General features: G+C 38.6%; 7 protein-coding genes across 13 annotated transcripts in view; 4 read left to right on the top strand and 3 right to left on the bottom strand.

The window, feature by feature from the left end:
* Positions 1-15,109, top strand: part of itga11a (integrin, alpha 11a) — a 91,911-nt gene extending 76,802 nt beyond the window's left edge. For all 3 annotated transcript variants that reach the window (XM_079866898.1, XM_079866897.1, XM_079866896.1), the window contains 14 exons: positions 3,906-4,045; positions 4,328-4,438; positions 4,590-4,675; positions 4,749-4,953; positions 5,118-5,216; positions 9,546-9,622; positions 10,032-10,115; positions 10,204-10,294; positions 10,392-10,505; positions 11,778-11,861; positions 12,311-12,421; positions 12,842-12,937; positions 13,584-13,697; positions 13,970-15,109. In XM_079866898.1, coding sequence (XP_079723024.1) covers positions 3,906-4,045; positions 4,328-4,438; positions 4,590-4,675; positions 4,749-4,953; positions 5,118-5,216; positions 9,546-9,622; positions 10,032-10,115; positions 10,204-10,294; positions 10,392-10,505; positions 11,778-11,861; positions 12,311-12,421; positions 12,842-12,937; positions 13,584-13,697; positions 13,970-14,047 — 1,490 coding nt within the window. In that variant the 3' untranslated portion in view covers positions 14,048-15,109. The remainder of the gene's footprint in view (positions 1-3,905; positions 4,046-4,327; positions 4,439-4,589; positions 4,676-4,748; positions 4,954-5,117; positions 5,217-9,545; positions 9,623-10,031; positions 10,116-10,203; positions 10,295-10,391; positions 10,506-11,777; positions 11,862-12,310; positions 12,422-12,841; positions 12,938-13,583; positions 13,698-13,969) is intronic.
* A 2,493-nt stretch (positions 15,110-17,602) lies between these two features.
* Positions 17,603-21,008, bottom strand: LOC307155761 (intelectin-like). The gene is made up of 5 exons (XM_079866690.1): positions 20,854-21,008; positions 19,233-19,482; positions 19,020-19,157; positions 17,920-18,023; positions 17,603-17,677 (listed from the first exon to the last, which is right to left on the bottom strand). The coding sequence occupies exons 1-4, from the start codon at positions 20,997-20,999 to the stop codon at positions 17,946-17,948; spliced, it is 612 nt and encodes a 203-aa protein (XP_079722816.1). The 5' UTR covers positions 21,000-21,008; the 3' UTR covers positions 17,603-17,677; positions 17,920-17,945.
* A 2,970-nt stretch (positions 21,009-23,978) lies between these two features.
* Positions 23,979-28,719, top strand: LOC307155762 (uncharacterized protein). Of its 2 annotated transcripts, none has more exons than XM_079866691.1 (4): positions 23,979-24,269; positions 25,423-25,658; positions 25,739-25,923; positions 27,832-28,719. In XM_079866691.1, the coding sequence occupies exons 1-4, from the start codon at positions 24,017-24,019 to the stop codon at positions 28,607-28,609; spliced, it is 1,452 nt and encodes a 483-aa protein (XP_079722817.1). In that variant the 5' UTR covers positions 23,979-24,016; the 3' UTR covers positions 28,610-28,719. The 2 variants fall into 2 exon arrangements, with proteins under 2 accessions (XP_079722817.1, XP_079722818.1); XM_079866692.1 differs by having other exon boundaries at positions 25,739-25,836; positions 27,832-28,642.
* Positions 28,720-29,033: 314 nt separating this feature from the next.
* LOC307156245 (G2/M phase-specific E3 ubiquitin-protein ligase-like) lies at positions 29,034-30,019 on the bottom strand. Its single transcript, XM_079867539.1, has 3 exons — positions 29,894-30,019; positions 29,556-29,770; positions 29,034-29,337 (listed from the first exon to the last, which is right to left on the bottom strand). Exons 1-3 carry the CDS (start codon positions 29,998-30,000, stop codon positions 29,084-29,086), a joined length of 576 nt encoding a protein of 191 aa, XP_079723665.1. The 5' UTR covers positions 30,001-30,019; the 3' UTR covers positions 29,034-29,083.
* Positions 30,020-39,474: 9,455 nt separating this feature from the next.
* Positions 39,475-50,188, bottom strand: LOC307155920 (intelectin-like). 3 transcript variants are annotated; one of them, XM_079866912.1, is made up of 9 exons: positions 50,110-50,188; positions 43,013-43,069; positions 42,678-42,756; positions 42,414-42,551; positions 42,083-42,330; positions 41,258-41,416; positions 41,059-41,179; positions 40,730-40,833; positions 39,475-40,519 (listed from the first exon to the last, which is right to left on the bottom strand). In XM_079866912.1, exons 2-9 carry the CDS (start codon positions 43,019-43,021, stop codon positions 40,367-40,369), a joined length of 1,011 nt encoding a protein of 336 aa, XP_079723038.1. In that variant the 5' UTR covers positions 43,022-43,069; positions 50,110-50,188; the 3' UTR covers positions 39,475-40,366. The 3 variants fall into 3 exon arrangements, 2 of the variants coding, with proteins under 2 accessions (XP_079723038.1, XP_079723039.1); XR_013820617.1 differs by lacking the exon at positions 50,110-50,188 and having other exon boundaries at positions 39,482-39,661; positions 39,920-40,519; positions 43,013-43,280; XM_079866913.1 differs by lacking the exon at positions 50,110-50,188 and having other exon boundaries at positions 39,482-40,519; positions 41,101-41,179; positions 43,013-43,280.
* A 698-nt stretch (positions 50,189-50,886) lies between these two features.
* On the top strand, positions 50,887-54,780 carry mns1 (meiosis-specific nuclear structural 1). 2 transcript variants are annotated; one of them, XM_079867382.1, is made up of 10 exons: positions 50,887-51,042; positions 51,196-51,420; positions 51,675-51,802; positions 51,897-51,999; positions 52,080-52,309; positions 52,446-52,662; positions 52,752-52,859; positions 53,212-53,469; positions 53,595-53,720; positions 53,848-54,780. In XM_079867382.1, exons 1-10 carry the CDS (start codon positions 51,040-51,042, stop codon positions 53,953-53,955), a joined length of 1,506 nt encoding a protein of 501 aa, XP_079723508.1. In that variant the 5' UTR covers positions 50,887-51,039; the 3' UTR covers positions 53,956-54,780. The 2 variants fall into 2 exon arrangements, with proteins under 2 accessions (XP_079723508.1, XP_079723509.1); XM_079867383.1 differs by having other exon boundaries at positions 50,961-51,124.
* A 3,680-nt stretch (positions 54,781-58,460) lies between these two features.
* On the top strand, positions 58,461-64,302 carry tph1b (tryptophan hydroxylase 1b). The gene is made up of 11 exons (XM_079866884.1): positions 58,461-58,616; positions 59,335-59,469; positions 60,244-60,427; positions 60,507-60,607; positions 60,726-60,793; positions 60,898-61,094; positions 61,235-61,370; positions 61,878-62,004; positions 62,115-62,210; positions 62,741-62,874; positions 62,959-64,302. Exons 1-11 carry the CDS (start codon positions 58,527-58,529, stop codon positions 63,131-63,133), a joined length of 1,443 nt encoding a protein of 480 aa, XP_079723010.1. The 5' UTR covers positions 58,461-58,526; the 3' UTR covers positions 63,134-64,302.
* The last annotated feature ends 4,756 nt before the right edge of the window (positions 64,303-69,058 follow it).

The raw sequence follows: 69,058 nt of genomic DNA, 5'->3' as shown, positions 1-69,058 counted from the left end.
TTGGTGCTTATTTATCTACTTATGTAAATAATATGGTCTTTTTTGCACTGAATCCATCTGTTGTAGTGTTGGATTGCAAAAATTCTTTGGTTTAAAGAATGATATCACACTTAGTTTTCATCCAAACACACTCTGAATGGATAACAGGAAGTTATGGTAGTGCTTTGAAAGCAGCAGTTTCCTCTCATCTTTTAGAATCTGTTGGTTAAAGTATCATTAGAAGAGAACTAAACAGCTGACAGCTGGCGGGATTCTCACACCACCAACCAGCTGCATATTCAGTGTAGTTCAGTTAAGGTTTCCCTTCTAAGCATGCCACGTATTAGCCTGAAAAATATTCAGTTGTGATGAATTGTTCAACATACAGTAATCTCTTGATCTTTCCTTTGTTGCTTTGTTGATTCAAGATTTGCCTTGGGAGGGGAAAAGAAAAACTGCTTAGCTAGTTCTGGAAATTTAGAAGTAAAGTAGACACAGTGAATGATGACTCTGGCTGAAACAACAAATTAAATTGGTATAAAAGTCTTTTTAGCATGTGTAATATTGTGTCAGGTAGCCAAAAAATCAAGTGAATAGTGTTATAAATGGTTCCAGATATAATAGATGTGAATGGTTTGAATATTGTGTTTTATGGGTTCTACCTACACATGAAGTCATTGCTGTGCAAAAACACTAAGTAGAAGTGACAAAGTGTGGCAGACTACATTACTTTAAAATGCCTCAGAAGGTCGAAACACTACAGACCATCTTGTCTGTCTTGAAAGTTATATTCGTGATGATTTTACTTGGAAAGAACATGTTGTGAAATCCAACTGAAGATAAACAAAATACAATCCTGGTCAACGCAGAACGGTTTCAAGTGCTCACAAACCAGGAAATCAGCCAGGAAATCATATATATGACTTTTGGAGACTGTACACCACCAAGGCATACGATTGGCACTGGTCAAAAGTTTATATGTGGAACCCAATGAACCTTCCTTGGAAATCAGACTGCTAAAGTTGGCTCTAAAATATACAATCAAGCTTAAAACAAATAAGGAAAATCCAGCCTATTCAGCAGCTTTTCAAGTCAGCAGTCAATAATAGATAAAAGAAAACTGTAAGCCCATCTAAATCTGTCCAATGGCGGTATCCGATAGAACGGGTGAAGGTCTCTACGTGTTACTGTCTTTCCTTTTTACGCAACACAACAAGATTAAATGCATATGTATGTATTTTCTCATATGTATTACCTCGTTATTTCATCTGACTCCATAAATGAAAAAGGTTTTAATGATATCTGAGCATCATCAAATGTGAGCGAATGTTTGATTATTCTTTTTAACTCTTTACTTATATTTACCCGTTCATATTAGGAACCTGTGTCGCTTTGAGGTCCTCACACCTTCTGTTTAACACGGGTCTCACGATCACAAGCTCGTCAGTTTTGGGTCACTAAACAGAGGTAATTGGCTATATACCTGAGATGGTCGCATTCAAACAAAGATACTTTTATATAGCCCCCATGATTTTGCATACACTTGAAATTAAAGTAACGTTTCCTTCAGTAGAGGTATGGCCACTACAACAGATTTAAGTCGACCAACTTAACTTCTCTTATAATAGCTTTGGATTGGCATGCCGTGGTTTCCCACGTACACTTATCTAAAGTAACATTAAATTAAAACAGAGGTAAGACACACCCAAATTTAGGATGGTCAATCAGCATTTTTGCTGCCCTAAACGGAAATTCACTTATTGCCTTTGCAAACCAAGTACATTTGAATTAGTGTCAAATATTAGTCGTCACTAATCTGACGCAGTCTTGCGGTAACATACGAATCCGTTTAATCTACTTGGGAAAACAACTTCAGAGTCAGTCAGAATAAAATCAAATGTAACAATTTATTATGTCAGTTAAATGTATCATGCCAATTTCATAATCAGTTCAAAGATAATAAATACAAAACATAAAATTCTCTGGAATAAAGAGGAAAGATGCGAACCTGACATTAGAAAATACATGATGCGGAGTGCCTGCATACACTCTGCATCACAGGCAAATATGCAATTTACATCAGCAATTAAGCTGATTAAATCAAATATTTTTCCTCGTTTGGCATAACCTGTTGCAGTAGAATTTCTATTTCAGAATTACTGAAGTTCTTTTTTCGTTTGGTGATCGGTGGACCACCACAGTCTGTGCGGCTTTTGGACATTCTCCAACTTTTCTTGCACACGGCCCTGAAGTGTCATGTCCTTATATGGGAATTTGCGGGCATTTTCTTATGCTAATTAGGAACAACTGACACAAACTGACTTTCAATTACGAAGACGTGGGATTCATCAATCCTAAGAACACATGTGCGAACAATTCTGTTGTTTAAGAACATGTCATGAATCTGAGGAAGTTTATTAAGTACAAACTTAAGAAAATTCTTAGGAAGATATTGGTGAATGAGGCCCAATGTTCCCACAACATACTCCAATTTACACAGATGGATCTAAATCTGGAAATTAAGTGGCAGCAGCTTTTGCAACAAATCAACAATGTCAGCATATATCTGCATCCCTGACAATAGTTCAGTTTTCACAGCAGAGGCAAATGCTCTATTCTGTTGATACTTTTCAAAAGGTTTTTAACGAAGTAAATCCATATTTATTCTTAAGGTTTTTAGAAAAAAATCGTATTAGCTGTATTTTTGAATAACTAAACCTGGCTCTTGCCATGATCATAGCCATAGAAGCTGGAATGGTGTGAAAGGAAAGGAAAAAATGCCTCAGTCCCTCAGGACAGGTCTAGGGTTTGACACATGCAGTTTGACTTAAGGCCTCGGTGACCATGTTGTTTTGAAAGTCATGTGCTGGAAGGTCAGGTTCCTGTGTAATGTGTGGGACAACAGAGCAGAACAACTGTTTTTAATTAACCTTTACGACCCCAGAGCATCTTCATCAAAAATGTCATGGGTGTGAAACCAACGTAATGGTCTCAAAGACTAAGACATGTCATCTCTCTATGATCATCTGGGAAATCAGACATTTGGGACATTATAAAAGGAGAAACTTTTTTTTCTAATTCACCTCACATGTGCTTAGCAGGGTTATGAATGTTGAGTGTGTAATTTATTGGTTCACATTTATGAGATTTTAGAAAATAGGATCACTTTAGGTTTATAGAGTGTCTTTTAAAGGTTCAAAGTGTCTTTCAGCTTAAAACCTCTGTTTGAACCTTGTCAGATAGCCGAACATCCTCTCGTCATTCAGGGCTCTTAAAAGGGGTTTTCCTTAAGATTAGATTTTCTGTCTTTTAAGGCCTTAGAACTCACAAATTGCTCTCAGATCTCCGGAGTATCATAAATTTCACCTCTAGAGTGTCTTAAATCTCTGTCTCAAATCTGCCATTCAAAAGTTTAGGGTCAATAAGAATTGAATACTTTTATTCAGAAGGGACACATTAAATTTACCAAAAGAGACACTCAAGACATTTATAATATAATGTTTCAAATGCTGTTCTTTTGAACTTTATATTCACCAAAGAATCCTGAAATAAATATCACAAAATAATATTAAGCAGCACAACTGTTTTCAACATTGATGATAATAAATGTTTCTTTAGCACCATATCTGCATATTAAAGAATCACGTATTGAAGAATCATGTAAAATTACATTTTAAAATATATTCAAATAGAAAACAGTTATTTTAGATATAATTTTTTTTACTGTATTTTTATCCAAAAAATACTGCCTTGGTGAGCATAAAATACTTTATTTCAGAAACATAAAAAAACTCGTACTGACCTCAAACTTTTGAATGCTAGCGTATATACCAACACATGCTATCTAGCATTATTTGCAAATAATTTGTAAAGTGATGAGTAAATATTTCACTGTATGTTCACTTTATTTCTTCTACTTCTCTTAGCTCTTAGCTATAGTGCTTTCTTTGAGGAGAAGCGCTTTAACCCTCGAGCCGTGTTTGATGATCCAGATCGCCAGCAGCCTCAAAATCTTACACTGCTTCCTGGAGAGGAGACCTGTGACCACATCTACTTCCACGTCATGGTTAGCTTTCACCTCTTAGGTTACAGTATCATAATGGTGCATTGCATTGCATAAATCATTGATAATGATAATATCATCTGTGATAACTGCCAAGTCATTATTGGTTCTATTAATTATGTACTTTCATGTCTGTTCATTCAGATTTTCTATTGAAATAGCAGCATTCCTATTTTATTAAGTTCACTTTCTAGCATTACAGCAGCAGATTATATTCTTCCAAGTTACTCTTTTATAGCCATTTATTTATATTGAGAGATTTATGATATTGTAATGTTGATACAGGAGACTACAGACTACGCCAGGCCCATTATATTCACTGTAGAGACGGAGCTATTGGACCTGGATCAAGGCCCAGTTCTGGATGATGGCTGGCCAACTACTGTGAAAACACAGGTCTGTAGGTCAAAGGAAACTTCATTGTCACACTATATATCTTTCATTAACAACATTAACACACATTATGAAACTCTTTTGCATGTATATTAATACATATAAATGTAATGGCACTTTGCGTTGTTTTTTTCTTCTTCCTGGTTTTCTCCAGCTTCCCTTCTGGAACGGGTGTGATGAAGACGACCATTGTGTTCCAGACTTGGTGTTACAATCTCAGACTGATCTAATAAATCGCAAGTAGGATAAGTCACGCACACACACATGCTAACGCACTTCTTCACATGCTCATGACCACTCTGATGCTCTACAGGCAGTTCTGTGCCCAGGCGTTTCGGGCAGGCAGTCTGATATGTCGGAGTCAGACAGCAGCAGAACCTTCCGAACGCATTATGGAGGGATCCAGAAGGAGGATGGTAGTGGATGTACGTCTAGAAAACAGAGGGGAGAACGCATATGGAGCCCAGCTTAACATCACTTTCACTCCAAACCTACGCTTCTCCAGCCTTATAGTGAAGGTACATCACTCTAATACCTTTGGTTGTTTGGTACCTGACAAGGATTGATTGATTGTTCCTTTTGTTCATTCATAATCTTGATTGATACTAATTACGTTCTAGAAATGCATCTGCAATAGTAATTGTTACTGTAAGTTAAATGATCTCTCTGTCTTTATTTATAGGATAACTCTGATATACATATAGACTGCCGCAGTGAGAACAAGCGAAAATATGAGAAATCTTGCAATATCAGTGCACCCTTTATGAGAGCAAAGTCACAGGTGAGTTGTCATTGCAACATTTATACAGTTAGACAGTTAAACAATCAAAAAATATTTGGGGATTGTGTGATGTTTTTTAGGACCCTTAGCCAAGTCAAATTTAATGTAACTAATATTGTAACTTTTAGCACGCTGTACTCCAGCCATATGTGCACAGCTAACAATTCGCCAGTGATTGCATATTATCTTATGTGCAGAATTATATAATGTATAATCCTAATGTGAGAATTTTTTATCGCCATGTTCAGCAACACGAGACATTTAGAGGTTAAACCAGGGTTAGCAATAGCCGTCTGTGCTCTAGAAAGCCTTGCTTACACAAACATATTGGACCACACAGTCAAAAACCCTATAGACTTCTTCACATTACCCATCTGCAGAACTGTCAGAATCTGTCGCAGACATACCAAATCTTTATGTCTGGAATGTTCCATGGGGCATAAATAAACTCACAAGGTCACCAGCACCCTTAAGTCACAGAATGATTCACTTGGTGTCCTTTTTTACTTATGCTCATGTTCGGCCCTCTCCAGAAAAAGAAAAACATAAGGCAGGAATGTAATGCAAGAATACTACTGCATAACAGTTACTACATCCGTACAGAGCCCATCAATCACATGACCTGGACCACAGAAGTCTGTCCTGTGCTAGGGCACTGCTTTGATAGGAAACGGGTCAGTAGCTTCTCACAGAGTCCTGATTCATTTTCTTGAGGTTTGGAGGTCATTGGAGCTACACTTGTGGCTACAGAGAGAGATTTTATGGGCCCACATGGGAGCCTGGTTCAGCTCAGAACAGTTTGAGATGGTGCGAAAGTGGAATAAAAGGAGGAGAACTCAGGAGGAGAGAATGTAAAAAGGATTTTCCATGCTGCTTTGTGCCACTACTCACCAAGAGGGAATGAAGAGTTTGCCCACGTAGTTATAGCTGTGTCCAAGTGCTTCCATTTCTCTAAGCAAGAATCAAACTAAAAACCAATTTATGTGCTTTAAAAGGATTGTTCACATAAAAATTTACATTTTCATAATTCATTCTGTCATAATTTACTCACCCTCATGGCGTTCCAAATCTCTGAAAAAGGTTCCTGTGTTTTTATTGCTGCTTGTTTGTTTTTTGTTTGTTTGTTTTTGTCCATATAATGAAAGTCAATGGGGTTTAGTGTTGTTTTGGGACACACTGATTTTCATTGTATCGACGAGAACAGTTCTTCAAAATATTGCCTGGTATTTTTCACAGAAGGTAGAATGTCATGCAGTTTTGGAACAACACCTATAGTATCTATAGTATATTATCAAATAACAGAAAAAAAATAACTGTATGTTTATGGAGACTTGGATCACCTCATAAGTGGTGGCTTGAGCAGATGCTTCATAAACTGGAGCAGATTTTTTCTTTGGGAGAGTCTATATCTTTTGTATCTGTGTTTTGCCACTTTTAAGTGATGTATGTGCAGGATATGGAAGTTAATACTTCATGTGGTGGTTAGAGAATAGCCAGCAGTGCCAGATGAAGTGCCTTCTCCCACAAAAATGATGTTATTGGTCTGTAGAATAGGCTAGGGGTAGAATAGCAGGGTCTTGGCCTGTTTGTGTCATTCTTTTATATCCAGAAAAGCTGTTTGCCCTGGAAACAGCCTATGGATTCATATTTTAAAATGTAGGGTTTTGGATGTGATCAGGTGTTAAATCTGATTTTTGGAGGCAAGGGAACTCAAATATAGGGATGAACTCATTTGTTTGAGCATGTAAGTGTAGTTAGAATGAATCAAAGAAAAACTTTAGCATGCTGTAAATTATATAAAGTGCCAAACAAACTTTCAGTAACCTTTTTTTCTTAAAACACCATTGTAGAATGTTCTGGATATAACCTCTGAATATAATGATTTAGGAGCTTGCGTTTGCAGCACGTTACATTTTTTTTGTAAATGTGTGTTCACAAATCACCAAAACAAACACACCTCTGCCCAAAAGGATCACACCCCTATCTTGAAGCCTCCACCCCCACATTCACGTACACTCGATGCAACACAGGCAACGACTATGGCGGAATCATAATGCTGTATGATAATTCAGATCGAATGTCTAATTATTATTTAGTTCCTCTACTCCTTCGATGGCAAAGTCATCCCTTCCATCCCAAAAAACAAACACAGTTTTCATGAACAGATCCCTACATAACATGATAGTCCAAACTAATATATTACAAATGTGACAAGCTAAAGGGATTATTGCGATCACTAAAAGAGGAACCAAAAGAAAAAACATATATTGGCTTTCAAATGAAAGATTGGTATCAAAGAGCACACCCAGGTTCCTAACCGACGACGAAGACTTGACAGAGCAGCCATCAATTGTTAGACAGTATTCTAAGTTAGTAAGTGCAGAGGTTTTTAGTCCAATCATTAGAAACTCTGTTTTTTCAGAATTAAGTAGTAGGAAATGACTAGTCATCCAAATTTTTATATCAGCTATGCATTCTGTTAATTTCTTGAATTAGCAAGTTTCGTCGGGGCGCAAAGAGATATAGAGCTGAGTATCATCGGCATAACAGTGAAAACTAATCCCATGCTTCTTAATGATATCTCCCAAAGGTAGCATGTACAGAGTGAACAGCAACGGTCCTAGTACTGAGCCTTGTGGTACTCCATACTGAACTTGTGATCGATAAGACATTTCTTCATTAACTGCTCTCTTAAGGGCCCGAGTGTGCTCATTGTACCACGGCATTGGACTATTTTCTTTAATCTTCTTTAAGCGCAAAGGAGCAACTGTGTCTAAAGTGCTGGAAAAGAGAGTCAAAAGTTTCTGTCGCAATATCGAGTTCTTCTAAGCTATCTGGGATGCTGAGGAGATGAAATTGATCAGGAATATTATAAATAAAGCAATCTTTAGTGGCAGAAGTGATAGGTCTAACATATTTGTAACACGGAGTCGGCTTTGCAACCTTGGCTAAATGGAGTATGACTGAGATGTCATCACTCTGCTGCAAAATTCAACAGCATTAACATTGATTCCATGTGACAATATTAGATCTAAAGTATGATTATGAGAATGAGTGTGTCCTGACACGTTGTCTAACTCCAATAGAGTTCAGAATGTCTCTAAATGCCAATCCCAATGCGTCTTTTTCATTATCTATATGTATATTAAAATCACCAACAATTAGGACTTTATCTGCAGCCAGTACTAACTCTGATAAAAAATCTGCAAATTCTTTGATAAAGTCTGTATGGTGCCCTGGTTTCCTGTATACAGTAGCTAGCACAAATGTCAAGCGTGATTTATCATTTACACTAGATAGTGTTACATTAAGCACCAACACTTCAAAATAATTTTATTTGAAACTACTTCTCTGTAATTCTGAAGATATTACTATAGATTACAGCAACACCACCCCCTTTTCCTTTCAGACGTGGCTCATTTTTATAACAGTAATCTTGGGGGTGGACTCATTTAAAGTAATGTAATTGTCTGGTTTTAGCCAGGTTTCTGTCAAGAAACAACATGTCTAGGTTATAATCTGTAATCATATCATTAACAATAAGTGCTTTTGAAGTAAGGGATCGAATATTCAGCAACCCAAGCTTTATCATTTGTTCATCTGTATTATATCTATTTTTTATTTGTTGAACATCGATTAAATTTTTTGTTTGGGAGTTTTTTGTATTTCCTAATTCGGGGAACAGACACCGTCTCTATATGATGATATCTAGGTGAAAGAGTCTCTATGTGATGGGATTTATCTGACCTCAGTAAAGACAGCATAGTTCTTAGTTCTGTGAAACACAGCAAAACAACGTTACTCACATATCGAGAAGAAATAAAACAACCTCGGCATCCATTTCCAGGCCTTCCCGCACCTTAAGGTCTCTCAAGCACCGGAAATCTTTTCTAATGTTAATGCGGGTCCTACCTCTTGCCTGATCGTAACCCGTCTTTTTAAAGTTATATTCCCCTGGCCTTTTCCTCTTTTGCATTTTCTCTGCCTTCTCTGCTCTCTTTTTCTATAGTCGTTCTGCTAATATCTTGTCTTGTGCACTGAGCTCTCTCTCCTCCCCCATCATTAGTGTATACGCCCCTTACTGCTGATTTACTACAAGTGTGTTTTGGTGCACGGTCCGATTTTTCAAAAATTGCTTACTGCACCTTTAAGGCAGGTTATTGTAGGCTACACTCCTAAATCCTCTGCTAAAGCTCTGTTTTTTTTTTTTTTTTTGCTTTTTTGTAAGTCTGGAAAAGAAAAAAAAACACCTACTAACACTAGTCAGTCACTTGTGTTACTATCATGTGGCTGTTTTTACTAAACATTACTCTGTCTCTTACTCCCCAGGTAACATTTCGTGTGGAATTTGAATTCAGTCACTCTGTGCTGCTGGATCACGTACGGCTCGTTCTGGAGGTTACCAGGTAGGACACAGCTAACATTCAGCCGGTCTTACATCTATCTGAGATAATCGATTCTGCACTATTTCAGCCAGATTATTTGCTTTAAAAAATGTAGTTCGAAAATCATATAACTTTTGTCCTGTGGACCACAAAACAAAAAAAGAAAATATGCATGGATCACTGGATTACTAAATGGCCACACTCAGATTGAAATCAGCTAGATGTCGTAACTGCAGTTAAAGTATCTAGAGCATAGTTGATGGTTTGGAATGTTATGAAACTCTGAGGGAAAAGGATTCCGGACAACAATGATGCTTAAGCTGGAATGTTAAACTTTTCATAAACGCTATCGAGCGTCACTGCGCAGTGAATTACAGGGTGGGTGTATCTGCCTGGGAGGTTTCTCATGCTTGTTCTTATGTTTCTGCAGTGAGGGTGAGGAAGTTGTCCTACACGATAACATTAATGACATTTTCTACACTCTAAAATATGAAGCTGATCTGCTTTTCACAAGGTGAGATAGATGTGTTTGTTTAAACGCTCTAATCAATATGCGTGGTTGTGGGAATTAGAATAGTTACAATATATTTTCATTCTCACAGGGAGTTTTACCCAACCCGATATGAGCTTAAACCTGATCTCTCTCTAGAAGAACCGGGTGATTTCAACCCTCCATTCAACTTTACCTTTCAGGTGAGGTCCACTCCTTAGCTATCTGTTACTAAAGAGAGCAGGACCCCAAAAACTGATGTTTAAAAAAAACCAAACATGTTTCTTCTATGCATCACAGATCAAGAACCTTGGTTATTTTCCAGTCCAAGACTTGCAACTGTACATTGCAATCCCTGAGGTCACGAAAAATGGCAATCAACTCCTGAAGATCAGAGATTTCCATATTGACCAGGTGAGGAGGACACAACTAGACTATAGTTTTACTCTACCTGTTATACATCAGATTTTCCTTTAGATTTTCAAAAATGTTTTGCCCTTTCGATCAGATTTTTGCATCTATTTACAGTCTGGATAAGTTGACGCTAGTTGCCAAAGGTCAGAGCCAGTCTGCTGATTTGAGTTCACAGAAAATCACATCATGTATTATGGGCAAAATATTTTTTAGATTCAGAACATGATTCAATCCAGTTGGAGGATATGTTATTGATGACCAGTTTGTCCTCTGTAACCATTTACAAAGTTGGCAAGTGTATGCCTAGTATTCTAAAATCTGTTCAGATTTAAAAAGTCACAAAGTGTTTTCAAGTCTTTTAAGTCTTAAAGTTCTATCATTATGCTTTTTCAAATATTACTTTTAATGCAGTGTAAAATATAGCTGTTCGTAAATGAAAATGGTCTGCAAAATTTTTAAGATCAAAGTGCATAACAAAGTTATCATCTTCTAAAAGAAAGAATCAATTCAGAATTTTTAAAAAATTCCAGTCTTACTTCTTATTACATACCAATGTAATACATTCGCAATACTACAATACTATGGTCTTCATTGGCTGCCGGTGAACAACGTCTACTTTGACCCGCCCTCAAACACTGTTGATGTAGCTGAGGCCTGGAAGAGTTTGGTTTGTGTCGGTGACATGTCGAGAAGACGCTGTTTTCAGTGCTGCGAATCCACTTTGATGCACTTCAAAAGAATGAGGACTTGCACTGGAATTGATACAGAAATACCGATGCTATCGTTCGTATCACTGTGTATCAAGTGCTGAGTGGGCCTCCGGAGCTGAAATGTAGGTATAATAATAGGCGTTTCGTTTCTGACACGTGCTGTAAGCGGTAGACCAGTCACAACAGACAGACTCATCTGACCAATCAAAGCAGAGTAGGGTCGTGGAAAGGTGGGGTTTAAAGAGACTGAATCTTCAAACAAACCGTTTTCAGAATCTTTGAGAAATGAGATGATGTGCAATGTATATTATGAGAAAATGAATGTGTTTTTGACCTTGGATGCATGTAGGCCTATTGCAGGAAACCTTCAAAATAGCATAAATGGTGCACTTTAAGTCTTTTATCCAAAGTGATCTACATATCAATCAAGGTAGCCTATACTTTTTTAAGTTCATGCATTCCCTGGGAATCAAACGCATGACTTTTGTGCTGCTAATGCCATGTTCTACTGTTTGAGCTACAGGAATGATATTAATAGTGATTTGTGTCATTTTTCCATCAGGTTGGTGGAAGTCATTGTATCCCCCCTCAGCATGTGGCACACAGTCGAGCCTCTCCAGAGGACCTCTCACGAACATCACGACTGGTAAGACCCTTTCTACACAGGCTTATAGTGTCTGCCTGTTATCACAGACAAAGCTTGCGCCACATTCAGGCTAGCACTTTAACACTTTATAAAAGTCTGGTTTGTGCCGTTTTAAAGTTTGCCTGATTTAGGGGCTTTCAGATATGAGATGTGCTGATTTAATGCATAGCAGTAAAGCACTTCTCTGCAAAATAGTTGGTTTATACTCTCTGAATAAAGCCACTTGAGTTTAATAAATTGTGCCATAAATAAAGCTTATTATTGGTAAATGTGGTTCATCTTCAATCAGTTCTAGAAATGTTATTGTGTTTTTGAAGATTCTCATATGTCTGAGGTGGGGAGTTTTGTAATGCAACTCTAACGCATGTCAGATTTCCACCACAAGCAGCTGGGTTTCATCTGTAAGATTGTCTGTTTGTGAGAGAAATGTTTCTTGTTCCTTTTCACAGAACTACTCCAACACCCTGGCAGTGCCTGTACAGTGTACCGTCAACCTGCCTTCCTACAGAGACGTCAGCGTGAAAATCGGCGGGTCCCTTCGTACTGATGCACTGCATGCGGTGAGTAGCAGTCTGATGAAGATGAAGAAGTGCAATGTGGGAAGAACCTGACATCAATGCATAGTGTTCGCATACAACATGAAGTCTTTAGTTAAGAGGATCTACCAAAACCAATGCAAAACTGTGACTAGAGCAGTAATTAGAGACATACTGTAACTAAATCTGGTTTTGTTTACATTTTGCACACTTTTTAAGTTAATCATTGCATAATTTTTTTTTTTTCAGATTTCAAAACAATGGATAAATTGTTCAAAATTAAGAGAATTTATGACAAATGTGGCTTAAATGTCCAAATACACTGACTCTTTCTACTACCTCTCTAGCCTCTCACTTCTAGTGCTGGTCCTCTCTCACTTTCTCACGTCCACTGGAGTAAGTATCTGTCAGATAAACTGAAAACTGTTTTTCTTGTCACGGCAGCTGAAGTTCAAAACCCTTGAGCTGGTGACGACAGCCTCAGTGGAGCTGAACCCTTCCAGCCCCATGTTTCTGCCTGAAGAGAGGCCGGTCAGACACGTGAGTCACCCTCTGTACACATCAGCATTTACAGAAAGCCACGTTACATAAACATTGCTGGACAACATGTTTAGAATAGGTAAATATAAATCCATGACCGAATACTCGAAGACATGGTTAGTATGAGAGGTTGCTTTTGTCTTTTCCATCCTTGGCAATATTGAAGGAGAAAAACATGGACAAACGATGTGTTTTCATTCATCTGTCAGAAAGAGTTAAGAACAATTGTACACAGGCATGAAACATAAATACCTCTATGCTAACATTACTGAATATTTGACTTTATGCAATTAGGCTCGCTGGTTCTCTCATGCCAGAACCTTCCCTTTACACATCAGTGTGTCCTTTGGTTAGCTACTGTGTGAGTTGTTTCACCACAGTTAAAGAATCTGGAGCCAAGGGGACCGAAAGGACCAGCAGCACACTTGAGTTCTGTTCTTTTCTTTATTACTGTGTGGTGCTGCCATCTATAGGCAGGACAGGAAATAGACATACATTCTAACATCAGCAAATCTGATCTCAGCTGCAGCAGATGAAACATTTGATAAAACATAAAATGTGTCAGTGGCAAGATATACAAATAAGCCGGCATCTCTCATAAAGCAGTATAGTGTTTTACATTTTTCCTTTGTATGCGTTTTCACAGATAATCCTGGAGATTAGGAAAGAGGAGGATTACCGTGTTCCCATCTGGATTATCATTGGCAGCACACTTGGAGGCCTGTTACTCCTCTCTCTCCTCATTCTGGCTCTCTGGAAGGTAATGTGTCCGACATTTATAAGCACACACAGACTGACAGACTCACTTCAGACAGACAGATAGATATATGAGATAGATAGATAGATAGATAGATAGATAGATAGATAGATAGATAGATAGATAGATAGATAGATAGATAGATGTACTGTATGCATAGAAAGATTGGATAAATTATTTGATTAGTGAATCTTGAATATCTTTCTTCTTCTTCTTATTATTATTATTATTATTATTATTTTTATATTTTATTCTTTCTTTTTTCACTCAACTAGTTGGGGTTTTTCCAAAGGCAGAAAAGACGTGAGGAAGCAGAGAATGAGGCTAATGGCAAGATGGTGGAAGAGCGATAACGCAGGCTGCTCAAGAGGGTTCAGACAGGCCTACATCTCAGGGACCAACCAACAGCAACATTAGACGTCTCTGAAACTGAGAGAAAGGGAGAAAGAGAGAAAAACAGAACTTGAGGCAATGAATAAAGCCGAGGGATATGCTCTGCGCACTGGACGACCTGTTGTTCAACCATGAAAAACACTGCAATTATCCACATCATGCCTGCACTGCTTACTGAGCCGACCCTATAGATGGGTCTCCATCTCTCTTCTCGCTCCAGATCAAACCCCTCAGATGACATGATGTCCACAACCGCTTAAAGGATGTTATTCTGAGAGACATATCAAAAGAGAGACTTTTGGAAGATGCATTCGAGTGAAAAGCTTGACTTTTGACATGAATTCAAAGGAAATAACTTTTTTCACAGGGTCTTTGGAATCGCAGTCAATACATTTGATCCTTGGCCAAATCCAGTGTCTGACAAGAGACAAGAGAATATACAAGAGAAACCTCAAAGTGCTGTAACTATAAAACAGCCATGTTTTCTGGTGCTTCTTCTTTGACATCTAGAAAAAAGGGACATCTTGGAGGAAAAAAGTGCAAAAGTTGGCTCACTTTATTGTAATGGCCATTGTTATTATATGTAATATAATATTAGGCACTGGAGTTTGTAGCTCTGTTTTTTTTTTTTAGTGGTCGTAATTTATTGAATAGAAAAATGAACTGTTATGTACTTTATTACATTTTTATGAACTATCCTTCTCTAATACCCTAAATAATTATACATAATTTTTTTTTTTTTTTTTTACTATATGCTCATTGTTCAATCTCAAATAACAGAGGTGGACATTTACTATTTGACTTTTTTTTACAAAATTGATGCACTTTTTTATATTGTAGTGATACAAACTTGAATTTTGTAAATATACAGTTTATCTTTGTAAAACAAATTTCAAATGTGTGCTTTCATAAAGATTGTGGCATTGCAATATATCTCTTGCAAGACATCAGTCCTAGTTTAGTTTCCATGATATGCTTCACACCTCAACAAGTAGCCTTTAAGAAAGGGTATGCTTCCAGCACGTCAACCAGACTTATGACTTATTCATTTCAGATATTGAGAATATTGATAAAATGATGAAATTCCCTAACGTTAAAAGTTGTTGCGTGTTTAAAGGGGTATGAAACATCCTTATTTGCAGATTTGCAGATGTATTTTAGTCAGGGATATATATATATATATATATATATATATATATATATATATATGTATATGTATATGTATATGTATGTATATGTATGTGTATGTATATATATATATATATATATATATATATATATATATATATAATGTGTGTGTGTGTATATATATAGAGAGAGAGAGAGAGAGAGAGAGAGAGAGAGAGAATAGAGATCCCTGAATATACAGTGAGGAAAATAAGTATTTGAACACCCTGCTATTTTGCAAGTTCTCCCACTTAGAAATCATGGAGGGGTCTGAAATTGTCATCATAGGTGCATGTCCACTGTGAGAGACATAATCTAAAAAAAAAAATCCAGAAATCACAATGTATGATTTTTTAACTATTTATTTGTATGATACAGCTGCAAATAAGTATTTGAACACCTGAGAAAATCAATGTTAATATTTGGTACAGTAGACTTTGTTTGCAATTACAGAGGTCAAATGTTTCCTGTAGTTTTTCACCAGGTTTGCACACACTGCAGGAGGGATTTTGGCCCACTCCTCCACACAGATCTTCTCTAGATCAGTCAGGTTTCTGGGCTGTCACTGAGAAACACGGAGTTTGAGCTCCCTCCAAAGATTATCTATTGGGTTTAGGTCTGGAGACTGGCTAGGCCACGCCAGAACCTTGATATGCTTCTTACAGAGACACTCCTTGGTTATCCTGGCTGTGTGCTTCGGGTCATTGTCATGTTGGAAGACCCAGCCTCGACCCATCTTCAATGCTCTAACTGAGGGAAGGAGGTTGTTCCCCAAAATCTCGCAATACATGGCCCCGGTCATCCTCTCCTTAATACAGTGCAGTCGCCCTGTCCCATGTGCAGAAAAACACCCCCAAAGCATGATGCTACCACCCCCATGCTTCACAGTAGGGATGGTGTTCTTGGGATGGTACTCATCATTCTTCTTCCTCCAAACACGTTTAGTGGAATTATGACCAAAAAAGTTCCTCTGGATCATCCAAATGGTCATTGGCAAACTTAAGACGGGCCTTGACATGTGCTGGTTTAAGCAGGGGAACCTTCCGTGCCATGCATGATTTCAAACCATGACATCTTAGTGTATTACCAACAGTAACCTTGGAAACGGTGGTCCCAGCTCTTTTCAGGTCATTGACCAGCTCCTCCCGTGTAGTTCTGGGCTGATTTCTCACCTTTCTTAGGATCACTGAGACCCCACGAGGTGAGATCTTGCATGGAGCCCCAGTCTGAGGGAGATTGACAGTCATGTTTAGCTTCTTCCATTTTCTAATGATTGCTCCAACAGTGGACCTTTTTTCACCAAGCTGCTTGGCAATTTCCCCGTAGCCCTTTCCAGCCTTGTGGAGGTGTACAATTTTGTCTCTAGTGTCTTTGGACAGCTCTTTGGTCTTGGCCATGTTAGTAGTTGGATTCTTACTGATTGTATGGGGTGGACAGGTGTCTTTATGCAGCTAACGACCTCAAACAGGTGCATCTAATTTAGGATAATAAATGGAGTGGAGGTGGACATTTTAAAGGCAGACTAACAGGTCTTTGAGGGTCAGAATTCTAGCTGATAGACAGGTGTTCAAATACTTATTTGCAGCTGTATCATACAAATAAATAGTTAAAAAATCATTTATTGTGATTTTTTTTTTTTTTTTTTTTAGATTATGTCTCTCACAGTGGACATGCACCTACGATGACAATTTCAGACCCCTCCATGATTTCCAAGTGGGAGAACTTGAAAAATAGCAGGGTGTTCAAATACTTATTTTCCTCACTGTATATAAATACACATGTCCAAGATAATACAAATAAATATCAAAATAAAGAATTTGGAAAAAGCATGAGAGTTTATAAAAAAATGTTTCAGTGGTTGTAAATCCACTGCTTTTATTTAAACATTTGTTTCATTTGAACAGATATATATATTGTTGTTTGAATATATATATATATAAACAATATATGAACACAGAGTGTTAAAGTATACAGTACTGGATATGGATTTAAAAACTAGCAGAAACTGGAAAAATCATTAAATAGAAAAATTTTAATCAGTCAAACTAAATATATAATATAAACTAAATATAAACTAAATATGCATAACTAAAATTCCCACTGAACAAACTTCACTAATCCTTAGATTACAGAACAATATAAAATATATATGTTGTAAAGAAATACATAATTGTGCATGTTACAATCAGACGTTAATTAATGTGATATGTCTCAAGAGAGAAGCAAAAAAAACAAAAGAAGCAGGTGATTTTGGTTTCAAAATGTCAGCGATAAAAAAATAAGTAGCCTACAGCTGCTTCGGTTATCTCTTTGGAAGCACTAGCACCTGTATTAGTGCCATAGCCATTCCAGTCGAAAGCCGTAAAGTCTCCACACTGCCTAGGGACCCCCTCAGGAAAGTGTCCACCGCCACCAATAAAAAACTGCAAAGAATATGAGTGCATTAATAACAACTATCCTTAAGCTCTGTTGATCAAGAACAAGTGCATCACCAGAAGTATTTCCAACTCAAAATGTAGTTCCACCTAAAAAAAAAAACCCACTGAATTCACACACTTCATGTGTCTGTTTTTACATCCTATGGTCTGCTTGACTAAGCTTCCATTGTCACAAAAGATGTTCATAAATATTTTTGTAAATAAATCAGAATATAACTTTAACTCACACGTTCAAAGTCACAAACAGTGGGTTTCACACCAGAACAAAGAGCGATGGCTGCCTTTTCCTCATTGAAGACTCTGAATGTGATGAATCCAGGCTCAAATTGTACTGGAAAAGAAATACAGAATAAATTATTAATGATTTATGCAAATTTGACATCACTTTCATTATATTCAGTGATCTGGGGCCTCATTTATAAAATGTGAATGCGCACAGGTTTGATCTTAGAGTGTTCGTACGGGGTAAAATCCTCGCAAACGTTCATATAAAAACGGTCATTAACATGGAAAGTGTTTTGCGCCACGTCAGGGTCTAAGCAGACGTAGGTCCTTGTGGTAGAGAGTCGGAGTAACCTAATGCAGGTGTTTGGAAATCTAAGCATTTATTGCCTCCCGCCACTCTCAGGTAAAGGATTTGGACGTTGACTGGTGCTCTTTTATATGCTAGTGACATTCATTAGGCAGTGATCTGAAACCATTCAGCTGCTCACAGTTTCAAGATCATTTGAGATTTATCAAATTTTACATCTGGATAAGGCGTACACAGGGTTTTTTTGTTTGGACGTCGACGTCACTTCACTGAGTTGAAAAAACCACGTAAAAGTCTTGGCAGAAAGCGATGCAGGATGTAGTGTAACGACGCCCAGTTTCAGGAATGCACTAATATTTTGTTGGTAGTACCAGTTTATAACAATTATTAGTAAACACTAAGTTGTCAACACTTTGGAAAAAATTATAATTCGTCGTTACACTAGGCTACATCCTTATGCATCGCTTTCTGTCAGGACTTTTACGTGCTTTTCTCAACTCGGTGAAGTGGCGTCGGTGTCCGGGTGAGCAGTAGCACGAGCCGTCAGGCAAGTGTTATTTAAATAAAGTGTTATTCCAATGCCTGGTTTTATGAGAACAGAACCTATTTGTACTACTGTAGAAGTTTGGTACCATTCTGGGCATTATTAGTGGGGTAATTTACGAGATACAAATTTGGAGCTAATAGCGCCTGCACTAAGCCATTCGACTGATACCTCGAAATAAGCTCTAACTTTAAAAATGTTCAATGCTTGGCTCGATGTCATGGTGCAAAGGACCTATAGGTTGATTTTACTCCGAACCATCCCTTTAAGAAGGAATTTTCAGTGTGGTATCTCAGGATGGAGGCAGTGGTCCAGTTGTCCAACTCCATATTATTAGGAACATGCCACATAGACAAATCCTGTGCCACAATGTCAAAGTCTCCAGGATTCTATGATAGAAAGGAAACAGATTGTCAATTCAGATTCTAGATAAGCATGTTTTGATTGTTCTTATAAAAAAGTACCTTATAATCATCACTTGTAGCGGCCTCTGTGGTTCCAAACGTGACTCTGTTCGCCCATGTCCCTTCACCATCAGGCCGGTTTGCGTTGCTGCCCTGCTCACTCGACCAGCGATCACCAACAGTACACTTTCCATACATGTTGTTTTCATGAACACTGGCCACCAGCGTCCAGCCGCCGCCCGCAGTGGTCATATCACACAGAACGTATGGTAAAGGACCCCTCTTGATGATGCTGGGGTCTTTCTGAAGTCTGTACAGAGATGTAGACTAGCTGTTTAAACAGGATACATCAAACCAAATGTTGTTTTAGTCTTTTATTTGTCCTGTTGTCAGGAGTAGCTCAAGTATGTAGGGTATGTGGGTAATTAAATGGGCATCTGTATATTGTATCAAGTGTAGACATGCGTCAGTGATTATAAATTGTTGATTTTCGTTGTAATTGTTGAACAGTTGTAAATCAGTCTACATATTAGACCGATTTTCATCAAGGGATGACCTGTAGAGGCTGCTGAACAATTTAAAGGACAAGTTCGGTATTTTACACTTAAAGCCCTGTTTACAGATCGTTTCTGATGAAATAGAACGGTTAAGATAAAATTTTGGACAAATGCTGCTGTCCCGAGAATTTTAGGTTTCTTTCGCTTTCCCCCCCACCAGTAGACTGGGTGTATAGGTGCACTCGAACACTCCTTCCTAAAACACATTAAACTTTCGTTTAAAAAGACGTGAAACTCACCGAGTGGTCAGGGGTGTCCACTGAAATGCTCACACAAAAATCGCTGCAAAATATGCTTTCCAACAGGTTTTATCGTAGTTTTTGTCTCCTCCATTGACTTGCATTGGATGTGCTGTGAGGTACGCTATTACTCCGCGCCGGAAACTGAAATGGGGTTCAGGGGTTGTTGTTTTCTTCTTCTTCTTCGTGTTTTTTTTTTTTTTTTTTTTTTTACGGTGGATCGCAAACAATGAAATGCCAGTGGTTTGCTTGCAAAGGTGCATTATCGCCACCAACTGGGCTGGAGTGTCTATTATTCAAGCTCTCAACGGAAGAATGTACGGGTGTGAGACGTTTGGAAAAATAGCTCCACAGTTTTAAAACCATCTCGAGATTAAAGTTATTATAATGCGAAATTAAACGCATTAAATTAAACGAAAAAAAAGTCGAAATACAATCTTGAGAATAAACTCATTAAATAGAGAATAAAGTCGTTGGGTTTCGAGAAAAAAATCGTTAAATTTCGAGAAAAAAAGTCGAAATAATCGTGAGAAACTCATTAAATTTCGAGAATAAAGTAGTTGTGTTTCGAGAGAAAAAAGTCTAAATGAAATGTAGAGAATAACGCATTCGATCAGTGTTCATTGCATAGCCTACTGATGGCAGAGTTGGATCACTTAGTCAAGCTATATTGTAGACTCTCTTTCAGTAACAAAGAAATACTATCAACTTTAGCTTATGACAGAATAATAATTAGTATACGAACTTTAAAGAGAATTTGCAAGCGGCTAGATCTTTTTAGAAGAAAAAATCAGTCCAATTTGCGCGATGTAGGCCTACTCACTTTTGTCCAACATGAAATGACAACCAGTGGACAAATGCAAGGGTTTCGCTGGCTTCACCTACGCGCAATTCATCGAGGTTTCGTGGTTTCCCAGGATACCATAAGACGCATTATTAAACTTGTTGATCCTCAAGGTGTGGAATTTCGACGAAGGAGACGCTTGAGAAGACGCCAGTACACTTGCGCTGGCCCAAATGCACTCTGGCATATGGACAGCTATGATAAATTAAAACCGTACGTACGGCATTGCCATTAATGGAAATGTAATGAGTTTATTCTCAAGACTGTATTTCGCCGCTGGCAAAACCAGCAATGGAAGCGAGAATCACGACTTGCTTTACGGCACGACGTCACATACATCAACAACATATGAAGCAGCCTCTATGGAAGACACTAGCACGCATTTCAGACGTGAATCATGGCAGTGTCAACGAAGAAAACGAAGAAAGCGCGGTAGGAAGAGTGCAGAGACGGCTCTGCGTGAGAGGTATTTACGGCAGTAACATTAAATACAAGTACTCCACAGCGAATCTAGGGGTCGCTGTTCGAGAAAAACGGAAACTGCATAGTGTGCCTTTAATGTTCTATCGTGTTTGAAAATAATGCAGACTACCACCTACTAGGGATGGCTCGATACCACAATTTTGGTTTCGGTACGGTACCAGAACCTAATACCTCGGTATCGATACTAAATCGATACCACAGGTGACAAATAACCAGCCTCAAAATTTAAGTGAATTGAAACAGTTTTATTAAAAAACACTGCTTGAAACTCTGCTGCACCGAATGTGCAAACAAAAAGTTATCAAAATGTAAAAAAAAAAAAATTAATAAATAAAAAACAGTCAGGGAACTTACAGTAGGTTAAATTTTGATTTAAAAAAAAAAAGAAAAAAAAGAAAAGGACACCTGAAATGATACAATTAAAATAGGTTAATATCTATTATCTATAATAATTGATTAATATAGAATAATAATAGAATAATGAAATGAAATGTAAACCATTAGCTGTCATGCATCAACAGAATTATCAACATTTATAGCATTTATTCATCTTGGTTTGATTACTGTTTGGTTTGGGTTCATATTAGGGATGTCCCGATCCGATCCACGGCATCGGTATCGTGCCGATACTGGCCCAAAACGCTAGATCGGATATCGGAGGGGAGAAAAAAAATTATCCGATACCTATGATCCGATACCCAGGGCCGGATTAACATAAGGGCTAGGTGGGGCTGAAGCCCCAGGGCCCGCGGGATTAGGGGGCCCGTGATTGGCTGGAGGAAATGAGATTGTCAAATCACAGGTGGTTGATTTGTGTATAATAAAATAACAAGAAGTTATTGGAAAATGTGCCTGACTGATATAATTCACCGCCCAATCAAATTAACTCTACAATTTGCCTCATGACGTTGGGAAACGCCTCTTTTCGTTACGCTTTCGTGTAGGTTAGAACATGGGTAAATTAAGCCTGGCTATAAATCGCTCACTGGAGTCCAAAAATGATGAAGAAAAGTGATAGTGGTGCACAAAAAAGGAAAAACAAACTAGAAAGGCAGAAAAGGGATGCAAAAATTCCTAAACTAACAAGCTACTTTGGTTCACTTTCGTCCGTGCCCGTGGAAGACCACGAGTGCAGCGGCAGCAGCCCACAGTTAGCTTCACCCTCCTGCGTCGTCGTCACCGATCCTCGTGTTTTATACGTCGAAGAAGGTAAGCAAGCAGCTGATAAGTTAATGAGTTTAGCACTATTTGGGTGGTAATTGTTTCTCGTGGAGTCGTAAGGTATTTTCAATATTTATAGGGGCTATATAGTCGGTGATTTTATTGCAGTCTGAATCCAGAATGTCAGTGTTTTTTCTCCCACCCACCCGCGCGCGTAAAAATCCCTGACCGAATTACTGTTTTTTGACGAACATCAAGGTCCAATATACAAAGTAGGCTACATGGGCATTTTTGCCACGATGAGTTTTTGTCTTTGTGGCGACGAGGCCGAGGGCTATGGCAAGCCGTTTTAACTTTTATTCATTTCCGGGATATGAATTGTTGATATCAAGAATTACATTTTTGATATCAACAATTACATTTTTTGATATCAAAAATGTAATTCTTCATATCAACAATTTAATTTTTGATATCAACAATTGAATTCTTGATATCAACAATTTAATTCTTGATATCAAAAATGTAATTCTTGATATCAACAATTGAATTGTTGATATCTGTAATTGTATTTTCACTAGTGAAATGTCACCATAGGCTGCCATTCAAAATCAATTGTTGATATCAACAATTGATTTCTTACTAGTAGAAATATAATTTTTGATATCAATAATTACATTGTTACTAGTAAAAATGTGAATTACTGATATCAATAATTCAATTGTCACTAGTTGAAATATATATTATTGATATCAACAATTGAATTGCTACTAGTAAAAATTTTCATTTTTGATATCTGAAAATGTATTTCTGATATCAATATTATTTCAGATATCTAAAATGGCTTTCTTTACTAGTAACGATCACATTCATGATATCAGAAATTAACATTGTCACTAGTGAAAATGGAATTATTGATATCAAAAATGAATATTGTTACTAGTAGCAATTCAATTGTTGATATCAAGAATAGACATTTCAACTAGTGACAATTGAATTCTTGATATCAAAAATAAAGGTTTTTACTCGTAAGAATTGTATTTCTGATATGTGAAACTGGAATTTCAACTAGTAAGAAATACATTTTTGATATCTGTAATAGTTTTGTCGCCCTTTTAACATTTAAAACACATGTAGGATATGAATTGTTGATATCAACAATTTAATTCTTGATATCAACAATTCAATTCTTGATATCAGAAATTCTGATTGTTGATATCAAGAATTCAATTGTTGATATCAAAAATGACGTCATCACTCGCAGAAATACATTTTTGATATCACAAATTAAATTACAACTAGTAAGAAACATACTTCTTGATATGTGAAATTTAATTATTGATATCTGTAATTTAATTGTTACATGTTAAAATTAAAATTTCACTAGTAAAAATTGTTATTGCAGATATCAAGAATTCGTTTTTGGATATGTGCATAGTAATGAATTCCTTTTTGGATATGTGCATAGTAATGACGACTGCTTATAAATATTCAAAGAGCGTGACGTTTTTGCGTGATGTTTTACGTGCTCAAGAACTGCGATGAACTGTGAACAACCTGGCAATGGCAGAGGAGGTTTTGAGGCAAATTGGAAGGCAATGTTATGCCATTGAAAGGACGTACCACTATGGCTTTTGTGGTCAACGACATCTACGTGCCATAGAGGCATGTCTCAGAAATTTATCAAGAGTTGCCGGTCTGTTAAGAACAGAGACAGCGGACGAACTTAAAGACTCGCTCATCGACTTAAGAAGGATTTTGCTGGTGCAAAATGTAGAGCAAGACCGGTCCTACTCTGCCGGACGTGTACATTTAGGTGAGTAAAATTGTTGTTCTCTCTAAGTTATTAAAATGTTAGACCTGTTAATTTAAACTAGGCTATATTTGGGTCGCTACGGCGTCTTTCTTGAACACGTGGCAACTCTCCGTCTCTGGTTCTGAATTAGCTATTTACTGCAAAAATACCCCAGACTGGCCTCTTTGATGCAATTAAACCCACCGGCAACAATCGCAAATTTTCAAATTGATTTTAACTATGTCATAACTTTGGGGAATTTCAATGGTTCGTCGGCTTGGGCGACCTTTGTTAACTCATTAATGTGTTTTTCAGTTTTTTTTATTTATTTTTTTAACCTGACCTCAGAGCAATTTCACATAGTAGACAGGTTTTTTTTTTTTTACTAGGGTTGTAAAAGGGCAGAACATTTCTAGAAACTTTTCATGGACTGTGGAGTTCTGGGAAATATTCCTTGTTAGAAACTAAATGGGAATCAATTGGAAATTTGGGGTAATTTATACAAATGGTATCATACTCAAACATTTATATAAACATTTTGTTTGGTCATAAGCAGACATGCATGCAAAGTAACAGTTTACAATTAAAAAAATAAAATAAATAAGACATTTTTGACTGATTTATTTGTGAGTAGAACTTTGATTTATTTCTTACAGAAATAAAACAACAGAAAAGCATGAATGAAAAAAAAAAAAAAAGAGTCCCATTTAAAATGTAAAATGAAACAGAAATAGCCCTGAAGTGAGTGAGGAATGTGCAGGGTAAAAATTTTGCTGAATTGGCATTAAATCTGGTTGTTTTAAACAAGATCATTTTCAACTGCATTCCCTGTAAGGCTTACATGCAATTTTGTAAATTAATGCGTTAATTGATTCCCATGCCCAACTTTGAAAATTCCTAGAATTTTGCAAACAAATTATTAAAGGAACACAGACACTTCATATTTAATTGTATTTAATAGTTAAAATTGTGCTTTTTACATTTAATAGATTACACTTAGATAGATAAGACTACTTAATAGATTGAAAACCTACTAGATTAATTAAAATGCACGGGCATTCATAACGGTGCGGAGCAGAGCAACCAGTGGAGAGACACTGTTAAGAATGCTTGTGTGTCCTCAGCAGTGTCTGTTAATTGTTGTTCAATTGTTCTTTGTTTCTTTTTGTCTTAGGTGTACGTGGAAGACCTTCCATTAATGTTTCAAAGCAGCAAATTGAGTTTCTAATGAAACAGGGGCACACCATTAAGCAGATGGCCAATATTCTGGGCTGCTCATCTTCATTTCTTTATAGGAAAACTAAACAGCTCGGAATTCCTATACGAAAACTGCAAAGACAAGTGACTGAGGAAGAGCTCATTCAGCATGTCAGAAGACTTCACAGTCTCTATCCCAACACAGGAAGTGAGGTGTGTTAGGAAAGTCAAATTCATTATTCTGCATCCATACTGTCAAATTAAATAAATGTGCTTTTATTATTACTTCTTAGATCATGAGGGGGCTGCTACGTGGAGAAGGGCTGTTTGTCCAGCGGTGCAGGGTCCGAGAAGCCCTTACCCTAATCGATCCCACCGCGACTGCACGCAGGTGGAGTAATGCCATTGCCAGAAGAGTCTACCATGTTCCTCATCCAAACAGCTTATGGCACATAGATGGAAATATGCGGTTGATTAGGTAATACACTATTCATCCCTCCCCACAATACAAAGACACGAGTTCAGTGGACTGGAAACACTAAATTGCCAATAGGAGTGAGTGCATGTGAGAGTGTCCTTGGCCCTGTTTACACCTGGTATTAAGATGTGTTTTCGTCGATCGGATCACAAGTGGACGATGCTAAATACAGGCTTAAACATGGTCTAAAACTTTCTGAGCTTTTGAAAACTTCCAGAGGTAGTTGAAAAAGCATTTGACCAGATGCTTTCATAGTGTAAACGCAAAAAATGTGGTAGAATGTGTTCGAACAACCACAAATCATTGTCTACTCTCCTCTTACTGACCTAATGCGTAACCTTAATGAGAAGAGCTCTAGCCAGATGGGATTTAAACTTTGTCGGCTGAAGACCCAAGTTTGGTTTTGAAGACGAAAAACATAGCAAATACAATGTTCTCTCACCATTCCTGATTTCTAATACACACTCCCTGTGTTCGGCTGGTCTTGTCATTCATATGTACATTGCATGAGCTTATTTCGTCCATTAGACTGAAAGATCTGAAAAAGCCCATACATTTATCCGACCCTCCTCTCAAAGAAATCAGGACAAAAGAGACGGATTTAAACACCAGGTGTAAATGGGAATTTGTCTCCCTAATCCACTTGTGATCCGATCGACCAAAACACATCCTAATACCAGGTGTAAACAGGGCCCTAGTAGTACTGGGGTTGCACAAGTTAGTGCACTTCCAGTGTTGGGTTACATCAGGAAGGGCTTCTGGGCATAAATCCTGTGTAGAAAAAGCCTTATTCAGACTGTCAGGCCAAACCCAATTTTTGTGCATATCTAATTGGAATCATATTTAGCAAGTGTGAACAGCAGGAAAAAAAATCACTTGTAATTAATTTTTTTTTTTTACAAATTCATTTTGAGGGAAAAACCTTGCATCACAATATTGTGGTTGTCAAAACAATTGGTAACTAAATAGAACTTCATTAAGTTTAGTGACAACATGTTATGTTTACATGACGGATAGACAACTGTTATTTTAAGTGCTTGACACAAATTTCATGATTTTCATGATAAACTTGTGATTTGATTCCGATCTTAAAGGGATACTTCTCTTTAAAATGAAAATTCTGTCATCATATACTCACCCTCAAGTTGTTTCAAACCTGTATGAATTTCTTTCTTCTGCTGAACAGAAAGGAAGATATTTTGAAGAATGTCAGCAACAAACAGTCAACTGGTCCCATTGACTTCCATAGTAGGAAAAAAAATACTATGTAAGTCAATGGTTCCAGTTAACTGTTTGGTTACTGACATTCTTCAAAATATCTTCCTTTCTGTTCAGCAGAAGAAAGAAATTCATACAGGTTTGAAACAACTTGAGGGTGAGTATATGATGACAGAATTTTCATTTTAAAGTGAAGTATTCCTTTAAGATCGGAATCAAATTGCAAGTTTATCATGAAAATCATGAAATTTTGTTCAATATCGATTAATTTAGATAAATATCAGGTACAGTAGCTACATGCTAATTTTTCTCAAGGAAAAATAAATCTCTTAACTAATGCTGTATCAGCTGGTATCATTACTAAAGGTTAAAATGAACAACACAAATTAATATAATGCAGTTTTTATAAGTTATTTTTCATGATAAGAGTACAAATATACTACAAATATTGTGTTATCATTATTTACAAAATCCACAAAAATATCAAGAAATAATTTGTCAATATCGCACTCCGCTAATCTATAACACAAGCACTTAATCATCTATTGCTACGATCCAGGATCAGATCTGCCCCATCTTATTTTATGGTTTGGAGCTCTACTAGTGACATTTAAGATACTATGAATGCACTTATTTTTTTATTGCTTAATTAACCTTGTGTTGTTTCTATGCCTTTTTTTTTTATAAAAGGTGGGGTTTTGTTGTACATGGAGCCATTGATGGGAAATCTCGCCTTATAACCTACCTGAGCTGCAACACAAATAACCGTGCCTCCACTGTGCTGACCGAGTTTGTGAAGGCCACATGTCTTTATGGCCTTCCTTCGCGAGTGCGATCTGACCATGGAGGGGAAAATTCACAAATCGCCCTCTTCATGAATCTTGTTCAAGGGGTGGAACGGAGGAGTCACATAACAGGAGAATCTGTTCATAATCAACGCATAGAGCGACTTTGGAGAGATGTTTTCCTGCATGTGCTCCAGTACTTTTACAACTTGTTCTACACTCTTGAGGATTCTGAGATCCTTGATCCAGATGATGATGTCCAAAAGATGTCCCTGCAAATTGTCTTCCTGCCAGAGATACAAAAGAGACTGGGTCTATTTAGGGAAGGATGGAATCACCACAAAATCAGAACTGAGAACAATAAAACACCTGTCCAAATATGGACTGCAGGAATGCTTGCCAACATGGAGACAAACTGCAGAGCCATCAGCAATGTTTTTGGTGAAGATCCTTGCAGCACACAAACTCTACAAGAGCTTTTGGCGCAACATGGCGTAGAAAACTTCCCTGTGACTGATGATGGCGAAGATCATTTTCCTGCTGTAGTTGTGGAGCAACCCAGAATCAATCTGAGCCATCAGCAGCAGCAAAACATTATGCAGGCAATTGAGACCATCTCAGATACTACTGCTAAGTATCAGACATGCTGCAGAGAAATTGCAAACACATTACAAGATGGCTGAGATACAATTTATGATACTCTGTTTTTTCTTGAAACGCACCATCAGAATGATAATGTTTATGTATTCTTATTATGTATTAAAAAACTATTAAATGCCTTCAGGTAAATACCACACTGTCTGTTTCATGTTCTGACAAAATGTTTTTAGCAGGATTACTAGACTCCAATGTGAAAAAAGGATTCAGACAAATGCAATCAAAATTGATTCAGGTTTTATTGTTCCATTTATGCAGTGAAACATGAATTAGCACATTTTGCTTCATTTACTCGATTTATCATCATCAGTTTTAATTCCACTGAATTGAAAAAGTACATTTCAAGTTGTACATCAGCAAGTTGTGCTAATTATATATCAAACATTAAAGGTAAGAACAGTACAACAATAACAGTAAATGCAATAACAGTAAAATGCATGTTTGAGTGTTAAGAGAATTATTTCAAGTATTTTTTTTATCACCCTTACATGAACAAGGTACTACATGGTGCCAAAGGTTGGCGACTGCAGAATACCTTCGGTCATGTAGGTTCTAAAAGATTCGTAGGTACTGTGAATTGGAAGTCTGAGAACAATAAGGCATGTGTTGGCCTCTGGAAATATTCTGGTGTTTTGACCAAATGCAAGTAAAAATTCAATTTTTGGCTGATGGGGGAATCCAAGAGGAGGCACAGATGAGGCTCCAGAAGCAAACTGCAGCACCATTTCTAGTGTCAACGGATTGCAGTCACCTTCTGTAACCACACAGATTCAGACAGACACACAAAGCAGAATAAGGTTTAAATTGAATATCATATTCAGTATGTTGGCTTTCTCAAGCCAACTAATTTTTTTTATTGGAAAGAAATTTAACTTCACAAAAATGTGTCACTCAAAATCACATTAAATGCAAATACATTTTTTACAACAAAGTGGTTGTAATGTTTAAATGATAAAGCACTAAAACCCCTACCTTCTACATCTATTAACCAGTCTCTCCAGAAACAGATGGTCTTATTTTCCAGTTGCCTTTTGTTGCTGCCAAGGGGTGAGAAGTCCACTTCGAAAAGAGTTGCCAGATCTTTTGCCTCCAGTGGTCTGATCGCATTGACAAACAGGTCCTCAAAGATTTCAGCATGATTTTTTAGCTCGTCCATCAGACCAAAAGTTTTGAAACCCTCTTCAAATCTGTCACAGGACATTTAGAGATTTTAATCAAGTCATAATGAGATTTTGGCCACAACCAAACTTTCCATTTACTACATTTTTCCTTTGTACAGCATTTATATGTTTCTCATGATGGATACTTACTGTCTGAGAGCCAAATTTATCCGCCCATTCACAAAGTATTCTGCTGCAGATTGGATCAGGGAATCTCTCTCTTCAAGTGATGAGATGTACCTAAGTGCTCCCATCATGTTCAGACTGTCCCCAGCATCTGATATAGCAGAATTTGCTTTTAGAACAGAGTCTGCTTCTTTAATCTGCAAGTAAATCATTAGAAAGTTATGCCATGAAATCACAAAGCATCCATTGCAAATGACAAAATAAAAAACCTGATTTTATTATAAAAAAATAAATGAACTCTGCATAAGTTCCATTCTTGCTCTATTTGCGACATTAAAAATTCTATCAAAGGCAGAAACTGCCGCATCTAGCGTTACTAGATGCAGAGACTCAGTAGTACAAGTGAGGATGAAATCAAAATGAAGATTTTGTATATAAATTCACCACATGCTAATTTAACAAGTTCAGACACAATGTCTAGAACAGAAACAACTTTTGTACCACTTCTGGCCACAGTACCTCTTGCGGTCTAGGCATGTGCCACACGGAATTCGATCCCACTTTTTAAAAGGTTCTGGTACCGTACCGAAACCAAAATTGTGGTATCGAGCCATCCCTAGTAGGTGGTAGTCTGCATTATTTTCAAACACGATAGAACATTAAAGGCACACTATGCAGTTTCCGTTTTTCTCGAACAGCGACCCCTAGATTCGCTGTGGAGTACTTGTATTTAATGTTACTGCCGTAAATACCTCTCACGCAGAGCCGTCTCTGCACTCTTCCTACCGCGCTTTCTTCGTTTTCTTCGTTGACACTGCCATGATTCACGTCTGAAATGCGTGCTAGTGTCTTCCATAGAGGCTGCTTCATATGTTGTTGATGTATGTGACGTCGTGCCGTAAAGCAAGTCGTGATTCTCGCTTCCATTGCTGGTTTTGCCAGCGGCGAAATACAGTCTTGAGAATAAACTCATTACATTTCCATTAATGGCAATGCCGTACGTACGGTTTTAATTTATCATAGCTGTCCATATGCCAGAGTGCATTTGGGCCAGCGCAAGTGTACTGGCGTCTTCTCAAGCGTCTCCTTCGTCGAAATTCCACACCTTGAGGATCAACAAGTTTAATAATGCGTCTTATGGTATCCTGGGAAACCACGAAACCTCGATGAATTGCGCGTAGGTGAAGCCAGCGAAACCCTTGCATTTGTCCACTGGTTGTCATTTCATGACAACCAAATTAGCATGTGGTGAATTTATATACAAAATCTTCATTTTGATTTCATCCTCACTTGTACTACTGAGTCTCTGCAGCTAACTGAAAGCATGTTGTCCGAGTGGTGCACAGTGATAAGCAACAAGCATGTAATCTAAAGATTGTGGGTTCGACAACTTTATAAAAGTGTGTGTAATGTTGTGTCACTTTGATTCCTTTATTATCTAGGTGAGTATTATACTGATCTTTCTTTCTCTTGGATTAGAAATGTGTTTTTTATTCATTCTGTGCTTGTTCAAAAATTCTGTCATTTTTGCTTTTCTGGCTCTGCACTGCTGTTGCTGCCCCTTACGGGCCCCGTATCACTGCTTGCAGCTGTATTTTCTGATGTTTTTGTTTTTGCTAGTAGGTCTGAATGGCCTTTCATTCCAAACCCTGTTTGCATCACAAAACCAGTGCATGGTTGATGCATTTTTAACTCACTTTTTCTTTTAACACTATCTGTTATGTTTAGGGTAGGGTTGAGTGTAGGTGGTAGGGATGCGCGGTATACCGGTACTGCAAAAATACCGGTATATATTATATTTCAAACGGTACAATATCATAATTTTGCTCACTTCGGTATTTGATGCGCTGCTGTTTCGAAGTTCACCGCTCGGCGGCAGTGCGCTACCCAAACTGACGCGAGCCACATTAGAACAAATGGCAACTGGTCCGCACGCATGTTAACCAACTAGCATGCTAAGCTAACTAACATAAAACAACAAACACAGGCACGGTCAACTTTGGAGAGGAATTTCTCTGAAACGGTAGCGAATATCAAATATACGTTCAGTCATTTATGTGCGGCTCGGTCCAAAGATTATCGGATCAGATTTTGGACAAAATTTGTAGGAGTAATTCTCCGTACTTCAATATGGAGGACAGGCACATTGATGGAAAATGACAAATTACATATCTTCAGAATCGGCATAAGCCAGGGAACAAAAGGACATAGAGAAAACTAAATTTGGACAATGTTTTCAAAAGTTAAAGCATTTTTGCAAAAATCCTTAAATCTCTGGAACACTAGGTGGCGCTGTGTAGGTGTAGGCTAAATAGCCTATAGGGCAGAACACATGTTGGGTTAATTTTACCGAGAAAAATTGGGTTGTTTATTTAACCCAGCATAGTTGATTCATTTTTACTAATCATTTTTACTTTTTTTACTTCATACATTAATTAATGTCTACGGATTAATTTAAATCCTCCAAACTTTTTTAAATACCCGATACAACCACTGCTTGCATGATATTCCTTTATTTTCAATCATATACTTTATAGTATATTTTCTGAAATTTTAATACATATCGCCAACATTTAAGCTTGTTTAAAAAATATTATAAGTAAAAATTAAACATTTATAAGTAATTCAAGTGTAATCAACCAGTCTCTGTTGTCCCGTTTCGTAACGTCGCTGGATCTCGTGCCGGCACTATTGTGTCATGTTTATCGGGGGAACTTATAACTTCAGACCGCCGCCCTGCGTTCTCTTACGAGAGGTTCTCTCGTATTGCGTAATTTGCTTACGCTACGGGTAAAGTCATCTTTTCTCGAGATATTGAAGCCAAAAATTATCCTATAATTTTGTATTTATTGTCAACGCAGTGCAGCAGCTAGCAGACCTAGAGCGGGCTATCTAGCGCGCTCATTGGCTGCTCTGCGGCAACTGCAGCAGCCTACCACTGAGCCCTGCGTGACCACTGAGCCCTGCTTCGCGCCCTCACTCGTCATAGCCCGCCAGAATGGGAGTGGCTTAGCATATAAAAGGACGGCTCGGATGCTGCTTACCTGATTTTCATCTCTTCAGCGAAGCACTCCGCATCGCTGATCCTCCAGAGAAGCCGACGCCATCGAATCAAGCAAAGAAGCACGCCTAGGACAGCGCTTGAAGAAGCCGGACGACTTTTGCCGCCTTCAGCCATCCGTGCCTGCTACGCTATCCGGCGTCATATCCTTTTTTCTGCCTGTGTGTGTTCGCCGCCGCGACAATCACTTTTTCTAAAAGAGCGCGAAGCATTTCTAAATGCCTCGTACTTCCTGTGGCTCTTGCCGAGCCCCGCTCAGCAACGGAGACCGCCATGTGATCTGCGCTCTCTGCCTGGGCCGTGAACACGCTGCCCTCGCCCTTGCTGAGGGCGGCTGCATCCTCTGCGAAGAACTGTCAATGTCGACCCTGCGGGCTCGACTTGCAATGTTCGACGCCGAGCCTTCACTTCCGCCCGCCTCCGCCGGACCGCGCTGCAAGAAGCACCGCTCCCAGAGGCTACCGGAACCTGAGAGGGTCTGCAAGCGCTCGCCGGAGCCCTCCCCGCCAGCCTCGCCGACCCTTTCACCGCGCTCCCTCCCGGACGAACAGTCGACGGCCGCCGCCCTCACTGTCTGCACTTCGGGAGATGAAGCGGAAGAGGACACCCTTAACCTCGTGGCGTCAGAGAGCGAGGATTGGTCCGGTTCCATCCCTGACCCCTCCCCCTCGCTCCAGGAGTCCGCTGGAGTTCGGGCCAGCGTAGAGGCTGAACTTATTCGCTTCCTCACCATGGCGGTCGGTCAACTCGGCCTCGAGTGGTCCCCGCCTCAAGAGTCCGCGCCCAACAGGCTCGATGGGTGTTTCCTTCCTGGCGGCCGCCAAGCGCCCGCGTCCAGAATTTCACCTTTCCTGCCAGAACTCCACACTGAACTCACTAAATCGTGGAACGCTCCATTCTCTGCGAGACACTCCTCTATCTCTTCAACGCTCTCCCAAGTGGACGGCGCTAGTGAGAGAGGGTACAAGGCCATTCCCCCTGTGGAAGAGGCGGTAGCAGCGCACCTTAGTCCGCCCTCCGCTGAATGGCGCGCTAAGCCTGCTCTCCCGTTTAAAGCCTGCCGGGCTACTTCAGCGCTCGTTGGCCGCGCCTTCACCGCCGCGGGACAAGCCGCTTCTGCCCTGCACTCAATGGCCGCGCTACAGATCCTTCAGGCCGATCTCCTCCGCGAATGGGACGAGAAAGGCGTGGATCAGTCTACTGTCACAGATTTAAGGAGCGCGACGGATCTTTCCCTTCACGCCATGAAATCCGTGGCCCAGGCCGTGAGCGGGATTGTGGACTGTTTCTCTGAGGTACAGAAGACCACTCAGGCTATGAAGCTCTTCTTACCTCGACGCTCGAGCTCTACCGCAGGCCACTCTCAGAAGCAGCCGCCTGCCCGTAGTTCGATTCAGCAGTCCTCCTAGCCTCCTCCTCTGCAACAATTTCTGGTTATCTGGCGCATGCCGATGGTGTTTTAAGTGTAAAAAATGTGCCCACTTCCCAGTGTTCACCTCTACACATAAGCACGGTTCCCCCGGTGTCATTCACTCATGCAGAGCCCACTCTCTTAAAGCTGGCTTACGCCGCTCGAGTACTAAGTGTAGGAAATGTGCCCACAGAACAGTGCCCACACCTATTCACTGCCCGCTCTGTTACACCCGTGTCCCAGGGAACGAAACATACAAAGCCGTCACACACCGGCTATGTCATAAGAGCTGTGGCTGCCCACGGGCACTCACGCTTACTGACAAACACACCACGCCCAGCACTACACACGTGCCGCTGGTTTTTCCCATGAAGCGTTCCCCATCCAGGCTGATCGGGACATGTAAATCAGCCAGCTGCCGCTTTCAGCACGCCGCTGTAAACAAGCATCGAGAGCGCGCTCACAGCGCCAATGCCTCATACTCAGGTTCACGAGCCCACTCTGTGCGGTGATCGGGACCAAGAGACCATTCTACCCCTAGCCATGCACGCAGAGGCGTGGGAGGCTATTCCGGGAGCGTCAGAATGGGTGCTAAATACAGTACCAGTAAATACAGTACCAGCGAGTAGGGAACCAGTACCGCCGTCTCAGAGCGAGTCAGGGTTTTACAGCCGCTATTTCCTTGTCCCAAAGAAGGACGGGGCTCTCAGACCCATTTTAGATCTGAGACACCTGAACAAAGCCCTCATGAGGCGTCCGTTCAAAATGATTACGACCAGACAAATCCTCGTGCAAATTCGCCCGAGGGACTGGTTTATATCTCTCGATCTGAAAGACGCATATTTTCAGATTCAGATAATACCCCGTCACAGGCCATTCTTGAGATTCGCCTTCGAAGGTCAGGTATATCAATACACCGTCCTCCCGTTTGGCCTGTCCCTAGCACCCCGTACATTTACGAAGTGCATGGACACGGCTCTCGCTCCCCTCAGAAGTCAAGGCATGCGAATATTTCGAACTACTGAACTACATGCGAACTACTTGGACGATTGGCTGATTCTAGCGCAGTCAGAGATAGAATTGTTATCTCACAGAACGCGGCTTCTCAGCCACTTGGAAAGTTTGGGTCTCACAGTCAACTGGACCAAGAGCTCATTACTGCCCAGCCAGACGACCTCTTTTCTGGGTATAGATCTGGACTCTGTGTCTATGACGGCTCGCCTGTCAATGCAGCCCCTTTTCCCCCTTTTCAGACGGACAGCCTCGTTCCTCTGAAAACCTTTCAGAGAATGCTAGGCTGTATGGCTTCAGCCACAGCGGTGCTTCAGCTAGGTTTGCTACGTATGCGCCCGCTACAACGCTGGCTGAATGCACAAGTACCACACTGAGCTTGGGCTTCCGGCGGTCTGCGTATCAGAGTGACTCAGAGCTGCATTTCAGCACTGGAGCCCTGGACAGCAGCCGAATGGTACCAATCAGGAGTGATGATGGGAGCTGTCTCGTACCGAAAGGTTATCTCGACAGACGCCTCCAACCTAGGTTGGGGTGCCCTGTTCGAGGGCAGACCGGTCTTTGGCCAATGGTCAGACCAGGAGAAATGCCTTCACATAAACTGTCTGGAGATGATGGCGGTCGAGAACGCGCTGAGGCACTTCCTCCCACACCTACGGGGTTACTATGTGCTGGTCCGCACGGACAACATGTCAGTGGTAGCCTACGTGACCCGCCAGGGCGGTATCAGATCCAAGAATCTCAATGCTCTGGCAGAACGCCTCCTCGTTTTGGCTCAGCACTCCCTGCTCTCACTGAGAGCCATGCATGTGCCTGGACGCCTAAACGACGGTCCAGACAGACTGTCCAGGGACAATGTTCCCCTGGGAGAATGGTCCCTGCATCCTCAGACAGTCCAGCTGCTGTGGCGCCGTTTCGGCAAAGCGAAAGTCGACCTATTTGCGTCAAGAGAAAACGCTCATTGCCCACGGTTCTTTTCAAAGGACGAGGACGCACCAGTCGCCCGCTGTACGCTTTTCCCCCGATCTCGCTGTTACCACAGGTAATCAGGAGGGTCAGGGAGGCGGGTCACTCGATGCTCCTCGTGGCCCCGCGATGGGAGAACCAAGTCTGGTTCCCAGAGCTGAAACAGCTGACCGATCAAGCCCCATGGCCGATCCCGGTAAGAAGAGATCTCCTCTCTCAAGCCGGCGGTTCAATCTGGCATCCTCACCCAGAGCACTGGGTTCTGCATGCATGGATACCCGTTGTCCTGCCAGAAGGGGTCGTGAACACAATCACGCAGTCTAGAGCCCCTTCTACTAGAAGGCTCTACACGTCCAAATGGTCTGTGTTTACTAAATGGTGCGCTGACAAAAACCTAGACCCACAAACATGTGGTGTCTCGGGGGTGCTTGTGTTTCCTTCAGGAGCTGCTGGATACGGGCAGGACCCCTTCCACGCTCAAAGTCTATGTTGCGGCCATTGCGGCATTCGCTGAGTCGACGCGCGTCCAGTCAATAGGAAGGAATGAGCTTGTCATCAGTTCCTTAAGGGAGCCAGGAGGATGAATCCCCCGCAGCCCCCGTCAGTTCCCATCTGGGATCTTTCTATAGTCCTAGAGGCTTTGAAAGCACATCCCTTTGAACCCTTGCAGACGGTGGACCTCAAACACCTTTCGCTCAAAACCGCGTTTCTGATAGCCCTGTCATCAGTTAAGCGTGTGGGTGACTTGCACGCGTTATCTGTTAACGCCGCGTGTCTCGAGTTTGGGCCAAATGACTCCATTGTCATCCTCAAACCTTGGCATGGGTATGTCCCCAAGGTGCTGGGCACTCCATTCAGAGCGCAGGTTATTACATTGTCGGCTCTACCGGTGTCCGGTAGCGAGCCCGATGTGAACCTCCTCTGCCCGGTCAGAGCGTTAAGGATTTACGTCACGCGCTCCGCCGCCTTTCGGCACTCTGAGCAGCTATTCGTTTCGTTCGGTGGGTCTCGTCAAAGGTCTCGCCACCTCGAAACAAAGTCTATCCAGATGGATAGTAGACGCTATCGCGCCAGCTTACGCGTCTAAAGACCTGCAGTGCCCTTTGGGCGTTAGGGCTCATTCTACTAGAGGCATGGCCTCGTCGTGGGCTTGGTCCAGCAGGATTAATATTCATGACATTTGTATGGCGGCAGGCTGGGCCTCCCCCTCTACATTTGTTAGGTTCTATAACCTAGAAGTCCCTGCCTTGCAGGCTAGACTTTTGTCAGTCTAACTTATGAGTATGTACTATCCAGAGTCACCTGGATGCAGGCTACTCTCATTATCTCAGCTCCCCTGGTGTGCTTATATGCTTAGACTGGCCCACTCTGTTGGCCATCTACTTCCACTAAATGTATGTTCCCCGGGGTGTCCCCTGGGACTTATGTGGTGGATGCTTGGCGCGCACGGCGTTGACCAGGGGTTCCCGTAGCGTAAGCAACTTACACAATACGAGAGAACCTCTCGTAAGAGAACGTACTCGGTTACTAGCGTAACCTCGGTTCTCTCTAGAGAGGGAACGAGTATTGCGTAACCGGCCGTGCTCGCGCCCGAGCTGATATCGCTTCAGTCGATGAAAACCAGGTAAGCAGCCTCCGAGCCGTCCTTTTATACGCTAAGCCACTCCCATTCTAGCGGGCTATGACGCGTGAGGGTGCGAAGATAGCCCGCTCTAGGTCTGCTAGCTGCTGCACTGCGTTGACAATAAATACAAAATTATAGGATAATTTTTGGCTTCAATATCTCGAGAAAAGATGACTTTACCCGTAGCGTAAGCAACTTACGCAATGCTCGTTCCCTCTCTAGAGAGAACCGAGGTTACACTAGTAACCGAGTACGTTTCACTTGTAGCCAAAATATGCGGCGACTGGCTCCATAACATAGCCATAAACAAATAGTGTACAGTTCTGAGAACATATTTTAACATCAAACGTATTTATATTCTGTATATTTTTTAATAAAATCATAAAATTTTATCAAAATGAGGCGACTAGTGTAGGTGACTCATATCACGCCCCTATATGTTGCTTTGCACAAAATTAAACGATATACAGCACAATAAGGAATTTATAGATAAAATAAAATTTACACAAACCTGTATTTTACTCGAAGACATGCACCGTTTTGATGGAGCTGCACTGTTCTCTCTCCTGAAGAAATCGCAAAAAGTCTGCGATAAATAACTCAATCCCCGGGTTGTTATGTCTGACCCAGGATCTGGGTAACACAAGAAAACTACCCAAACATGTGGTTGTTACGTCTGACCCATGAGCTGGGTAATACAAAACTACCCAAATACTGAAAAAATAACCCCAAAAAATTACCCAAAAGGCTCAACCCAGGATTTGGGTAGAAAAAATAACCCAAGATTTTTTTAGAGTGTTCACAGAACTCTGGAACATAGTTTGTTGGGAGAGTGGGTTTGCTGGATTATTTCATTAAATATAATGAATAATTGTGTCTGATTGGTCCAGACGCGACAGGTTCAATGATTGCTTGCAATCTGGGTTACATCTGGAAATACTGACAAAGTACACTGTTATATTGATAACAACAAAAATTATGTTATTTCAGCCAGCGCACATACCTGTATTTACATCCTGTTTTCGGTTGAAGTCCACAGTATAGTCGATTGTCGAGTTCGGGCGCATGATCGTACGTACTAAACCTATGCGCGTGAACTCGACAATCAACTACTGTGGACTTCAACCGAAAACAGGATGTTAATACAGGTATGTGCGCTGGCTGAAATAACATCATTTTTATTCATATCTTGCACATCTACTGCAGTCAGATTCACCCGCGTTCACTCTAAAGGAATCACTCACATGGCTGGGCACTTGTAATGACACATCAAGGATGTTAAGAGGCTAAAAGCAGGTTTAAAACTTGCCCCATTTAAGTCAACAGGGTGCAAATTTTAAAAAGAGGATTACGGTGTAGGCAACACCGATTTTTGTCGTTGGTCTCTGTACTGACAGCACTACAAATTTACAACAAAATTAGCTCAATGTTAAAATTGACCGGAGTTCTCCTTTAAGCATTTTGACTATCTTGTTTGTGAACAATGACATAAGAACTTGTCATTCTGATGGCATTCATGAACACTCAGCTTTCACTCTTACGTTCACTTTTAAGTTTATTTTGAAACCATAAATAGATTAAATAGACAGGTATCATCTGCTTAGTTCACTTCATTTATTTTCTTAAATTTCATTTGTATAGTTCAAGAATTCGATTACTGCTGAGAGACTTCAAACTTCTGGGCAACTCAGAGAATGCGCGTGCCCGTTTAAACCTAATCTGTGTGTGTGTGTGTGTGTGTGTGTGTGTTTAGTAATGTGTTTGAATTAATTATTATATTTTGAAATATTACTTACAAAATAGTAATAGATATTTCATTTTGTCAGTAAAGTTTTTAATATTTTGTAAACAGTCCCTGCCATTTTTACCCTTCTTGTATTGTCCAAAATAATAAAATAAATATCTAAACAAAGAATTTAGAAAATTAATGTGTGACGAGATGAAGAATGTTTCAATAGATCTTACAGTAATTGCTACGTTTTTGTGTGTGTGTGTGTGTGTGTGTGTGTGTGTGTGTGTGTGTGTGTGTGTGTGTGTGTGTGTGTGTATGAACAAATGTGAATGTTTTGTAAATGTTTAAGTTAGTGGAAATCCAGTCCACTGGATTTATTTTTTTATTTCCATTTTTGAACAGTTATAATAAAAAAAAACACATGAACAGTATTTTAAAGTATACAGTACTGGCTATGCATTTAAAAACTAGCAGAAGCTGCTCAATAAATGACAAATTATTTTTTTATCAGTTAAAAACACCTAAACACGTTTACCTAAAATTCCAACTGAACAAATGTAACTTATTCTTAGATTATGTTTATTCTTAGATATCTTTAAATAAATAATTGTCCATGTAACAATCAGATGTTAATTAATGTGATATATCTCAAGAGAGAAGAAAAAGTAGCAGGTCATTTTAGTTTCAAAGTGTCAGCGATAAAAAAGAAGTACAGCTGCTTCAGTTATCTCTCTGGAAGCACTCCATTCTGTATTAGTGCCATAGCCACTCCAGTCGAAACTCGTAAAGTCTCCACACTGTATAGGGACCCCCTCAGGAAAGTGTCCACCTCCACCAATACAAAACTGCGAAAATATGAGTACAATAATAACAACACAACATATATGCATTTCTTCATATAACATTGGTGCAGTTAATTTTTTTCTGTTTTTATTATGGTACTATAAATGGATTTCCTCTTCATTTATACAACGAAGCATGAATAATTGCCTGTGGTGATCAAATGCTGTTCAGAAACACCGTTGTAAATAATCCATAATATTTGTTAAACTCACATGTTCAGTGTGACAGCCGGTTGGTTTAACGCCCGAACAAATAGCCATGGCTGCCTTTTCAGTATTGAAGACTCTGAATGTGACGAATCCAGGTTCAAATATTGCTGAAAAAAGCACAGAATATATAATTGATGATCTGTCATGAAAGGTCCATGCACACACGACATGGCTTTCATTCATTAAAGTGATTGGATCTCAACATTGATGATGCTTTGCAAAAATAATACACCATCACTGAATAATACACAGATTTAATGACAATCAGTCTATGTGGCTATACTTTCTTTAAAATATCTGAAAAAATATTGACTGAAGAGGTATTGCTGTACTTCTTGAATGTGGTCCATACAGTTTTTTGGTAGAATCCTCACTTCCAGTATCATACACTATTGGAATAGCAGGTCCATTATCAATGTTGCATGTCCCGACTCCAAACCTCACAGGAAATTTCTGGGAAAATTAAGATAAAAGTTTGGCCACCTTCTGGGAATGTTTAAAACTCAAAACTTGCGTTAAAGTTTATCTGACCTTAAATAAACTGAAAAGGTTTCCTCCATGTAGAGTTAAGAAGCGATTTTCAGTGTGGTATCTCAGAATGGAGGCAGTGGTCCATTGTTCAAACGCCATATTATTAGGAACATGCCACACAGACACATCCTGTGCCGCAATGTCAAAGTATCCAGGATTCTGTCAAATGAAGTCATATTTATTTATATAGTGCTTTATAAAATGTAGATTGTTTCAAATCAGCTTTACAGTAAAAAAAAAAGGAAAATAATGATGATGTTGCAAAACTGAATTAATGAAACGACTTTGGTTTCAGCATTAATGCAGCTCTACAATAAAGAGTAATTATTCAGCTCAATTTATGTTGATTCAATACAGTTCAATATAAGTGTGAATGTTGCAAAGTTCATCAGTTATGAAACAAACTTGATTCAGCTATAAAGCAGCTCTACAGAAGACAATAGTATAATTTTCCAGCTCAATTTACTTCAATGTTGATTTAATCAGATCAGTAACAGTGTCGATTTTGCAAAGTTTGTCAGCTATGAAATCACCACCCACAGCAATAAAGCAGATACAGAAAAGACAATATAATCATCATTATCCAGCTCATATTCAGTTCAAGTTTTGCTTTCATTCGATAGTGTCAGTGCAGTCAAATTGATAATTTCTCTCAATATTGCTTAATATTGATTGTCTTTTTAGTGACAGAAAGGACACAGACTGTGTCAGATTCTGTTTTAGATTCTAGATAAACATCTTATGATTGCCAGCAGGGACTTTGTGTCCTTTATATTGCTTCCCTTAAACCAGGGTTGTAAAACCATTGATATAATAAAAAAGTACCTTATAATCATCACTTGTAGCGGCCTCTGCGGTTCCAAACGTGACTCTGTTCGCCCATGTCCCTTCACCATCAGGCCGGTTTGCGTTGCTGCCCTGCTCACTCGACCAGCGATCACCACCAGTACACTTTCCATACATGTTGTTTTCATGAACACTGGCCACCAGCGTCCAGCCGCCGCCCGCAGTGGTCATATCACAGAACGTCTGGTAAAGGACCCCTCTTGATGAGATCAGATAGTACAGGCCATCTGAGTGAACAGAAGCATTGCTGAGTCACCTAAATTGAGTTATTCCTTAAGATAACAAAAAAAAAAAAAAAAAAAGACCATACCCTCATAAACTTGATATTTGTCAAGAATTTCTTTGCAGCTTCGAGCAACGTATTTAATTCTTTCAAGAAGTTTTTCAAGCTCATGGTTGCTTTTGGCATCACCGATATTAATATATGGTGCTTCTGTTTTTGGTTTTGCTGTAATGCAAGTCAAAAAGTGAGTCAGAAAATGTGTCACATAGTGATATATATTGTGCTAAAAAAAAATTATGATGACGTTCTTAATAGAAATGAGTTTCAATCAAATCAGATAATTACACTTACTTGATTTAGCTTCACAGAACCATAAACTCAGTGGGAGACTGAGAAGGATCCCTAAAAAAAATTTTATAAGAAAGACAGCCTGCAAACAAAAGGAAAAAAGGTTCTTCAGAATTAAAATTAAAACCACACTCTGAAAATTTGCAAACCTGAAATTGTGATGTGTTTGGTTCCATGTTTTTGTGTGAATGTTTTCTAAAAGCAAACTGATGTTGACAAATCAGTTTCACACATTCAGCACATTTTTCTTCAATCAATTCATTACATTCAATAAATTATGAAATCGTTTACTCTGTCATTTGTTTGTATTATCTGAAAAAGACAGCATATTAACTTACCATTTCCATGAGCCAGTAGTAAGGTAATAGGTTTTGTGTTCTTGGTGTCTAAAGTGGCTTAAGGAAAAATGTTAATTTATATCCTTTTCTTATCAAAGGATGACAGACAAAGACTTCCTTTACTGGCAAATACAACACAAGGATGAGATATTATTTTTCCAGGAATCCAATAAACCTATTTTTATCAAGGGCCAATCTGTAGATGTTGCTGAACAATAAACCACAACATGTAAAATTTACAAACTTGAATAAATTGAAAATTGAAAAGGTTTCCTCCGTAGAGTCTTTTTCTCTGAAGTGATTTTCAATGTGGTGTTACAGGACGGAGGCAGAGGTCCAGTGTTCCATCTAAAAATATTATTAGGAACATGCCACAAGTGCTGCAGTTTCAAAGTATCCAGGATTCAATGACAGAGGGTAACAGGTTATCTAGGGTGACCAAACGTCCTGTTTTCCCAGGACAGGACGTGAAAACAGGACATGTCCTGGGAAAACAGGACGTTTGGTCACCCTACCCTCTGTCATTGAATTCAGGATACTTTGAAACTGCAGCACTTGTGGCATGTTCCTAATAATATTTTGGCTGTTTTTTATAAAGTGATGAAAATGTCCTGGTTTTCATTATTTTTCATTGGGCCATTAAGCGTGTAATTTACACGCATGCCTTTGCACACAAAACATATGAAACCGGCTTCGGCTTCGCCCCGCCTTGTTATAATCAGCGCGTTACTCAATCCGCAGCGGCAAGCAGAGAGAGAGAGAGCACCTGACCCTAACTCTTTTTTTACAGTCTATGGTCAGAATAGAGCTGGTAAGTCCCGCCCATCCGTAAAACCCCAAGTGGACCTCTAGGTTGAAAAATCGTCAATGCAAGTGAATGTGAGAAAAAAATTATTATCTGGTCCCGTTTGAATTGTGGCATGAATGTGAACAGTTGTTTTAAAAAAAAATGTTTTTATATAATTTTTCATGTTAGGAGTTTGACAGTATATTGTACGATTCTTTGGCTAGCAGTTGTGGAAAAGACATAACGAGAAAGACTACATGTCGCCTATGTGACGTCACCCCATAACACATTTTCCCTCCACTTGTCAAATCACGGTGCTAATGCTGCGATAATCTATGGAGACAGATCGAGATGCCTGTGTGTTTTGTACCCAAATGTCACCATTCAAACCAAATGGGCTGTTCTTTCTTCAGATTCCCGTCGAAAGCAGCGAAGAGTTGTAGTCCAAAGTGCTCTCACACAAAGTCTAACCGTATCAAACTTCTACCCGCTTACGTAAGATGTAAGTAGCTAACAGCGTAAAAAAAAAAAAAAAAAAGCCCAAATGTAAATTCACAGATGATTTACAGAGAAAATTCCTGTGTTTTCGTTTCGGTCGGGATCCGTGTAAAGCAGAATGCATGAACTTCAAAGGAGCTGGCACGTAGCTGCTACATGTCAGTGTCAAATAAAGGTGCTAGCGACCTAGAAGCCCATGAAAAGAAATAGTGTTATAAAATAGCTTCTGCGGTTCCAAACAAGTTTACAATGGTCTAGGTGTGTTTGACACCGCAGAGCGATTGGTGTATGACATCAAAACGGTTCGAAAGCATTCAGAGCTGTCTGCTCTCTAATCGCTCTTGCGGGAAGGTCTTGTCATGCACCGATCGATCTGCACAGCGCCGCTTCAAGTCGAACACACCGAAGCCACTGGAAGGCAAAGTGTAGGCTAATAGTGTGGAAAATGTAGGCCTATAATTCATCAAACTTTGTTAAATAGATGAGTTGCTTCTCAATAAGATCTCACGCCACAGCGCCAAAACGGTAATTATGTTTTTGAATTTCGTAAGAAAATGGACATAATTTGAAATCTGAGACTTTGTTTCATATCAGTAATAACAAAGCACAAAGATGATTGCGATTTATTGGATTGGATGCGCGCAACAATGTTCCATTCATTCATCAACTGAAAACAGGATGACTAATCGATTCTTGGGATTTAAGACCTGTCAAGTATCACGTTTTGGCCGGGAAAGTCCCGTATTTTACCCTTCTTTCCCGCCGTCCTCCCGTATTAGTATTTTCCCGTAAATCTCCCGGTTTTTAACATGCGTTATTAAAAAATAATAATAGGCTAACCCGGGCACGGGCGGAGTAAAAAAAAAAAAAGAATTCCTAATCTGAGTCTGTCAGTATAGCTTAGCGATAACTGCCACCTGCAGTAGCCTACTACAGCAGTTGTCGCGAGGTTAGTGTGTGAGGTCAGATGATGACAGTCTATGGTGACAATGCGGGAAAAAACTGAAAAAAAAAAAAACAGAGACAGATGATGGACGCTACAGAGACGGAAGGCACTCCTGCCAAAAAACCAAAACCCTCATGTAAATACCGCGAATGCAAAGTCTGCAACAAATTTGTACAATAACTCACTAAAAGTAAAGAAAAGTTTTGTGAAATGAAAAGAAAATCTGTAAAAGAAAAGCAATATGAAATGAAAAGAATGTGTGGAATGAAAATAAAATGTAAATGTAAAGACAAGCAATGATAAATGAACAGAAAATATGCAAATAAGCCTTTAAATAAATGCTCTTCATATAGAGGGGGGAGGGGGGGGGGGGGGGATTTCCCTTATTTTCAAATCCAAAACTTGACAGGTATGTAAGAATCGATATCGTTTCGTAAAAATGAGAATCGATTAAAATCGAGAAATCGATATTTTTTGCCCAGCCCTAATATTTACTGTTGTTTTTTGGGTGTGTTTAGCCTATTCTGTATAATCTTTACTTAGTGTAATATGTTTGTATTTTTGTATAATAAGGCATTGCCCTGAGACGTCTGGCTGCTTATGCATGACAATTTCCCCATTGGGGATTAATAAAGTATCTCTTTCTTTCTTTCTTTCTTTCTTTCTTTCTTTCTTTCTTTCAATTATAAAAATATTTGAATGACTATGACTGCCATGCACTATGATGCTGATAATGAATTTTAATGAACAAACAGAAAATTAATAATTATAAAGGCTATTGTTGTCACGTTATGTGTAGGACAAAGCTCATGGAGACGAGGAATACGTAAATAACATTTAATAACCAAACACTCACGCTTACATTGACGACGATAACAGACCCAGACTGAATGAGAACACAAGGTATAAATGAAGACTTCAGATGCAAAAGCCTCTAAGTGCCATCTGAAATTTTCTTCTAAAATGATCATTTTTATCAAGCTTGTATGTTTATGTTCAGTTATTTCACTTTAATGGCATTGAAAATTACCTATTAATTGTCATTAAAGTGAAATTACTGAAACTAAACAAGCTTGATAAAAATGCTCATTTTAGAAGAAAATTTCAGATGGCACTTAGAGGCTTTTGCATCTGAACTCTTCAAATACACAGGGAATAACAAGATAACTAATGAGGTGATTGGCAATGCACAGGTGATAGACATGACTAATTAGAACAATCATTGAACACTAGGTCACAGGACTGAACCAAAAACACAATGAAGGGGGGAAACACAGATCATACATGTAACAATTGTACTATATTGTTGTTTAATGAAAAATAAATACAATAATTATGTGGTCTCTCTATGGCTTCCAGATTTCAACAATTAAACTACAAATTTTTAGTGATTGGTGTCACTGCTGTGTATGTCCAATAAAGCTGTTTTTTTATGAATAGATTTAAATCTAATCTTAAATGTGGTTTTATGCGCACTGTAGTAACCAGTAATTTTGCAGCTAACAGCAATTTGCACCTTTTTAACTGCTCAGTAAGTCACATTCCACAAAAATGGCAGTTCTACTGAAGGGGGTGGATTGGAATCCACTGCTGCTTCAATGTGTAATGAGTGATTATAATCAAGGTATTAATCAATATTTTTCCTTCTAAATATCAAATGAGTTGGATGACTTCTCTGGAGATTTTACTTTGTTATAGACTAACCAGTGTGATTACTGAAATGTTCTTTTCATGTATTCTTTAATGTCTGTATTTGATATCTGAATGTAGAAACAGTGCTTGCTTATTTAGCCTGGCTTCCAGAAATGAAATAGGGACTTGTTTTGTGTAGGGCTGAAACGATTAGTCGACATTGTCGACAACGTCGACAATAAAAAATTGTCGACAAATATCTTTGTTGTCGAGTCGTCGTTTGATCCCACGTGACCTAATGTAAGGGCCTGCAATATCGTGATTTGACCGCTACGGCGCTGTAGCGCTAGAGTTAATGCAGCCGTTACAAATGCGGTAGAAGAAAACACAGCGCGAATTATGACGGAGTGCAAACGAATCCGAACCTGATCCGAACTAGCAAGGTGTGTGAAAGTTTCACAAAACTTCAAACCAAGAATACTGTCGTGTGTAATACATGCAAGGCAAAACTTGCTTTTCACGGGAGCGCAACATGCATGTTAAAACACTTAAAGAGGAAACACCCCGGCACGAGACGAGCCGGTGAGAGGTGAATGTTCTCCAGCTGGAGTTAAATAACTAGCAGTAAATCTCTTTTTAGAGAATGCAATACTACTAATACTAGCAATAATATTAACAATAATAATATAATTACAGTAATGTGATGATTTATTTTTGCATAGAATAAAGCTTGATCGAGCTTAGGAGTCAGGGCTGTTTTTATTATTGTAACACTATTAGGTATTACAGTCTTATCACTTGCCTGTATGTTGTTCTATATTCATTAAGACTTACATAAGGAGATGTTATGAAGAATATCATGTCAGTTACTTTTTTATTCTGTAAATTAAAAGGTGAATGAGTGTCTCTGTCAGCTCAGCTCAATTGTCATGTCATTTTTTATTCTTATAATAATTGTTTGCAGTTTAAGTTTTTCTGTAATGCAGCTTATTTATTTTTTTTGTTTAGTTTTTTCTATTGAAAGAGAACAGAATATTTAACCAATGCTTAGAGAGCATTTGTGTGTGATTTGAGTTGGACAGAAATCTGAAAACTTAAAGAGAATGACCTGTTTAGTTGCTCAAAGTTCATTAAAACAACCATTTCAAAAGCTGAAGTGATTTTCTTTTTTTATATTATAGTTAGAATATGTATAACTCAGTGTTGAAAAAGCTGAATAATCGTTCCAAACTTAATGATTAGTCGGCGAAATAATCGACGATTAGTCGATTAATCGTTCTAATAATCGTTAGATTAATCGATTATCAAAATAATCGTTTGTTGCAGCCCTAGTTTTGTGTTTGAGAAAGGTCTTCAACGTGTTAAAACATAGGGGTCATTGAAGTCTATAGTTTAAGGGACCATTTCTCAGTTAAAGCCTATATTTTCCATTTAGACTAAAGTTTCATATCCTTGAGAGAAAGAACTTGTTATCTTGATGTTTTGAGACAGGACTCCTGTTTATAGTTAGAGCCTGGCCAAATCCAACCTTGGAACCGTGTCGGTGTGTGTGTTAGTCTTCTTGGTTACAGGTTAAGGAACCACTGGCTTTATTGAAGATTGACTGAGTTGTTGTTCGGGACATGCTGGTGCCCAACAATGCAAATCTGAGAACTGGAAGGTCATGACGTGCCTAACTTCAGGGTCTGAGGGTCAGCTGCATAATCTATGGAGATATGCTTCAGTCTATCTGTATATGTGTGGAAAATTACTGTTTATCTATTTCTTAGCCAATCTGAATCATTCAACCTGTAAGCAATGACGTAGCTTAGACCTTGGAAATAACTGCTGTGATCTTTGTAACTGTAAGCGGGGCGGCCTACGAACTCCTGTGTGAGTCTTGAATCTGACTTCTGCTGATGAAACTGCAAACTATCTTCAGTAAAACTTTTATTCAATTTATTATAATTCTGACTCCGGGTCTTCTTTCAAACATCTGGTCCTTGGGTGCTAAACTGTTAACCCCTAACACTACTATATGTTTAGCTATATAACACCAAATATAGAACATTATTCACAAGACACACAAGCTAGAAACTGTGTGCAACGTAAACTTTAACTTATTGTCTTAAAACTCTGAATGCTGGCCACTGATGTCACTGCCATTATATGATGAGGTGCCTCAAGTGATCCAAGTTAGCCGTTTTGCTTTTTCTAAGAGCCTAGAGAGCCTCTCATCTTCCAATAATAAAACAATCTCTGGAACACACTTCTTTTCTTTCCTATTGTGACATATATGAGAGAAACAGCTTCTCGAACAAGAAAACATGTAGGGCAGGATGTGATTTTTGTCTATCATAGAGCTGGTAAGTCCCGCCCCTTCCGCTAACCCCACTGGACCTCTAGGTTGAAAAATCGTCAATGTAAGTGAATGTGAGAAAATAATTATTTTCTGATCCCGTTTGAATTGTGCCATGAATGTGAACATATGTTGTCTGTGAATTTTTTATATAATTTTTCGTGTGAAGAATGCTACAATTTAGCGGGTAGAAGTTTGATACGGTTAGACTTTGTGTGAGAGCACTTTGTGGACTACAACTCTTCGCTGCTTTCGACGCGTTTGAAACGTCACACCACTCGCACACGGACACTAGCTCACGGATCCCGCTAAACATGGCTGTGTCTTTGGTGCACTTCACCGCCTTCTTTCAGGGAGAGGACAAAATCGTTGAGGTTGGCAAAAACCACGGGTAAGTCAACTTTATGGGGTGACGTCACATAGGCGACATGTAGTCTTTCTCGTTATGTCTTTTCCACAACTGCTAGCCGAAGAATCATACCATATACTGTCAAACTCGTAACATGAAAAATTATATAAAAAATTCACAGACAACATATGTTCACATTCATGGCACAATTCAAACGGGACCAGAAAATAATTATTTTCTCCCATTCACTTGCATTGACGATTTTTCAACCTAGAGGTCCAGTGGGGTTTTACGGATGGGCGGGACTTACCAGCTCTATAGTTTGCCACTGCTGTGATCTCATGTGAGTGACAGGTTGTCCCGCCCTCTAAAGATTACAAGAAAACATGATGTGAAAAAAATAATAATGATGTGCACAAATAAATCTTTTATATTAAATACTGAAATTTTTCTGTAAAAAAAAAAAAAAAAAAATCAATAATGATTTCATGGTAACTACAAAGGGATAGTTCACCCTAAAATGAAAATTAAGTCATCATTTACACACCCTGGTGTTGTTCTAATGCCATATGCCCTTCTTTTTTTATGGACCACAAAAGGATAATTGTTTAAAAATGCTCGCCCTCTTCATTATAGCAGCGAATAGTGACCCGCATCAAGCTTTGTAAAAAAAAGATGCAAAAGCATCACAGAATGATGATCCCATGCAACACATGGCGTATTACAACTGTTCTGGGGGTAGGCCTATATGATAGGGTTTAGTGAAAAACAAACAAAAATGTCATGTATTATTCAACAAAATGTTTGACCTTTTCTGTTGGTCTTCTCTGCACAGCTGCACGACATGCACATTTTTGAGACTCTTAGCTAATGTGTTAAACAATAGTTTGTACTTACAACTTGTGTGCTTTTTCTGGCAAAGAGGGAGTGAACTGCGGCCCTAATAGAGCCTTGACGAACATTGTGCAGGCGTGCAGAGAAGCCCAATGGCCAAGGTGGTCAAGAATTTCGTTAAATAATACATTCAATTTGGTTTTCACTAAATATATGCACCCAGAAGAACACGTGTCATGGGATCATTCTGTGATATGTTTGCGTCTTTTTTTTTTTACAAAGCTTGATGCTGGTCACTATTTACTGCCATTAAATGGACGAGCGCATATTTTTACTTATTTATTTATTTATTTTACAGTTTTTAGTTCTCTATATAGATAAGTGTTTTTAAGGAATCTTTCAGCATAAATGTATCCTTTGACAAAATAAATGCAATGTTTACTTCCGGAACCTGTTGCGCTTTATTGGCTCTGCAAGAGTTGCGCTGGCCAATACAATTCGTTTTTATTCCCAGGTCTGAAAGCCCGGCGTTTCTAGGACAACGACTCACAAACAAATAAGCGTGGAGTTTCCTACTGTGTTTGGAAAGAAACAAGAGCATTTCAAAAGCAAAATCGACGGAGCTGTCGAGCACACTTGAGGAATGGTAAATATGACGTAGATTTGACAGTCTGTTTGAACAAACTAATCGTTGTATACAGATGACGACGCGCGAATAAAGATGACATGTAAGACGCAATTTTAGTCATTAATTAGCGAGGTTGTGTTGTAGAACTTATAAGTGACCGTGTCTTTGCAGTCTTTCATGAGCCAGCGTCGCAACATCTCTCACAACCACCATCAGAAGATGATCCTGGATCACCGCAAACAGGAGGAAATGCGTGAAGATCAGACCAAAAGCATCGCCAAAGAGCGGCAGCTGCAAGCCAACCACCAGTGCGAAGAAAGAGTCGAGAGAAAGCGCTTCCTGCGCAAGGTGCAAGCTGAAGAGTATGGCAAACAAGTCAATGAATCACTTCTCAAGGTTGGTTTTATAAAATACGCCAGCTAACGTTATATGCAGAGATGAGTGGTCTCGTTTTTGTTTATTTGTTTGGATCCCCATTAGCTGTGCCCTATGGCACTGCAGTCTTCCTGAGGCATTTTAAAACATACATAGATCACCACAATCCATTCTGAATGAACACATTTAACATATATTTAATATTACAATTAAATGTGAATATATATCAAATCAAAATCTAACACTTATGACTCCTGCAAAATGTATGTTTTTAGGCAGAAGAGGACAGACAGTTCAGAGAGAGGCAGCTTGAACAGGAAGAGAGGATGGCCAAGGAGCTGGCGAGAATTAATAATGAGAAACTTCGAGATGAGAAGATGAGACAGTACATTAAAGAGAACAGGTAACAGACCAGAGTGTAATGGCACTCTGTGTAGCGCTGTATATATATTTTTTTATAGCTTTACCATTTATTAAACGTTGTGTTTTATTGCCAGTGTTGAGCTTCGAGAGCTAGAGTTTAAGCTCAAATCTGCTTACCTGAACAGAGAACGGGCAGCACAGATGGCAGAAAAGGAGGCCATGCGATATGAGACAATGGTGAGTGTGAACTCCAAAGTAGTGTCTTACATTTGGCCATTTATTTTGGTTTTGCTTATTGTGATTTAACATATTACCAGCGACAAGAGGCTGCTATTGCCCGTAAGATGAAGGGCGAGCATGAGCGTGCAGAGATGGAAAAGGAGAAGCTGGAGCAGAAGAAGTATGAAGAGGTGGTGCGCTACCAGCAAGAGCTTGAGCAGCAGCTTGAGGAGAAGGAGCGCAAGAGGCAGGAAGCCTATGATGAGTTTCTTAAAGAAAAACTCATGGTGGACGAAATAGTGCGAAAGATCTATGAGGAGGACCAGATGTGAGTGTGTTCTTTTTTCTTAAGTTTATTATTTGCTGCTACTTTTTAAAAATTATTATTCTGGAGCAAACAGACAATATCATCTGTTGATCAGATGGTTCTTAGATGGTTTGAAACTGACAAGCTTAATTTACAGGGAGCTTCAGTTACGACTCGAGAAGGTGACGACCACTCAGAGATACATTGAAGATTTTAAAACGCAGCAAGCAGAGTGGAGACGTATGGAGCGAGAAAAAGTGGAAGCAGAGAACAGGCGCATCATTGAGTTTGCCCAATACCAGCAAAGGAAAGAGGAGGACAGGATGGCCAAAGTTAGAGAGCGAGAGCAGGAGAAAGAAATCCTGCACAAAATGGTACATGAAAGCTCACCCTCTGGGTCATCAAGTACAGGCGAGCAATCAAGATTCAAATGTTAATGTGTTCTTTTTTCCCTCTGGTTTAGCTCTCTGAGCAGATCGAGATGGAGAAAAGACAGCGTGAGAAGATGGAGCGCGTCCGTGAGGAACTCTACTTGGAAGAGCAGGCTGAGGCTGCAAGACAACAAGAAATTGTGAGAACTGTCTTACCCCATCACACTTTACTGGATGCACTTTAAACATTTTACAAAGATGACCAAGGTCAATCTCATGATTCCTGCCAATGAAATGTCCAATTCATATTTCAAATAACCCTTTTAGGGCCTTCAAGATTTCCTCAATCAATAATGAATCTTATTTTTGTAATATATTTTTTTTTACTGTATTAAAATACTGGGTTACACTATTTTAAGTTGTCCATGTTACAGTGTAATTATGAGAAGATGTATTTTATTGTAATTATTTGTATTTATTGATGCTTTTTTGTGAGATTCACTAGCACCATATAAAACGTTTACCATCTCTTTACCATCATGTCACTCACAGGAAGAGATGGAGAAGAGGATCCGGCAGCGGTTGGAGCTGCAGCAGACGCGCCGGGAGATGATGGCTTTCAAGCAGTTGCGTATACAAGCCGAGAAAGAGGAAGAGGAGGCCTTCAGACAGATAATGATGGCCAAGTTTGCAGAGGATGACCGAATTGAGCAGATGAATGCCCAGAAGCGTCGTATGAAACAGTTGGAACACAAACGGGCTGTGGAGAAGCTGCTGGAAGACAGGAGACAGCAGTATCTGGCTGAACAAGTAAGACCCAAACCCACAAATCAACACAACCTGCAAATGTGCAGCTCACTCATTAGTTCCTTCCGAGTCCAACTATACCAATAACTGCCGATAATGTGGAATGAATGAATCTAAATATTCAACAGGAGAGGGAGGAAGAGGAGAGAGCAATGGAGCAGGAGAGAGAGACTCAGCGTCGGAAGATCATCGAAGAGGAGAGACAGAGGCTCCTAAAACAGCATGCGACCAAACTGCTGGGATACCTACCAAAGGTGAGAACACCACACCAAAGGACACGGATATTTGTGGTTTGTTAGCCATCCCGCATGCTCAGATTCATTATTTAGAGGATGTGTTTGTCATCACATAATTGTTTTTCTTATTTTCCTTATTTACTAGGGTATTTTCAAAGAAGATGATCTGGAGCACTTTGATGAGGATTTCAGAAACAATTTCAAACAACGACAGGCTGATATTTTCTCAGATGAGGGTTGGGGAGATGACTAGCAGTAAGATAATTCCTGTCATGACCACCACATGGCGCTCTCTATCTTTTTTTTTATTAAAAATGTTTTATTCCAGTCTGTTAGTGCTGGTGTACTTAACAGTGCATCTGGCACTTTCACAAACGATTGGAACAAATTTCAAATTGATCTTTGTCTTTAATAAATGTAACAGTATATTGTATATTGTGTTACTCTAATGCCAAACTCTGGTTTTGGTTTATGAAGAAACATTGGCCTCAAAGGATACTACTTATTAAACAGATGTGAAAATCTAAATTGCCTAAGATGAATTTATCACATTCTCTGTAAGTATTTAATGCTCATACTGGGTAATGCATTTTTCCCTCTTATCTGAACCTTTGAAGGTGAATTTCACTTAGAAAAATGTTTAATGGTGATACAAACCATGTTCATGTCCATGTTGTTTGACTTGGTTAGTCTTTTTCAATCGTTAAAAAGAACACAAGAGTGATTTCACTGCTTCCTAAGAAAGAACTGGATATAGTTGATGGTTGTCTGGCAGAATATCATACAAGCAAGAATTTAATCAGATGTGACTGCTCATGTACAGTCAAGTGTGTCTGTCTCAACAGCTGGCAGTCATTCTGTCCAGTTAGTCCAGTATCCTGGTCTAGCTGCTGTCATGGCAGTAAAATTCTTCCATCTAAGTGTTTACTGTTATCCATACCTGCATTGTGAAAATGTCAAGCCTCTCTTGTGAAATTCCCTCTAAAAGTTGTCACTGTAACAAACATGAAGAAACATTTCAAACTAATCATAAATGAATTTCATTGAAAATGTCAATAAATTGATCCTGCATGGTTTAAAGCAGCATCACTGTCATGATTACAAATTGTTCATTTTCAATTCTAAGCCTGGCAAATTTAGTTTTATTAGATCCCCACATACTCTTTTTACATACAACACTCCCATTCTCTAAATGATATTCTAGAAATGATCTCAGAGTAGATAAGAGACCTTTTTATGTGACTTGCAGCCAATTTCCTGTCTCATACATCTTCAGCGTTTAATGTCTATATATGCTAACACTGGCGAGTCAGTAACACAGTATGATTGTGGAAAGTTTCTTAGAAAAGCTGTGTTGTTGATATTGTTACAATTTCAGTTAAGGTTTTAAATAAACATAAACAAGGTTGGCTATTGTCATATACTTACACTGCTGTTCAAAAGAGTAGGGTCAATAAAGTTTTTAAATGTTTTTGAAAGAAGTCTCTTATACTTAACAAACCTGCATTTATTTGATCAGTACAGTAAAAACAGTAATTTAGTGAGTTATTATTACATTTAACTGTTAAAACAGACTACTCCAGTCTTCAGTGTTACACGTTCCTTCAGAAATCATTCACATAAGCTGATCTGGTGCTCAAGAAACAATTATCAATGTTGAAAACAGTCGTGATGCTTAATATTATTGTAGAAACTATTATACCATATAGAAAGCATTCAGGATTCTTTGATGAATAAAAAGTTTTAAATGACATTAAAAGCATTTCTTTTAAATAGAAATCTTTTGTAATGTTATAAATGTCTTTACTGTAACTTTCGACCAATTTAATGCATCCTCAATGAATACAAGTATTAATATCTTATATATATATATGGAAAGAGTGGTGTCAATGTTGAAACAGGAAGTTCTCCTGAATTTTTTTCGAGCGCCTTGAAAAGATTATGATTATGATGGAATCTTTTCTGTCACATAGCCCTATTTTGCACTCTCCATCATCCATACAGGATGACGAAGAGATCACAGGTTGTTGAGCATGCCAGATGCACATGCAGCATGCTGACGCACATGTTCATGCCTGCCTCAGACATTAGGAATTAGAATTAGCTCTCAGAGCTTTTGAACACATGGTCTATACACATTCATTTCTTCCTTCCTTTGTATATCAATGAAAGGAGACCTTTACCTTTAAGTAAAATATATAAAAGGTCAGCATGAAAATCTACAGTCTCATAAAATTTGTAGACCATGCCAAAACTTGACTCAGGTGCCTTGCAGCAAAGTTAAACCACTAATGAGGGCTGCCTAGTTATTTTTCCCAGCACTGGAGCATATCTTGTTTGGTCCACCTATACTGTTATGGATTTTATAGACTGCCCAAATATTTCTTACGATTGTCATCTTTCAACTGAAGCTCAGTGATCATGACCATAGTTAATCTTTCCTGACATTGTTCTGCATCACATACCTTGTCTTGCTCACATGGGAGGACAGGAAGCACTAATGCCTTAAGGAACTTCAGGTTGTTTGACAGACCAATGAACTCTGTATCATTGCTTATTCTATCATGGCCTTTTCTCACAACATAGATTGAAGGGAACTTCCTGTTGCTGAGACTGACTGTAGATTGAATTGATTGAATTTGATTGCAGAAGCTGTGTGCATACAGTGAAGCTTTACTGTAGACCAGACTCCAGCACTGCATTGGATTAGTCTGAGCATGATTTGACTTGGCTCAATCACACTGTACGTCACCGGTTCTGCACAAACATCATTACTATATATGGAAAAAAGGAAATGAATGGAAATCTCATACATACTGTAAATACAAGTTAGACATGCTAACCATAATAAGGTGAACACATCTTTTTTCCCTGGTTCCTCTGTACCCCCTGATGGTTATTACCACAAAAAAGTTCAAGCATTTCTTGTGCCTTACCTCTAAATGAGTTGTGGTGAATGAGGCAAGGCAAGGCAAGGCAAGTTTATTTATATAGCACATTTCATACACAATGGCAATTCAAAGTGCTTTACATAGCACTTGAGTGAATGAGATTTTCTTTGAGTCATAAAGTTCAAAACGTTTTGATTCACCCACATTTTTGGTTTTCAACATTTGTATGATATGGGGAATTGGTTTGCAGAGATAAAGATATTCTACATTTGCACTAAATAGCGCAAAAAAATAAATAATAATCTCAGCATGCTGTTGGAACTGGTATAAACTGGCTGTGTTTCAATAGATGGTGAATCTCTCACTTCATGAAGCCTAATGAGATGTGTACTTATGGACTGCCATACAAAAGACTGTCTGTCTATCCCCCTGAAGAGGGCTATGAGGTCTTTCAGATCAATGACCAAGCAGTGGGAGGCACAGACAATGGACCAATAAAGCACAGAAGTAGCGTGAGAATGTCTGAACAAAAGATTAGTCATGTTGTTTGGAAATGGACGTACAGCAGTACCTAATTATATTGCGTTTTGAGCTAATTAATGCTGGTGTGAGCTTGTAAACAGCCATTGCTCATAACTACCACATCATTATTAATCCGAGCCACGCTCATTGACGTGCTTTTATTATTTTCCATGTTTCTCCCTTTGGAAAAAATCACCCCCGGACTGGAACTATAGTGTGGACTGGGGCCTTTAGTTTGGTTGGGAGACAACAGGAACCAGTGACAAGCACATTCCGAATCAGTCGTCACCAGTTAATCTAGACCTGCTGCCGTGTCTTATTAGACCATTATCCACATCACTTTCATCACTGATTTTTTCCACAGAGGCGTGGAAATAAAGCTCACTGATCCCAGACCAACCTTGGAAAGAGTAAATAAATCAACAATATGCACCACATGAAAGATTGGGTGCGTTTAAATGCCAAGGTCTTCGACTCGATTTTTATGAATCTTTTAATGCATTGTCGGAGCTGTTCCTTTGACAATAGTGCTGAAACATATCAGGGGAGATCATTGCATGATACTCGATTTTCTATTTTATTTGAATTTCCTTACCTTTTTGTTTCTCTTTCTTTGAGATCTGCTGTAAGGCTGGTGTTTAATATAGCATATTCTACTGACATTATGTGATACTGTTGTGATTCAATATTAAATATCAAAATAATAAACTAATTAACCTTATGAATAGCGCACATGTCTAGTATGATCTGACTCTTCACACTTTCAGGGTGATAACCAATATGATATCAATAATTATCAATATGTAAGCAAAATAAGATAAGAGACTGGAGCTAGTTGGCAAAGGGATATCTCATTAAATGTAAGGTTTTGAGAACTTTCTAGCAGAGGTTTTGTGTGTTTTTAACATTTAGTTCAAAACAACCTTACATTACATTAATGAATACATTTCCAACATCGTCATTATATTTTTGAAGTAGATGTTGGAAAAACAACTGAACACAATTAAAGCAAACTTAGGCTACATTCAGACAGGGAACTTTAAAGTACGTTACTGTCAAAAGTAGGCCAGTTACTGGACAAAACATCTCAATAGTCACTGGGGTTAACAAAAAAAAACAAAAAATGTGGCAAGCACCTTTCTCCCATTTTGTGCTTATATCAATAACATTATTATTATTAGGCTATTCATTTGTAATTGTTTCATAACGATCTAACGGTTAAATAGTTTTCACTTGATGAACCTTTTTGCAATTTCTGAAATCTTCTGGTCGGTCTGGTCGCGCTCCTCCCCCTCCTCCGCCGGATCTCTTTATAAATCCAAAGAGAAAACATCATTACCAGACTGATAGCAGCGTCTGTCTGATCCACGCACCTCTCCATTTTCTACTATAAAATCAAGCGCACCCATCCATGCTCGCCAATAAGCTTGACGGACCGCGTCGAGGACGGTCTTTTGACTCCATCAATAAGAGTTACGAAGAGAAGCAACTCAACAATGAGGTAAGAACAACTTTTTTTTACATGTAGGCCTACTCAAAATGCTTAGCCTAATGTTTGAATACGGATGTATTCTTGTATTGCTTTACTTTTACTTGAACTTGACGAGTTACAATAGACTTTATTTGTTGTTGAGGTTCAAAGAAAGGAATAAAGCTGATATATATTTTTATATTATTCTAATTCTTTGCAATAACTTGCATTAATAATATAATATTAAATATATTTTGTGCTTAACATATCATGGATGTACATTTAAATAATAAAAAAAAACTTCCATATATTTTTGAATGCGCATGAACTTCTGATCTGTGTATTGTATATTGTTAATATAATAGAAAAAAAGGTGATTTGTTGATGTCATTGGCTTTTAACTTTTAAGTCGCTGTCCAACACATAGTGCTGGTTTAGTCATGTAGGCTAAGTATTTATTAGCACTATGGATCCTACCCAACCTGTTAACAATGATGTTCTTTACATGTTATTTGCCTTTGAATAACGATTTCCTATTTGAAAAGCAGGTCAAAAACAAACATAAGTTCACTCACGCAGGATATTACACATCTGCTCTATAGTAGAGAGATTGTCATGGTAATGTGAAGAAACACCTGAGTACTGAATATAATAGCCTCTCTCTCTCTCTCTCTCTCTCTCTCTCTCTCTCTCTCTCTCTCTCTCTCTCTCTCTCTCTCTCTCTCTCTCTCTCTCTCTCTTTATTAAGCTGAACAAAACTACTTTTCATAAGAAAGACGAGAACAAAGACAAGACACTTTCCTCCAAGAGGGAACATGCCGCAATTGTCTTCTCTCTGAAGAATGAAGTTGGAGGGCTTGTGAAGGCTTTAAAATTATTTCAGGTACATAAATGTTTTCTATTCTATCTATCTGTATTATTTGGTTATTCTTAGCTTCATGTTATACATACAGTAGCTGGCACTTTAAAAAGGCAATTCCAGCTAAAACAATAATTTACAATAATTGTCAAACCCTATCATGGAAAGTATGGACTATGTCCATGAATGAAGAAATGCTGGTGATATATGTGACCCTGGACCACAAAACCAGGTCAAATTTTTTAAATTGAGATTTATATATCATCTGAAAGCTGAATAAATAAGCTTTCCATTGACTTATGGTTTGTTAGGATGGGACAATATTTGGCCGAGATACAACTATTTGAATATCTGGAATCTGAGGGTGCAAAAAATCGAAATATTGAGAAAATCGCCTTTAAAGTTGTCCATTTATGTTGACGATTGTGCTGCATCCACTCACAAAAATACATTTTTGATATATTTAAGGTTGGAAATTTACAAAAATATCTTCATGGATCATGATCTTTACTTAATATCCTAATGATTTTTGGCATAAAAGAAAAATCGATAATTTTGACCCATGCAATGTTGTGTTGGCTATTGCCACAAATATAACCGTGCAACTTATGACTGGTTTTGTGGTCCAGGGTCACATATGTATAAATTTAAGTACCTTCTCACTGCATTTATCACACATTATAAATCTAGTACATCTCCAAATATATGTATACTCTCATCTGTACACTAATTATATTTCAAATAGTAAATTTGGAAAATTTGTGTGCTCAATGATTTATTTTCATTTGTTATAAACAGGACAACCAGGTAAACCTTTTGCATATTGAGTCACGTAAGTCCCGACGGCGTAACTCGGAGTTGGAAGTACTAGTGGATTGTGACAGTGATCGAGAAACTCTGAAAGATATTGTTCAGCTGCTGCGCAAACAAACAAGCATTATAGCCATGGACTCACCTGATAAGTTCTGGACGCCTGTAAATGGTACTGTGTTTTACTCCCTCATTAGATTGACAAGTACTGCACATAAAGTTGTGTAACACTGTGAAAATCATTTTTCCAGATCTTGCTGAAGTGCCTTGGTTCCCTAAGAAGATCTCAGATCTGGATAAGAGTGCCTGTCGTGTTCTAATGTACGGTTCAGATTTGGATGCGGATCATCCGGTTTGTATTGTCTGCTTCATAAATTCACTGGTTATTAATAATTAGTAGTACTTATGTCATACTGATCATGTCTTCAGTATTTGAGTTGTGACTCATTTGTGTTCTTATACGATTTCAGGGATTCAAAGACAACGTGTATCGTAAGAGAAGGAAATATTTTGCTGATCTTGCCATGAGTTACAAACAGTATGTTTAATAAGGTTTTAACAATAACTGGATTATTCCACATGTTATATTAAATATATTTAGATATATCTTTAATATTGACATGGTTCTATCTCACTCTGCAGTGGAGATCCCATACCACGTGTGGAGTTCACAGAGGAAGAGGTGAAGACGTGGGGTGTAGTGTTTCGGGAGCTGAATAAGCTGTACCCCACACATGCCTGTAGAGAGTACCTGCACAACCTGCCTCTGCTCACCCAGTTCTGCGGCTACAGAGAGGACAACATACCACAGCTCGAGGACGTGTCCAACTTCCTGAGAGGTGAGACCGAGCACACATGATCTGTACACACACAGATACATTTGAACCTTACAGTAGGTACAAGAGGAACTGAAGAGAAATATTAGTTGTGTCACCAGCAGGGGACAGTATAGATGTGTGGCTGCGTATGTGTGTTTCAGAGCGAACTGGCTTCACCATTCGCCCTGTTGCTGGGTACTTGTCACCGAGAGACTTTCTGGCTGGTCTGGCCTTCAGAGTGTTTCACTGTACACAATATGTGCGTCACAGCTCAGATCCTCTCTACACTCCTGAACCGTGAGTACAAAGCATATGTCCCTTTATCTCTTCAGGCCGATTTATCGACACAATCTTTTGAAACAGGCTTTTATGAAGCAGCACCCATTGTTGAAGCAACACACTGTCTGTCAAACTTGATGCATGAAGAAGTTACACACGCAGGAATGGAAATAAACACAGCACCTTTTATTCAACAAATCAAACTAAATCCAGATGATTTAAGCATGCAGTTTATATTTACGTCACGAATCATGTTGAATTTTGTTATTCAATTTTGAATATCAAATCAATGTTGATATATCGCAGCATTGTTTTAGTGTCTAACTTTTCATACGGATCATTGATTTTGTTAACCTTTTTACAACCATTTATCATTGTTTCAATGTTATTTCAGCGATGAAACAACATCTCAACCACATTTAATAGCTTGCTCCTGCTTCACTTCATGTTTGTATGTGTCATGTGAAATAGGCACATACAAATAAATGAATAAATGAAAGAGATCTTCATGTCTATGTCTTTCAGGGACACGTGTCATGAGCTGCTGGGTCATGTTCCTCTGTTGGCTGAACCAAGTTTTGCACAGTTCTCTCAGGAATTAGGACTGGCTTCTCTCGGGGCGTCTGATGATGCTGTGCAGAAATTAGCAACAGTATATATTTCAGTACATTTTGCTGTCCTGGTGTGCATATAAAGCCTTAATATTTTTTTTGCAGTACTTTTGATTGTTGTTACAGTATGTTGGTGTGTGTGCCATTGCAGTGCTATTTCTTCACGGTAGAGTTTGGCCTGTGCAAGCAGGAGGGTTCACTCAGAGCATACGGTGCTGGACTTCTCTCGTCCATCAGCGAACTTAAGGTACACTAGATACGCATTATCGGTTTTAGAATTAAAGATTAGAACAATAATCTTTTTATGTTTAATCTAATAATTGGTATAAAATATTAGTTGTTCCCTATTTACTTTTTTAATGTTTTCAAAAGTCTCTTCTGCTCACCTAGGCTACATTACTGTATCAAAAATACAGTAAAAACTGTAATATTGTGAAATATTATTACAATTTAAAATAACTGTTTTCTGTTTTAATATTTTTTTTAAATGTAATTTATTCCTGTGATGGCAAAGCTGATTTTTCAGCATCATTACTCCAGGCGTCAGTGTCACATGATCCTTCAGAAATCATTCTAATATGCTGATTCGCGGCACATTTATTTTATAAGAAACATTTATTATTATGATCATCGCTCGAAACAAAAATCAGGATTTTGTTGATGAATAGAAAGTTCAAAAGAATAGCATTTATTTGAAATAGAAATACTTTGTAATAGGCTATTATAAACTGTAACATTACTGTGATATGACACTGAAACACATGTTTTGTTTAAAAGCACTCTCTCTCAGGCGCTGCTAAAATCCTTCCCTTTGAGCCCAAGGTCACCTGTAAGCAGGAGTGTCTCATCACCACCTTTCAAGATGTTTACTTTGTTTCAGAGAGCTTTGAGGAAGCTAAATTTAGAATGCGGTAAATCGATTTTTTGTATACGAGACCTGTTATATTTCTATATCATTATTATTTTGTTTTAACCATACATTTTATCCTTCACAGTGAGTTTGCAAAGACAATCCAGCGTCCATTCTCCCTGCGTTATAACCCGTACACACAGAGCGTATGTGTGCTGAAGGACATGCCCAGCATCAACGATGTGGTCGAGGAGCTCAGACATGAGCTGGACATTGTAGGAGACGCTCTCTGTCGACTCAGCGCACACCCTGGTGTCTGAAACCAATATGACTCTCGCTCATATTAATAGGCTATCTCCAGCTATCTCTTATATCAGAGCACGTTACTAAACATTCAGCACTGCCATAGTATTATCTCATTATCTGCCTTCTCTGACTGCAGAGGTGAATCACTCTTAATGTCTCCGTGAGCACCTTTCCTCTGCTACTGATAATCTGCCAAAGCACTTGAATATCCAAGCACTGCTTTCAGGAGAGTCTTTAAGTGCTCTTTAAATACACCAACAAGCTCAGAGTCCTTCACTGCTATTCAAATACCAGCACAGCAAAAACTACAGCCACCACTTTAACTCATGACCAGTATATTCATAAAGTCTAACTTCCTCTCCACTATGACTTCAGTCTCTGTACACAGGAAAAATAGAAATGGTTAATCCTTGTCTGGAGTCTATCTTCAGAGACAAAGCTCAGATTTGAAAAACACTCCTTCAAACATTGTATCTTGAGACTTTCACACATGTGTTATAGTCGTAAAATGATCAAACTCTTAGATTACTCTAAATTCGTAATTTGGTGTGTACTCTCAACCAGTGAAAAGGTTTTCCCAACATCACACCTGTATCTTCAAGAAAATTAACCCATTTCTTACCATGAGCTGAATAATTTATTTATTGGAATTTGTGATAAAATATGCCTTATAACCAAAATGTTTCACCCTTTTCTAATTATCCTGATGTGAAGCTGTGGTGTGTATATTGTGTTTTGTGTTCTGAAGACTGTATAGCCTATTTGCTGCTTGTCTGTGTCCATTTGTGTTTTACTGAATTCTAATTAAGAACGTTGAACAAGTAAAAATCAAAATGTAATAAATAGATGAATGCACAAATTAAATAATTTATTAGCAAACTTAATCTGAATCACACAAATGATTCAGGTGGAATTATCGAAACAAAGTAGCTCACAAACCCCAGAATTCTGATATGTTTGTTGGCCTTTAATCATTATCTCCATTAATTTTTTCCATCAAAGATTGTTATTAGTTTCTTCAGATACGAAGTTAAAAATGACCCCTCAAAAATGACATTTACCAGCAGAGGGCAATGTTGTTCTATTACAGTGGATACTTAACGGAACACAATCAATATACCCTGAAATTTAAAGTAACAAATCCCATAGAGATGTTTGCACTAAATAAAAAAATAATCCAGTCACCATCGTCACATTCATTTTGGTTTGATTTTATCTATTTATGTTTTATGTAGTGTTTTGCGCTTACAGTTATGAGAAAATTACAATTATTGCTGAAATACGTAGGCTATAGGTGTTATCATCAGCACAGTTCAGTTGATAGTTTAGCTCATTACTCACCTCCAGTGAGCAGCTGAGGAGGGTATGTCCTACAGGAAGAAGTCCCATCATCAAAGGCACTGCAAGAACATGTAGTAGGGTAATGCTGATATGTTAACATTTTAAATGACTGCTAAACATCTTGTGTTTCTATCATATGTTATTTATATCATGATCGTCACACTATAGGCCCTATGTGAATCAAATAGCCTATGATGTTTAACAACATTAATTTAAAGAAAACTAACACGAAAGCAGAGCTTGTTCAATCAGTCTGAACACTTTACCTCAGAGCGTCCGTTAAAGGGTCAGTTCACCCAAAAATGAAAATTCTGTCATTAATTACTCTCTGGCTAACTAACTAGCATGCTTCATCTCGTCAATGCGCGTCAGGGACTGATACAGAAGAGAAGAAATTACTAAATAAAGTCGATATTTAGTTTTTTTAGTTTTTTTTTGGTACACAGAAATTCTCGTCGCATCATAAAATTAAAGTTGAACCACTTTGGCCTATTTTAACAATGTCTCACACCTTTTTGGGCCTTCAAATTGTTAATTAAATAGCTGTTAATCGACCCATTCTTTCACAAATGTTTGTAGAAGCAGTCTGCATGCCTAGGTGCTTGATTTTATACAGCTGTGGCCATGGAAGTGATTATAATACTTTTGGCATTACTGTGTATACTCAAGAGAGGATGCGATTTTGGATGCAGCCACTTAGGGACTGTTCGTTATTTATTTAAGGGGCCACCGGAGGAGTTTTGAGATCTGTTGTCAAAAAAGACATGACCCTCCCTTCGCCAGCAATAATTTTTTCTATGACCCTCCAAAATGATTGTGAAAAAAGGCATGACCCTCCCCGATAATTTATTGATTAGCCTAATTCTGTAGGCTACTGGTTTGCGCTTGGCAAAGATGTTCAGATAGCCATTGTTTGTTTGTTTTTTAAACCATAAACTCTTGCTTTCTCATCTGGCTGTAACGATAGACCAAACCTACGATTCGGTTCGTATCACGATTTTTTATTTTAGATTTGAAAAAAAATCATGTTTTCGGTGCTGATGCGGTGTGACTCGTTCAACATGTGGGTGGCGTTGCGAATAAAGCATCTAAAAGCTGTCACAAAGAACCGGCAAAAGTAATGATTATTAATATGTCATATATAGCTAGACATTTTAATTGTTTTTAATAAACAAGTGTTTTCTGTGTCTACTGCAAAGATGAAGTTGACGATGCGTCGCGACTTCTCAGAACGCGCCAGAGAGAAATGCACATTTCATAAGGAGAAAGCAGTCTGTTTTCCTTCGTTTTGAATTGTTCTGCATGTTTAAAAGTAGACATTTCAAGCTTTCTATATATTTCTCAGGTCTATGAGGCAAGTAGCATACCTTACGCTGAGTTTCGGTTCATTTATGAGACAAGAGTCCAGTTCACTCGCCCGCGCCTCCGTGCCATGATTATCTATTTTCTACTATATTTAGACTACTTCTTATTTATTAAATCCAGATGAAACATTGATTAAAATTAAGATAAAATTAATAAAAAAACGAAATTCACTTTAAAGAAAGGCTTTGTGCTTTCTGTTTGAGGTCTCTGTGCAATTTTTAAAGTCGCTTCAGAGCAGTCATGTCCGTGCGTAATGGAGAACTGTCACGTCCGTAACATTTTTTTTTTTTTTTTTTTTTACATAAATGCAAACACGAAAAATAAAATAAAAATAATATAAAATTTAATTTTCTGTGGAGGCCGATCTTTATTCATCCGGTGGGTATATATATTTTGGTTTGCACAGTGTAATTTATAGAATTACTAAAAAATATTTTGCCACCTAAAAGTTAAAGATTTTTTTGTGTCACGTCACATGTGTATTTCCCTCATATTAAATATAAAACGCATGTGTAGACTGATATTTTTCTAATGTCTTGACTGCTTTCAGACGTTTCAAATAAATGCTTTTTCTGAGAATTTGTATTTTAAGTTTTGACTGCAAATGTCACGTCCATTCACTGGAATCGCCCAATTTTAACGAATTTATCCTCAACTAGTTTTTGTGGTGTAGGTCTATGTATTTTTTGTTAACTTAAATAATAGCCTACTAATAGTGATTTAAAGATGTGGTAGCGCTGCGAAGATCGCGAGTCGTCAACTTCATCTGTCTAGCCGACACTGATATAAAAAATAACTGTTTTATTAGTAAACAATTAAAATGTCCCCTGCTATATTGAACATATTTGCCTGTTCCTTACAAAACACTGACAGTGGGGTTTTTGGCTGTTTTCTTTTTTTTTTTTTTTTTTTTGAGCAGCTGCGGACAAATTATTTCGACACACACACACACACAATATTGATAAACAGGATTTTTTTGTTGCTTTTTTAATACAATAAAAATTTCATTTAATTTATTGTTTAATACAATTATAAGCCTATTATTTTTAGTTTATTAACAGCAACAACAGCTGTAAAGATGAAGTTGACGATCGCCATCTCCGTAGTAGTGAACACGCCTATAGAGAGAAATGCACATCATTACATAACCAGAGAGTAGCCTATTTCTTTTCGTTTTAAATTGTTAAAAAGACATTTCAAGCTTTCTTAAGATATATTTCATGTATGTGAGGCATATGCTGAGTTTCGTTAAGTTAGGATGAGATGCGCTCCTGTTTACGAGCAGTGCAAGTGACCACGCGGGCGCCTCTATGATTGTGTCGTCTGCTATATTTGGTATTTGGCAATTGGTTGATAAAAAAAAATATTAAAATTAAGATACAATTTATACAAAACGAAATTCACTTAAAAAAATAGTTTTCTGCAAAACAAAACTTAATTAAGTGGTCAAAATCATGTCTGACCCGCTCCATGTCTCTCGATATTGCGTATACTCGTGTGTGCGGTTCACTTTTCATAATCAACATAGATGAAAAAATAACATTATTATATTTTAACAAAAATGAAACTAAATGAGCTTATTTAATGGTAGCAACACAGTAGGCCTACAGACTCTGTATTTGTACAAATTGCTGCACATTCATTTTATTCTGAATTTTGCACACACAAGTTGAAAGGCATTTGTTTGTGCATGCATGTAAAACATATCTGCAACATTGATCAAGTTCACTGATAATTATGCGTGCATTTATTAATTATTATCTTAATGAATAATGTAACAAGGACGAAGCATGTAAACTGTTTGTTTAGAATTTGGATCGATCATCGCAAATAGATCCGAATGAAGAAACGTACAAAACCATAGGCTATAGAAAATGGGTGGGCCCGGACCTAAATGCCCACCCGGGCCCAATGGTAGCGCCGCGGCTGGTGGTAGCCCTACATCTTACACATCGTAGAAACAAAATAAGAATGGAAACTAAAATATGCAGTATCGCCCAACAGCGCACATTCTATCAGCTGCAGTTCTGGCGCCTCAGTCCCAATACTGTTAAACTCGACGTACGTTCACATCACATGTTAATGCAGCGGTAGAGTTACACTCACATGACACTGTGCACTTAACAAAAGTTCATTATTTGCTCGTGCTTTAAAGCTTTGCCGGGTAAACATTTCTTTGGCATTCTGTTCTGACATGATGCACTTTTTCTAAGCGCGACCTGAAGCGCACACTGTCAAACAGCGCCAAACTGGATTTTTGTTGGGTCAGACCCATCTGATATCGAAGGGGGGCTGATAACGCGAGATCCACATGGAGCTAAATGGAAAAAAATAGCACAAAACAAGCCACTTTGAAATGTTGCTGTTTTAATGAATATAAAAGTTGGGTGACCCTCCCCCTAGACTAAAAAAAGTTGGATGACCCTCCCCTCAACAAAGAATAAAAAGACATGACCCTCCCCTATTTTCCTCCGGTGGCCCCTTCCATAAATACCGAACGGTCCCTTATTAAGCAAGATTCTCTTCATAGGGGTGTTTCATATTAATTGGTCACAAAAATAAATGTGTCTGTTCTAGACAGACAGTTATACTGACTGATCAGCTATGGGGTCTAAAAAGAGAAAAGCACAAGCTTACTGCATTTCCAAGCTCACTTTTTATTACAAATATGAAGACGTATAATTAGATTAACAGCTGAAGTAGCCTACATTTCAAGATTTGATTTCATGCACATTACATAGGCCTATTGTGTCAAACGAAGGAGATGCTTGGTTTGTGTTTAGTGGAGGAGCACTAAAATAACATCACTTATTTAGATTTTGTTGTATACATACATTGTGTGTACTGTATTGCCCACAGACCGGGTATGTTAATCCATGCAGTTATAAATATTTGTTGTTGGATCCAACTCCTCTATGATGCTTGACAGAGTCTCTGTCAGTTGCAGCAATAGGCTACATATTTTAACTGATTGTTAGACCACATGGGTTTTCCTATCTGCTTATTATATCTGTGCATAAACTGAGTGTGCATTTCAAGCTTATTCCAGTGGGGCAGTAAAAGATCTGTATACCATAGAGGCCTACGCACACCAGTGCTGCTTTCATAGAAGAGATAGAGGGAGAGTTAAAGGGGGCTTGGCTGCTTTACAGGGTTCCCACCAGAAAAGATTTGAAAGGGCAGACAGCAAAGAGCTGTAGATGAAATGCATGTGTGTCAATGTTTCATGTGGG

The sequence above is a fragment of the Squalius cephalus genome, assembly GCF_949319135.1.
Source record: "Squalius cephalus genome assembly, chromosome: 3".
NCBI classification, from domain to species: Eukaryota; Metazoa; Chordata; class Actinopteri; order Cypriniformes; family Leuciscidae; genus Squalius; species Squalius cephalus.
The sequence above is the reverse complement of the archived record's forward strand: the minus strand, read 5'-3'. Positions and strand labels throughout refer to the sequence as shown.

What these genes read in the sequence shown, in the direction of transcription:
- LOC307156245 (XM_079867539.1), bottom strand. Translation starts at nt 30,000, where the DNA reads ATGATGGGAGCACTTAGGTACATCTCATCACTTGAAGAGAGAGATTCC. An exon ending in ATAAATTTGGCTCTCAGACA is followed by an intron (nt 29,771 to 29,893) that starts GTAAGTATCCAT and finishes GTCCTGTGACAG; the next exon opens with ATTTGAAGAGGGTTTCAAAA. An exon ending in CTGGTTAATAGATGTAGAAG is followed by an intron (nt 29,338 to 29,555) that starts GTAGGGGTTTTA and finishes GTGTGGTTACAG; the next exon opens with AAGGTGACTGCAATCCGTTG.
- mns1 (XM_079867382.1), top strand. An exon ending in TCAATGAATCACTTCTCAAG is followed by an intron (nt 51,421 to 51,674) that starts GTTGGTTTTATA and finishes GTATGTTTTTAG; the next exon opens with GCAGAAGAGGACAGACAGTT. An exon ending in AGCAGTATCTGGCTGAACAA is followed by an intron (nt 53,470 to 53,594) that starts GTAAGACCCAAA and finishes AATATTCAACAG; the next exon opens with GAGAGGGAGGAAGAGGAGAG.
- tph1b (XM_079866884.1), top strand. Translation starts at nt 58,527, where the DNA reads ATGCTCGCCAATAAGCTTGACGGACCGCGTCGAGGACGGTCTTTTGAC. An exon ending in AGAAGCAACTCAACAATGAG is followed by an intron (nt 58,617 to 59,334) that starts GTAAGAACAACT and finishes CTCTTTATTAAG; the next exon opens with CTGAACAAAACTACTTTTCA. An exon ending in GAAGCTAAATTTAGAATGCG is followed by an intron (nt 62,875 to 62,958) that starts GTAAATCGATTT and finishes TATCCTTCACAG; the next exon opens with TGAGTTTGCAAAGACAATCC.
- LOC307155761 (XM_079866690.1), bottom strand. Translation starts at nt 20,999, where the DNA reads ATGCCAGAGTGCATTTGGGCCAGCGCAAGTGTACTGGCGTCTTCTCAA. An exon ending in GAAACCTCGATGAATTGCGC is followed by an intron (nt 19,483 to 20,853) that starts GTAGGTGAAGCC and finishes ATCTCTGTACAG; the next exon opens with ACTTCAGAAAGACCCCAGCA. An exon ending in CTACAAGTGATGATTATAAG is followed by an intron (nt 19,158 to 19,232) that starts GTACTTTTTTAT and finishes TTTCTATCATAG; the next exon opens with AATCCTGGAGACTTTGACAT.
- LOC307155762 (XM_079866691.1), top strand. Translation starts at nt 24,017, where the DNA reads ATGGCAGAGGAGGTTTTGAGGCAAATTGGAAGGCAATGTTATGCCATT. An exon ending in TGCCGGACGTGTACATTTAG is followed by an intron (nt 24,270 to 25,422) that starts GTGAGTAAAATT and finishes TTTTTGTCTTAG; the next exon opens with GTGTACGTGGAAGACCTTCC. An exon ending in GGAAATATGCGGTTGATTAG is followed by an intron (nt 25,924 to 27,831) that starts GTAATACACTAT and finishes TTTTTATAAAAG; the next exon opens with GTGGGGTTTTGTTGTACATG.
- LOC307155920 (XM_079866912.1), bottom strand. An exon ending in ACCTTTTCAGTTTATTTAAG is followed by an intron (nt 41,180 to 41,257) that starts GTCAGATAAACT and finishes TAATTTTCCCAG; the next exon opens with AAATTTCCTGTGAGGTTTGG. An exon ending in GTATGGACCACATTCAAGAA is followed by an intron (nt 40,834 to 41,058) that starts GTACAGCAATAC and finishes TGCTTTTTTCAG; the next exon opens with CAATATTTGAACCTGGATTC.